Source organism: Myxocyprinus asiaticus, chromosome 46 (genome assembly GCF_019703515.2).
Source record: "Myxocyprinus asiaticus isolate MX2 ecotype Aquarium Trade chromosome 46, UBuf_Myxa_2, whole genome shotgun sequence".
Taxonomy (NCBI): domain Eukaryota; kingdom Metazoa; phylum Chordata; class Actinopteri; order Cypriniformes; family Catostomidae; genus Myxocyprinus; species Myxocyprinus asiaticus.
In genome coordinates this window covers 24,664,153-24,725,100 of record NC_059389.1, presented here as the reverse complement: position 1 = coordinate 24,725,100, position 60,948 = coordinate 24,664,153, and the positions used below count along the sequence as shown (strand labels likewise).

At 39.3% G+C, this 60,948-nt stretch overlaps 1 long non-coding RNA gene across 1 annotated transcript; it reads left to right on the top strand.

Moving 5' to 3' along the window:
* Positions 1 to 1,822: 1,822 nt before the first annotated feature.
* LOC127435666 (uncharacterized) lies at positions 1,823 to 28,186 on the top strand. Its single transcript, XR_007896278.1, has 3 exons — positions 1,823 to 2,112; positions 13,661 to 13,819; positions 22,542 to 28,186. It is a non-coding gene; the product is annotated as an uncharacterized LOC127435666 (long non-coding RNA).
* The last annotated feature ends 32,762 nt before the right edge of the window (positions 28,187 to 60,948 follow it).

Here is a 60,948-nt window from a genome sequence, read left to right as displayed (position 1 = left end):
CCCCATTCCTGAAGATGGATGAAATATCCCAGACTATAACAGTCTGGACGTTTAAGATTTTACCCAGGCCGACTGCCAAGGACTTCTAAGGTTGTTGTTATGGTGAAAACACAAAACTTTTTTAATAATGGGTGCCAATAACCTGTTTTTTTTTTTTTTTTTTTTTTTTCTGATATTACAATAGGGTCATTCCTAAAGTGCAGTTTTCATGTCCTTATCATATGTGTCTTAATATACAACAGGATAAAATATTGCACTATTTGCTTGTCACAATATCACAATTAAGTGTGCAACTGTGAATTTTTTAATAATGGGTGTTTTGCAGTAACAATGAAAAATTAAAAACTAAAGTGTGTAATTTCGAATGTTATCAAACAGAATTGTAAAAATAATGATCGTTTTCAAACAGGTTTCCCCAAAACTGGTCTGGTATATCCGTTTATAGAAATGTTTCCAATTACAACACAAACATACTATTATTATTATTTAATTTTTTTAAAGAGTTCAAAAATAAGGTACTGCATAACAGGACTGGACAGATGACATGTAGCACCAGCACTGTTTTGTCTGACCCGTCATGTCCACTTGAAATGTTTCCTTGTAGACTTAATCTAGTGCAGAGGAACCATTTTTTTTTTAAGTTGTAATAAAATAGTCAAAACAAGAAAGTGCTCCATCTCCAAGCTGATAAATCAACACTTGTTGGTCTTCTGATAACTAAGTGCAAGATAGCCAAGCAGTTTGGCTCGAATACAGCGAACAGGAGACAAGGTCAGATTTTATGTTGCTTATGTTGCATAGTAAAGCCCCGTGTTTGACAACTGGAGTGAGTAATGTTTTGTGCCTGAACTGAATTTACAGGGTTTTTTTTATTTTCAGGACCATCTGAGCAGAACGTTGATTTATGTGACCACAACCGTGACCTACATGAGCAATATCAGCGCAATTTCTCAATCCATTTATCAAATTATCTTCTAATAGGAATAGCATTAGGCCTTGTGTTGAACAATGATTAACATGGTCAAAACTGATAGTGCTCATCCAACAAACCATTATATCGTTTAAAACATCAAGCAACACACCCAAATGATTCCTGAAAGACGCCACTAGTAGTTACACAATTTTTTCATTAAAATGTATTGCTTAATTAAGAAAAGAAACTATTCAACAATTCCAGAAGTTCACCAAGGAACCTTGAACATAGCTACTGTAAATCTCCACTTTCACGTCCACATTCTTCTTCTTTTGTTTTTGGCGATGTGCATTATTCGTGCATACCACCACCTACTGGGCAGGGAGGAGAATTTATAACAAGAAAGGACTTAAATATTGATCTGTTTCTCGCCCACACCTATATATATCACTTCTGAAGACATGGATTTAACCACTGAAGTCTTATGGATTATTTTTATGCTGCCTTTATGTGCTTTTCGGAGCTTCAAAGTTCTGGTCACCATAAATTTGCATTGTATAGACCTACAGAGCTAAAATATTCTTCTAAAAATCTTCATTTGCATTCAACATAAGAAAAAAAGTCATACACATCTGGGATGGCATGAGGGTGAGTAAATGATTATACAGTTTTTATTTTTGGGGTGAACTATCCCTTTAAATTTTATGGTCCACTAACGTTTGACAACCGTCACGCTAGGTTTGGTTTTGCACTTCATTTTCGACTGTATATTCATTGTTTTATGATTTAAAACTTCTCACAAAAGGTATTTTTGTGAAATGTTTTACTTGAAAATACCAGTTGGTTTGGTATTTATCTAATGCAATGGCATTCAGTATTTTTCAAGTGTGGGTAAAGAGTCCAAATAGCCTTCTTTCTGTACTAACATTATTCTTCCTACATACTTAAACACTGGGACACACTTTGGACACTTTTTTGACTTAAGCTCTTCACCATCATCAATATTTGTCCGTGAATCCTGACCCTCTGGTGAGTTAGAGGTTAACAGATCTGTAGCGGCGGAGCTGCTGTACTCTGACGCGGTGATGGAGTGCGCGGAGATGCGCTACCGCTCGAGGAGGATCCCGCGACCGCGTTCGAACTTTCCCCGGCGCTTTCGTCAGCAGCTGTAAGTTCTGCGCCGAAAGTTTACATCACGGGTGAGTCTGGTGTTTCATTTGACATTTTTAGCGCATGTCAAATCCAGTGAGACGCCACTGTATTGTAAAGCGCCTCCGCGCGCTGCACCTCATGCATATGAATCTCATAAATCTGACAGGTTCATTGAGCAGCATCCGACGGCTGCAGAGAGGTTTACTTTCATTTAATCATAGTTTACGTACTAGTCCTACACAAGTTACGTTATAAGTAAAGAGGTGCCAGTTAAACTGCTTTTGTAAAGCACACTCAGTCATTATTTTGTCAACCAACCTGATATCAACAACATATGTAGCCTGCAGCAACTGCAGATGAACGCTTCCAATAACTGACCATGGTAACGAAAGTTTCAGACAAAATACCATAGTTACTATAGTTATTACACTACTACAGTAAAATTGAGGTAACTTGGTTTTATCCTTGGTATGCTGACACTTATGCTTATACAAGCCTAATGTTAAAGGTAGGTCTCATTCTCTTTAATTTATTTAGACTTTACTGTAGGAACCATGTTATTTTAGGATTTATTTAAGTATTTTAAGTCACTATGGTAAAGGATGGTATATATTTAAAGGAACTAGTTTTGAAAAGTGCACTTGTGTTTGATCATTTTGTCAACATACTGGAGATGTTTCAAATGATGAGCAAAGATGAACCCATTCATGAACCCATAAAAATCCTTTTTAAATGTAAAAGGTCCTTAAAGCTGATGTATATGACTTTTTCTGTGTTAAAATGCTTTCTTCCATCCCAGTTTAATATGCAGAGACAACTATAAGTAAGCCATTTAAAGGTTAATTTTCTTGAAAATGGTAAACACTGTGTCTCTGTGGCGCTATAAATATTCCTGTTTGTTTTGAGCGACCCGCTTAGGCCTGCCCCAACAATGTTATTCTAACTATGGGACAATCTAAACGTTCAAACAACTGCAGACGAGGGGCGTATTCAGAAAGCTGTTTTGAAAACATTGTTCATTTTTGCATTTCTGTCCAGTGGCGCTAGTGTCGCAGAAATGACATACTTCAGCTTTAAGATGCCTTAAAAATAGGCTATTATAAGTAAAACAAAATAAAAAAATCTGAGTTGTATGAAACTGGTGCACTTTGAAGCCTTAAAGGGACAGTTCACCCAAAAATGAAAATTCTCTCATTTACTCACCCTAATGCATCCCAGATGTGTATGAATTTCTTTCTTCTACAGAACACAAAGATTTTTAGAAGAATATTTCAGCTCTGTAGTTCCATAAAAGCACATAAAGGCAGCATAAAAGTAATCCATTAGACTCCAGTGGTTAAATCCATATATTCAGAAGTGATATGATAGGTGTGGATGAGAAACAGATAAATATTTGTCACATTTTTGCTAGAAATGTTTCTTTCTGCCAGTAGGGGGCTTATGCATGAAGAATTTAAATAATAATAAATAAAAAAAAATAAAAAAAAAACCAGTAGAAGAATGTGAAAGTGAAGTTAAAGTGGAGATTGACTGAGCAGGGAGGAGAATTCATAGTTAAAAATTGACAAAAATATTGATCTGTTTCTCACACACACCTATCAAATAGCTTCTGAAGACATTGATTTAACCACTGGAGTCACATGGATTACTTTTATGCTGACTTTTGGAGCTTCAAAATTTTGGCACCCATTTACTTACAGTACATTGTATGGACCTACAGAGCTGAAATATTCTTCTGAAAATATTTGTTTGTGTTCTGCAGAAGAAAGTACAGTGCATCCGGAAAGTATTCACAGCGCTTCACTTTTTCCACATTTTGTTATGTTACAGCCTTATTCCAAAATGGATTAAATTAATTATTTTCCTCAAATTCTACAAACAACACCCCATAATGACAACATGAAAGAAGTTTGTTTGAAATCTTTGCAAATGTATAAAAAAAAAAAAAAAAAAAAAAAAAAAAAAAACACACACATGTACTTAAGTATTCACAGCCTTTGCTCAATACTTTGTTGAAGCAGCTTTGGCACCAATTACCAAAAAAATGTATTTTTGAGTATGATGCTACAAGCTTGGCACACCTATTTTTGGGCAGTTTCTCCCATTCTTCTTTGCAGGACCTCTCAAGCTCCATCAGGTTGGATGGGGAGCGTCGGTGCACAGCCATTTTCAGATCTCTCCAGAGATTTTCAATCGGGTTCAAGTCTGGGCTCTGGCTGGGCCACTCAAGGACATTCACAGAGTTGTCCCGTAGCCACTCCTTTGTTATCTTGGCTGTGTGCTTAGGGTCGTTGTCCTGTTAGAAGATGAACCTTCGCCCCAGTCTGTGGTCCAGAGCGCTCTGGAGCAGATTTTCATCAAGGATGTCTCTGTACATTGCTGCATTCATCTTTCCCTCGATCTGGACTAGTCTCCCAGTTCCTGCCGCTGAAAAACATCCCCACAGCATGATGCTGCCACCACCATGCTTCACTGTAGGGATGGTATTGGCCAGGTGATGAGCGGTGCCTGGTTTCCTCCAGACATGACACTTGCCATTCAGGCCAAAGAGTTCAATCTTTGTTTCTCATGGTCTGAGAGTCCTTCAGGTGCCTTTTGGCAAACTCCAGGTGGGCTGTCATGTGCCTTTTACTGAGGAGTGGCTTCCGTCTGGCCACTCTACCATACAGGCCTGATTGGTGGAGTGCTGCGAAGATGGTTGTTCTTCTGGATGGTTCTCCCCTCTCCACAGAGAAATGCTGGAGCTCTGTCAGAGTGACCATCGGGTTCTTGGTCACCTCCCTGACTAAGGCCCTTCTCCCCCTATTGCTCAGTTTGGCTCTAGGAAGAGTCCTGGTGGTTCCAAGCTTCTTCCATTTACAGATGATGGAGGCCACTGTGCTCATTGGGACCTTCAATGCTGCAGAAATTTTTCTGTACCCTTCCCCAGATCTGTGCCTCGATACAATCCTGTCTCGGAGGTCTACAGACAATTCCTTGGACTTCATGGCTTGGTTTGTGCTCTGACATGCACTGTTAACTGTGGGACCTTATATAGACAGGTGTGTGCCTTATCAAATCATGTCCAATTAACTGAATTTACCACAAGTGGACTCCAATCAAGTTGTAGAAACATCTCAAGGATGATCAGTGGAAACAGGATGCACCTGAGCTCAATTCTGAGTGTCATGGCAAAGGCTGTGAATACTTATGTACATGTAATTTTTTTCGTTTTTTATTTTTAATACATTTGCAAAGATTTCAAACAAACTTCTTTCACATTGTCATTATGGGGTGTTGTTTGTAGAATTTTGAGGAAAATAATGAATTTAATCAATTTTGGAATAAGGCCGTAACATAACAAAATGTGGAAAAAGTGAAGCGCTGTGAATACTTTCCGGATGCACTGTAAGTCATAGACATCTGGGATGGCATGAGGGTGAGTAAATGATGAGAGAATTTTCATTTTTGGATGAACTATTACTTTAAAGGAATAGTTCCCCCCAAAATGAACATTTATCATCATTTACTCAAAACAACTCATCAAACCTGTATGATTTTCACATCACCAAAGGAGATATTTTGCAGAATGCATAAGCTGCTCCTTTCCATGTAACAAAAATGTAAGGTGGTTCACGTTGGCAATCTCCAAAAAGCACCATAAAAGTAGCCCATTCAACTTGTGCGCTATATTCCAAGACTTCTGAAGCTATATGATAGCTGGTAAAGGAGGAACAGACCAAAATTTTATAAAAATTAAAAACACTTTTTTGTCCGCAAAGGGAAATTTGTCTTGAACTCATGGGGCCTCATTCATCATACCTTCGTAAATATATGAGTAAATTGGGAGTAAATTACATGTAAAATGTACCTTCCCGAAAACTTTCCTCCAGATTCACAAACGCTGCGCACACCCAAGATTTGCTCATTAAACGTGTGTATGTCAGTGAATTCCAAACATTCGTAAATAGCTTGCGTGTGGACGTTCATTAACAATAATCATAATCCACAGCCATGAAAATGCCATATAAGGAAGGCACCAGACTTGCTAGTAAATGCTATTAACATCTATGCAGAACAGTAATGAAATAATTTTTATGAACGAAGTGCATTCATATCATAAAATTTGGATTTTGCAAGCACAATAGCATCTCAAAGAAAGCATAGACTTACTCTGTCATCGCATGTTTTTGCTATCATCAGAGGCTCTTTTGTGAATCAAACAGACCATGAGGTCAATAAAAATGGTTTGACATGAAGCTTCACTGTAAAAGTTGTTCAGTTCACGCGGGGAGGAGGATGCCCATCACCATTAACCTTCTTTGGTTCAGTTCGCAGCGCATCGCCAGTATCATTGGTGAAACTTCTCGGGTAAATCATGATGGTAACAGTGATATACCTGCCTTGCAACTGGAAGAAGCTTCAGAGAAATAAGTGTAATGCCTAAAAAAGATCTTTGACCAAAATACTGTAAACTTATAAAGATTTGCAAGCTTTGACAATGTGCAAAAAATCGATTCACACGAAAAATCGTTCTGCTCGTGTTCCATGAATGAGGCCCATGATGCGTACACATACACAAAAGCTTGTCGTTCCCCTTTAAATCATTATATAAATAAAAATGATGAATAATAGAACAACAATGCCACCGAAACCATCACACACATTAAAAAGCATATAAACAGAACTCAAAAAGTCTCTTTTGTAAGTTGCTTTGGATAAAAGCATCTGCCAAATGAATAAATGTAAATGTAAAAAGTGCATCATATAATAATAAAAAAACTGAAAACCTTCAAATATAATTTGTGCTTCTAGTCAAATGAAAATGCGTGGCATCGCAGTGCAATTTGGTGTCATCGATGTCAAACTTTCAGCATCGTGTCTAGAGATGACATGTTTGAATATTTTGAATGAAATTTGATAGCTACGGCAGAGGTGGGAAGATTTGTAGTAAATAACGACTTAAACTTCTGTATATTTGTCACACAAATCTATCATATGGCTTCGAAAGATTTGAAATATAGCGTAAACATATTAGAAACAGTAAGGGTGTGTTCACACTTGTAGTTCGGTTCTCTTGGTCCTCTTGGTCCGGACCAAAAAAGAAAATGATACATTTAGTTCTGGTTCACTTAGCATTCACACTGGCATTTTTAACACCGGAACTAAAGATACAAAATAAGAGGTATCAGGAAAAAAATCACAAAACTGATTGGATAGCTTTTATGACGTATTTTTGCGACGGAACTTGCCGAGCATTCAAAACAATGCTGGCTGCTGGGCTAAATGTGCTCATTAGATTTATATATGTATATATATGGTGGTATTTTTACCAGCTGAGAACAAACGAAGAGCTAATAAAATGTGTAAAGGAGTCAAAACAGCGCCAGGAATTCCTCCGTTGCACACACAAATGAAGATATGCTGCAAAGACCGCTGACAACGGTTCCGACGCCTGTACCGAACTGTAATGAGCAACATAGCTCCTATGATGAGAAGAACCAGGTATGCTTGAGGTCAGTATTAGGCAAATTACTTCCTGTTTTTGGTCCGATTAGACGTCTTTGGTCCATGTTGCATTCATATATCAATCGAACCGCACCAGAGTTCGTTTGGAAGTGGACCGAGACCCACTATTCAGGCGGTCTTGGTCCGCTTGTTTGGTGTGCACCAAGGTTCGGATGGCAGCGTTCAAATGAACTGCACTAACAGAACAATCGCACCAGAGTTTGTTTTAATCGAACCAAACCTGCCAAGTGTGAACACACCCTAAAAGTACATTTTTGGAGCTTGACAACCTCCGTTCCTATTCACTTTCATTGCATGGAAAATAGAGGTCAGAACATTCTTCAAAACAGCTCCTTTTGCATTCCACAGATGAAAGTCAAATGCGTGAAACAGCATAAGGGTGAATAAATGATGGAAAAATAAACTGTAATGCTTTTAATTATCAGGATTTTAAAATGCATCTTCTAAATAAAAGGTGTGGTTAGAGGAGTGGATGAAAGTTGGAAAAGTGCAGATCCATGAGCTATTAAGGGACTCCAGCTGCGCCTCACTGAACCTAAATAAAAGCTGAGTGTCTGGGAGTTTTTCAGGCCAGCATTGAACTTTGGAGCTCTCAAGATGTCCTGTTGTTAGCCATTGTTAACACTTGTACTGTAACCAAAAGCATGTGCAATGTGTTATGACTCACCCTTCTCATTAACAAAACTGTTTGTGTCAGAGTTGTGCAGTTCTTCAGCAGAATAAAAAAAACAAAAAAAAAAGCCCTCAAAGTGGAATTCATTTGAAAATATGTAATGTGATACGGTATATTGAGCAATGACCATACACTTAAACCAACAGATTAAATCTGTGAACAACAAAAGGGCCAGTTTATCTTTTAGTTTATGTGAATTTATAGTGACCTCACAGAAAGCTCATTCCTGAAGATGACTTCATTTGAATCTGATAGTTTGTTGCTGTTGTAGAGAGGTGGTAAAAAGAATTTAGATTCTCTGAAGAAATTGTGAGTGGTGCTTGCCTGGGCAAAAGTCATCACCACAATGCTAAGGTGTTGTGGGTGGATGACAGGGCATTGGAGAAGGGTCTGTCTGCATCCTGCAAGACTACTAAAAGGCATGCACACTACAATAACACCCCCTTCAATGAACCTGTGAAATGCTGTGTTCTTTCAACAGTTGGATGTCACATTCATACACTGTGTTTGATTTATTTGAGTCCAGCAGGAAACTTACAACTACACCTCTCCCTAACCCTATACCTAACCCTCACCACAAAGATTAAAACTAAACAGTTTGTAAAACTATTAAATATACCGCAACTTAAAAGTTTTATAGAATGCAATCATACCACCGTACCACTGGAAACTATGCTAAACTAATAGGCTAACCGGTAAGCTTGTGAGCTAACTGGAGAAAACGGAACAAAGAAATTAATATCTTCGGTTTAATAATATGATACGTGACATACACTATATTGCCAAAAGTATTCGCTCATCTGCCTTTAGACGCATATGAACTTAAGTGACATCCCATTCTTAATCCACAGGGTTTAATATGACGTCGGCCCACCCTTTGCAGCTATAACAGCTTCAACTCTTCTGGGAAGGCTTTTCACAAGGTTTAGGAGTGTGTTTATGGGAATTTTTGACCATTCTTCCAGAAGCGCATTTGTGAGGTCAGACACTGATGTTGGACGAGAAGGCCTGGCTCGCAGTCTTCGCTCTAATTCATCCCAAAGGTGCTCTATCGGGTTGAGGTCAGGACTCTATGCAGGCCAGTCAAGTTCTTCCACACCAAACTCGCTCATCCATGTCTTTATGGACCTTGCTTTGTGCACTGGTGCGCAGTCATGTTGGAACAGGAAGGGGCCATCCCCAAACTGTTCCCACAAAGTTGGGAGCATGGAATTGTCCAAAATCTCTTGGTATGCTGAAGCATTCAGAGTTCCTTTCACTGGAACTAAGGGGCCAAGCCCAGCTCCTGAAAAACAACCCCACACCATAATCCCCCCTCCACCAAACTTCACAGTTGGCACAATGTAGTCAGACAAGTACCGTTCTCCTGGAAACCGCCAAACCCAGACTCGTCCATCAGATTGCCAGATGGAGAAGCGTGATTCGTCACTCCAGAGAACGCGTCTCCACTGCTCTAGAGTCCAGTGGCGGCGTGCTTTACACCACTGCATCCGACGATTTGCATTGCACTTGGTGATGTATGGCTTGGATGCAGCTGCTCGGCCATGGAAACCCATTCCATGAAGCTCTCTATGCACTGTTCTTGAGTTAATCTGAAGGCCACATGAACTTTGGAGGTCTGTAGCGATTGACTCTGCAGAAAGTTGGCGACCGCTGCGCACTATGTGCCTCAGCATCCACTGACCCCGCTCTGTCATTTTACGTGGCCTACCACTTCGTGGCTGAGTTGCTGTCATTCCCAATCGCTTCCACTTTGTTATAATACCACTGACAGTTGACTGTGGAATATTTAGTAGCGAGGAAATTTCACGACTGGACTTGTTGCACAGGTGGCATCCTATCACAGTACCACGCTGGAATTCACTGAGCTCCTGAGAGCGGCCCATTCTTTCACAAATGTTTGTAGAAGCAGTCTGCATGCCTAGGTGCTTCATGTTATACACCTGTGGCCATGGAAGTGATTGGAACACCTGAATTCAATTATTTGGATGGGTGAGCAAATACTTTTGGCAATATAGTGTATAATTTAAAAGTAATTTTTTTGTTATATTTACATAGTTAAGACAACATGTATGAATAATAAAGCAGTTGCATAGGAGTTTAAAAGAACTTTGCCAATAAAACAACTTTGTGATCCAAAAGGGGGTGTTACTTGGAGTTAGGGCTGGGTATTGACACAGATTTCCCGATTCGATTCCGATTCACAAGCTTTCGATTCAATTTCGATTCGATATCGATTCATATGGGTATATTTCAGTTATAATGGCACTTTTGCTTTTTATATGAAATTAATTCTCTCCCAGCCAAAGCTCTGAATTATCTAACCAGGTACAATATGGAAATATAAATTTGACTAATTATATTTTATTAGTTTTTCATCATTTTGGTCACATTTTAGCATTTTAAAAATGAACAAATCAATGCATTTAATCAATAAATATGATATTATATTGCATATATTATATTGTTAAATTTTTATTGTTAAATTGCATAATTTGTGCTATTTGCATGAATTTACATTGATTTGTTGAACGTGCTAAAAAACAGTACTGTGTCTTTAAGGAAATCCAGCATTTCTGTGAGCAACGTCTTTAAATTAGTGAATGTTAACGAGAGAGACAAATGGCTTTATCTGATCTGTGCTATGCCTAATTTCAATTATATGTTTCTTTTTTTGTTTATAATTAACAACTGAACGTAAAGAACAAAAAGGGTATTAAAAGATACATTATTAAATGAGAAATGGGTCGCGTGAATCTCGTCTTTGCACACCCATTGAACAACTTTTACTCTCAAAACAGTGAAAGGATTTCTCTGCTGAATACTCCACCACTATACTACACAATACATTCACTTGAGTGAAATGTAAAAATTTACCAGCCAGTTGCCAAATATATACATTTTGTCGCATATCGCAAAATTTGTTTGCAAATGCTAGTGATTTCCTCTCATTGTAGTGGAGGGTTGTTAAAGATTGATCCATGGCTTTTGAGAATCGATATTGAATCGACCAAAAAAAAAAAAAAAAAAATTATTCACCCAGCCTTACTTGGGCTGTCGTGTAGTGGGTTTTACTTGTTTACTTGCAGGACGCAGACAGATACACTTGGGGTGTTGCTAAGGTGTTCTGAGTGATTTTTTTAGCACATTGCTTTGCACTTTCTAGGGTGTTGAAACCTAAAACTTGTCAAAAAAATGTCTTGGTCATATTAAAGCCAAATCAATAAAGACAATAAAATACTTTTTATTTTATTTTATTTTTTTATGACATTTTCAGGACACTTTTTTTACCACTTTTCTGCACATTTTACCACACACTTTGTATTTTCTGTAATGCGTATATGGATGTTTTACTTTTACTATTTCCATTGTTTTCAATGATGATTCTCATGACCGTAATGCATATGGACGTTTTACTTGTACTATTCCCATTGTTTCCAATGATGATTCTCTTTATTGTTACGCATACAGATGTTTTACTTGTACTTTTCTCATTGTTTTCAGTGATGATTCTCATTACCGTAACGTGTATGGACGTTTTATTTTTACTATTCCCATTGTTTTCAATTATGATGCTCATTACCATAATGTGTATGAATGTTTTACTATTCCCATTGTTTTTAGTGATGATTCTCATTACCGTAACATGTACGGACGTTTTACTTTTACTATTCCCATTGTTTTCAATGATGATTCTCATTACCGTAACATGTACAGATGTTTTACTTTTACTATTTCCATTGTTTTAATTGATGATTCTGATTACCACAATGCATACAGACATTTTACTTTTACTGTTCCTATTGTTTTCAGTAATTATTCTCATTACCATAATGCATACAGACATTTGTTTTACATTATTATTGTTTTCAGTGATGATTCTCATTATTGTAACGCATACAGACGTTTTACTTTTACTATTTCCATTGTTTTCAATGATGATTCTCATTACCGTAACACATACAGACATTTTACTTTTACTATTCCCATTGTTTTTAATGAGTCTCATTATCGTAAAACGTACAGACATTTTAGTTGGACTATTTCCATTGTTTTAATTGATGATTCTCATTGCTGTAACATGCACGGACATTTTACTTTTACTATTCCCATTGTTTTCAGTGATGATTCCCATTACCGTAATACATATGGACATTTAACTTGTACTGTTCCCATTGTTTTTTAAATGATGATTCTCATTACCATAACATGTACGAATGTTTTACTTTTACTATTTCCATTGATTTCAGTGATGAATCTTATTACTGTAATGCTAACGGACATTTTACTTTTACTATTCCCATTATTGTCAGTGATGATTCTCATTACCGTAACATGTATGGACATTTTACTTATTTACAGTTCCCATTGTTTTAAATTATGATTCTCATTATTACTGTAATACAGACATTTTTATTCTACAAAATGTAGTTAAGAGAACAATTTTTTCTCTCTCAAGACTATCAAGTATAGTTCTACAGAATTCTTCCGTATGTAGCCGTGATGTCTTATACTTGACCAGTGTCTTATAAATAAACAGCAATAAGCTGTCCTAAAATTTCTTCTTTTCCAAGGGCTCTTAAATTTTCTGCATAAAAGCAAATGAAGTAGCAGAGATCATGAGTTCAAGCCAAAGCTGATAAGGCAGATAAGTACAGTTTTACACAGTGATTTGAAGAATCAAGGTAACCCTTTAGGACTTCTATCAAACCTGGCAATGATGCAAGTGAGAGCTTACTCAATGAAAGAGGAAAAAAAAAACTAATTAGCTATGAAGTACAATAAATTAAGCTGCCTTGCCAAGAAAAAACAGATATTGGCAAGTTTGCTCGTAACTTTAATGGATTTGGTGATTATTTGTTTTCAAATTGAAATCAAATGTATTAATTTTGGCTTGTGTTCTGTTGCGCAAAGGCCATTACAAGTTCATGGAATAGAGGCTATTTATGACAAGTGGATATAATATGTGTTATTTTATTATTTTATGCAGCAAAATATTGCTTTAATGCAATCATTTTCAATTTAAAAAGAATGTCACAGCAAACACTTCCAAAATGGACTTTTTGGAAAAAAAATTCTACTGTCAACAAAATCGTATTTTTCGCAGGTTTAATGCAAGGGTGATATTACAGAATTATGCAAAGTCTTGGCCTTGAAACTCTATTACATAGTCTATGAGAATAGTAGACTTCCATGATGAACATTTTGATGAAATGTGACAGTTGCTAAATGCTCTTTTGTTTTCTAAGTGGGTCTCTGACTATCATGTCTGTTAGTAATAACATGTCCCTGCTCCATGGGAAAAGTTCTCTCGTTTGTTGAATGCAGGAAGAATTCTCATTTGAATTTGTTTCTTTTAAAGTAAAAATTCTGGGCTTGGCAAAGCTGTGTTTAATTTGCTTTCCCCCTATCAGTGTTATAGATACAAATATGGTCCTTCTAGAAGTGGCAGAGGAGTTATGCTTCACTTAAGATGTTGCAGAATTTCAGCTCTGTTTTATGCCAAAAGGCACAACTGCCAAGAGGTCACCCTGAGGGAACTGCCACTCAGAGAATGCTTTCTGTTGCAGCTGGTATGTTGCCAACTATGTGCTGCAATGATTAAATTATTATTACTGGAATGTCTTTCATGCCAAATATTTGTGATTTCTGTGACTGGGATTTGTGCGAGACCAGCGCTTCTACCACGCTCTATTTTGTTACAGACAGATCAGGGTTGTCCCATAAGGGTGTTGATCTGGGTCAAATCACTTATCGTTGATCTCTCCACACTGCCTTTCCCAGCCCTGTTTCACTCTTTCTGCATTTAAATGACTGTGACTGAAAGGGAGTTAATAAGCAGGTTGTGTCTTTGGTGTTCAGATCTCAGGGAGGTAATTGGCAGGCATTCGTCTGTGGTGGTGGTATTCAGACGGGGTTGTAGATTAGGGTGACCATATTCTTTTTTTTCGTGGGGGGGGGGTTGGGGTGGGGTGGAATAATAGGGTTCAAAACAGAGTTACTATGAATGCAAACTTTAATCACTCTATTAGCATAACATAAATTTATATAAATAAATACAAATTTCCATCATTCTTTTGAATGTCCATGTACTAAAATAAAATATTTGATGTCATGAGTGTACCTTCATTTACTATTACTATTATTTTGAATGGCCATGGAAAATGAAGCAATGTGACAACAATTTTACCTGGTTGCAAAAAGTAGTCTGTTAATTTACCTGATAAACTTTCACCTTTTGCTGACCCTTTATGCTTCGCAGAGCTAATGTGTGCTTCTAAATCACTTGCACCTTTATTAGCAACTGACACATAAGTGCCAGCTTTGTCATACATTCTGCTTCTCACGGATCTCGACCTGGACGAAAGCATAGGAATTTTTTGTGCAAATCTTCTGTAAATTTGCACTTTCGTTTGGGCATTGTTTCCACTCAGCTGTCATTTGCTGCTACTGTCAAGCAACTGTTTGATGCTGAACACAACAGTGCTTTGCGCGTTCGTGGAGAGATTGACAGGCAGGAATTTGGCCAATAGTTGCTGCAAGCCTCTTATAATCGACCAATTGGTGTGTGAGAAGGCTGGACTTACAAAGAGGTGTTAAAGCAATGCAAACATGCGCGCACACACAATGAAGTATTAGACCAGATGCACATTATAATGCAACTAAAGGCGAATCCCGGACATTTTCGCAAATTTAGAAATCCCGGCCGGATGCTTTTTTAAGGTCCGAAAAAGAGGACATGTCCGGGAAAAAGAGGACGTATGGTCACCCTATTGTAGATGGTATCTGGGAGACAGTGAAAATTGCGTCAAGTATAAATAAAAACGTTGCTTTGTGGTTGCTAAGGTGTTCTGAGTGTTTGCGGTTGCTGTTGCTAAGGTATTCTGAGTGGTTTTTTTTTTGTGTGTGTTGCTATACAGTTGCCTAAGTGTTCTGAGTGGTTTTTAGTGTGTTGCTATACAGTTACGGTGTTCTGAGTGGTTGTTAGATTGTTGCCAGGGCATTATGCAGTTTTGAAGGTGTTCTTAGTGTTTTTTAGCACATTGGTATGTAGTTACTAGGGTGTTCTGAGTGTTTGCGGTTGCTGTTGCTAGGGTGTTCTCAGTGTTTTTTTAGTGTGTAGCTATGTGGTTGCTATGGTGTTCTGAATGGTTGTTTGGCGGTTGACAATGTGTTGCTATTCGGTTGCTAAGAGGATCTGAGTTGTTTTTAGCTCATTGCTAGAGTGTTCTCAGTGGTTACTGGGGCATTGCTTTGCAATTGCTAGGGTGTTCTGAGTGTTGTTGTTTATGAGTTTTCTGGGTGGCTGCTAGAGTGTTGATATGTGGTTGCCAAAGTGTTCTTAGTGTTTTATAAAGTGGTGCTGTACAGTTAGCTATGCTGCTCGTTGTGGTTGTTAAATGGTTGTACGCTTTTCTGAGTGGTTGTTGCGTGGTTGCCAGGGCATTGCTATGTGGTTGCTAGGGTGTTCTGAGTGGTTATTAGAGTGATGCTGTACAGTTACAGTGTTCTGAGTGGTTGTTGGGTGGCTGCTAGGGTTTTGATATGTGGCTGCTAAAGTGTTCTTAGTGGTTTTTAGAGTGTTACGGTGTTCTAAATGGTTGTTAGATGGTCACCAGGGCACTAAGCAGTTTCTTAGGTGTTCTGAGTGGTTTAACTCATTGCTAGAGTGTTCTGGGTGGCTGCTAGGGTGTTAATATGTGGTTGACAAAGTGTGCTTAGTGTTTTTTAAAGCGGTGCTGTACAGTTAGCTATGCTGCTCGTAGTGGTTGTTAAATGGTTGTATGGTGTTCTGAGTGGTTGTTGCGTGGTTGCCAGGGCATTGCTATGTGGTTGCTAGGGTGTTCTGAGTGGTTATTAGAGTGATGCTGTACAGTTACAGTGTTCTGAGTAGTTGTTGGGTAGTTGTTAGGGCATTTGATATGTGGTTGCTAAGGTGTTCTGAGTGTTTTTTTAGAGTGTTGCTATGCGGTTGTCTGGCTATTCAAAATGGTTTGTAGATCATTGCTGTACAGTTACAGTGTTCTGAGTGGTTGTTAGATAGTTGTAAGTTGTACTAAGTGGTTGTTGGGTGATTGCCAGGGCATTGCTATGTGGTTGCAATGGTGTTCTGAGTGGTGTTTTAGAGAGTTGCAGTATAGTTACAGGGTACTGTTGCCAGGGCATTGCGGTTTCTAATGTGTTCTGAGTGGTTTTTAACTAATTTCTAGAGTGTTCTGGGTGGTTACTGGGGTATTGCTTTGCAGTTGCTAGTTGCTTTAGTGTTTTGTTATGCTGTTGCTTAGGTGTTCTGAGTGTTTTAAGTGTTGCTATGTGGTTGCTAGTAGAGCCCGACCGATATGGGATTTTTGAGACTGATACCGATTTTAGAGAGGGAAAATTCAATGATTACCGATATGGTGGCCGATATATTAAATTTTTGAGCTGGAATGAAAACAGACCGTTTCTATGTGGATTTTTCACCGATTTTGCACCGATATGACTATGTAAAGGTACTCAGAAGGCTGCTTTCTTAAACAAATATTTTTGTCAAAGAATATTTGACATTATTATTATTATACATTGTCAACAAATTCTAGAAATGAACACTGAGAAAATAAAGAATAAAAATATAATAAATAGCTTAATAAACATCAGTACTGTATGTTTAGTATAAGTCAATTGCTGACCATTTAAATAAAGAATAAATAAAAATAAAACAAATAGCTAAATAAACATCAGTACTGTTTAGTATCAGTCAAATGCTGACCATTAAAATAAAGAAAGAATAAAAATAAAATAAATAGCTAAATAAACATCAGTACTGTTTAGTATCTGTCAAATGCTGACCATTAAAATAAAGAATGAATACAAATAAAATAAATAGCTAAATAAACATCAGTACTGTTTAGTATCAGTCAAATGCTGACTATATTAATACTGCCAAGTCAAGATAAACAGATATGCAGCAGTGTTACACCGTATTTTGCTATTCAAGTTCAGGGGAAACTTTCAACGGTGGAAAACCAGACTTTTAAATATGACAGTTTATAAATGCAATGACTGGAATTGTTCGGTTGAAGGAGGTACCAAACTGTGAATCCTGAACAAAACAGTTTGGTGAATACATGTTTACACATTAACACATTGTGTCTCACCAACTAGGTAACAACATACAGTTGTGCTCAAAAGTTTGCATACCCTTGGAGAATTGGTAATATATGTACCATTTGAAAGAAAACATGAGTGAACAGGCAAAACACATTTCTTTTATTTCTTATGGGATTCATATTCAACTGTAGGTTATAACAGAATGGCACAATCATAAAACTCTGGAAGGTCCAAGAGCGTCCCATGCACAGCTTTCGTGCAGAAGAATGCAAATTGTCTGCCAGTATTTTCTGATAACATGCTGCATTCATCTTGCCATCAATTTTCACAAGATTCCCCGTGCCTTTAGAGCTCACACACCCCCAAAACATCAGTGAATCACCACCATGCTTCACAGTGGGGATGGTATTCTTTTCACTATAGGCCTTGTTGACCCCTCTCCAAACATAGCGCTTATGGTTGTGACCATAAAGCTCTATTTTGGTCTTGTCACTCCAAATTACAGTGTGCCAGAAGCTGTGAGGCGTGTCAAGGTGTTGTCAGGCATATTGTAACCAGGCTTTTTTGTGGCATTGGCGCAGTAAAGGCTTCTTTCTGGCAACTCGACAATGCAGCTCATTTTTGTTCAAGTATCGTCGTATTGTGCTCCTTGAAACAACCACACTGTCTTTTTCCAGAGCAGCCTGTATTTCTTCTGAGGTTACCTGTGGGTTTTTCTTTGTATCCCGAACAATTCTTCTGGCAGTTGTGGCTGAAATCTTTCTTGGTCTACCTGACCTTGGCTTGGTATCAAGAGATCCCCGAATTTTCCACTTCTTAATAAGTGATTGAACAGTACTGACTGGCATTTTCAAGGCTTTGGATATCTTTTTATATCCTTTTCCATCTTTATAAAGTTCCATTACCTTGTTACGCAGGTCTTTTGACAGTTCTTTTCTGCTCCTCATGGCTCAGTATCTAGCCTGCTCCGTGCATCCACGTGAGAGCTAACAAACTCATTGACTGTTTATACACAGACACTAATTGCAATTTAAAAAGCCACAGGTGTGGGAAATTAACCTTTAATTGCCATTTAAACCTGTGTGTGTCACCTTGTGTGTCTGTAACAAGGCCAAACATTCAAGGGTATGTAAACTTGTGATCAGGGCCATTTGGGTGATTTCTGTTATCATTATGATTTAAAAAGGAGCCAGACAACTATGTGATAATAAATGGCTTCATATACTATCCTTAAATAAAAGACAGTTTTTTTGCATGATCAGTCATATTTTCATATATTACAATGCCAAAATTTCACAGTTTCTGCCAGGGTATGCAAACTTTTGAGCACAACTGTAGCATGAAATCAACACTCATCAGACACAATCCACCACCGCACTGTTGTCTGCTGAGCTGCAAAAAGATGCTCTGACAAACTATAGCTGGCTAACATGCAAACAGATGTGATAAACATGAGTGACATGGTTGTCAGGGGCAGAGTTAACATTATATTAGTTATACTGAAAAGGGAAAATTATGGGGTTATTAAGTTTACAGTATGTATTTCACAAACTAGTTAACTTACCGAGACACAGCTGAACTCCGCCCTGTCTGCAGAGCCACCGTCAGCTCAGCTCTGTAAACAATGGAGTCAGAGCGCACTCTGCTGGACAAACTACGCTATGACACCAATTCTAAAGCATTGTTTTCTACATTATATGTTCTGAAAATAGTTTTCATATCGGCGATAATATCGGCCGACCGATATATCGGTTCAGAGTGGTTCTTAGCATGTTGATAGAGTATACTGGGTGGTTGCTAGGGTGTTGATATGTGGTTGCCAAAGTGTTCTGAGTGGTTTTAGAGTGTTGCTGTACAGTTATGTTGTTCTGAGTGGTTATTAGATGGCTGCCAAGGCACTATGCAGTTTCTTAGGTGTTCTGAGTGGTTTAACTCATTGCAAGTCTTCTGGGAGTCTTCTCTCCTCTCTAGTAATTTGGCTCATAGTCTTAATAATGATAGGATTTGACTAACTGGGGCCCAGGTCAGGAAGCAGACAAACTGGTTAACCCGAATGTCTGCTAGCTGCCTTGAGACATCACACAGGTCACATAAACTACAACACAAAGAGACCATATCACCTAGATATCACATAGAGACTGTGTCTGTTCCCCGAACTACCAAACACAAAACAATCACTAAATCATTTAGAAATGTTTTTTATTAAGGTCAAACTTGAAAAAAATAAAAATAAATTGAAGATAAACATCATATAAAGGTAGGGCTACTAAACTTTAGATCTCTTTGTAAAAGCGCTAATTGTAAATGAAATTATTACAGATCATAGTTTGGATGCACTCTGTTTGACTGAAACCTGGCTTAAACCAGATAAATGAATCTACTCCCCCAGGTTATTGTTATAAACATGAGCCTCACCTGAAGGGTCAAGAAGGAGGTGTTGCTACAATTTACAGTGACGTTTTTGGTGTTACTCAGAGGATATACGTTTTTTTGTCTTTTGAACTAATAATGCTTAAGATGACACCGTCAGATATAAATAAAAAATCTCTGTCGTCTTTTGCCCATGCTATAGTATATAGATCACCCGGGCCTTACTCTGGTTTCCTTGGTGAATTTTCACATTTTCTATCAGATCTAGTAGTTAATATAGATAGAGCTTTAATTGTTGGTGACTTCAACATTCACATAGATAATGAAACTAACACATTGGGATTAGCATTTATGGATATTCTTAACTCTCTTGGAGTCAGACAAAATGTGACAGGACCAACTCATCACCATAATCATCCACTAGATTTAATTCTGTCATATGGAGTTGATGTTGATACTATAGAAATTCTACCGCAGAGTGATGACATCTCAGATCATTACCTCGTCTCTTGTTTGTTGCGATCAGCTAATGTCACTCAGTGTACACCATACTATCGTTCAGGTAGAAATATTCTTTCAACCACTAAAGATAGCTTCACTAATAATCTTCCAGAGTTGTATCACATACTCAGTAAGCCAAAAAGTCTAGAAGAACTTGATGTAATAACAGAAAGTATAAATACAGTCTTCTCTAGCACTCTTGATAGTGTCTCCCCCCTTTGATTAAAGAAAATTAAAGAAAAAAGCCCTGCATGGTGGTACAATGATCACACTCAAGCTCTCAAGAGAGCAACTCGGAAAATGGAGCGCAAGTGGAAGAATACAAAATTAGAGGTAATTTGTGATGCATGGAAGGATAGTGTCTGTAGCTACAGACAGGCACTAAAAGCTGCCAGGTCAGCATATTTTAGCAAACTCATAGAAAATAACCACAACAATCCTAGGTGTTTATTCAATACTATGGCTAAATTGGTTAGGAATAAAGCATCAACTGAACCAGATATTCCGTCACAGCACAATAGTAATGACTTCATGAATTTCTTTACTGATAAAATTGGAATTATGCAATCAACTGTCACAGCACCCCAGAAAACATTGTCTCATAATTTTGCTCACAAGCAACTTCAATCCTTCACTGTCATTGGTCATGAAGAGCTAACATAACTTATCAAAAAATCAAAAGCCACATCATGTATGTTAGATCCAATATCAACTAAGCTCTTAAAAGTGGTATTCCCAGTAATCTCAGAACCTCTTCTTAATTTTATTAATTCCTCACTATCCTTGGGACATGTCCCAAGAAACTTTAAAATGGCAGTTACCAAACTGCTTATTAAGAAGCCACAGCTTTATCCTAAAAAATTGGATAATTACAGACCAATTTCAAAATTACCATTTATGTCAAAAATACTAGAAAAGGTAGTGTCCTCCCAACTTTATTCATTTCTACAGAGAAATGGAATATATGAAGAATTTCTGTCAGGATTTAGGTCCCATCACAGTACAGAGACTGCACTTATCAGAGTTACAAATGACTTGCTCTTATGATCTGATTGCGGCTGCATTTCTCTTCTAGTGCTTTTAGATCTTAGTGCTGCCTTCGACAAGATAGATCACGACATTCTCTTGAATAGGCTGGAGAATTATGTTGGTATTAATGGACTTGCATTAGCATGGTTTAGGTCCTATTTATCAGACCACTACCACTTTGTATGTGTAAATGAGGTTTATCAGAAATTGTCAAATCAAACAAAAGTTAAGTATGGAATGCCACAGGGATCAGTTTTAGAACTTCTGCTTTTCTTATAAAATTTTCCCCTGGGAAATATTATCAGGAATCATGGAATAAGTTTCCACTGTTATGCCGATGATAACCAACTTTATATTTCTTCTAAACCCAACGAAAATTCACAATTCTCCAAATTAGCAGAGTGTATCAGTGAAATCAAAGATTGGATGGCCAGAAATTTCCTTCTACTCAATTCCGACAAAACAGAGGTACTAATGATTGAACCAAAAACCTGTAAAAATAAGCAGCTAAAATATAATTTGACTCTCGATGGATGTACTGTTACGTCGTCTTCTACAGCAAAGATCTTAGGTGTTATATTTGATACCAATCTGTCCTTTGAAAATCAGATTTCCAATGTTTGTAGAACAGCATTCTTCCACATGAGAAATATTGCTAAATTACGACACATTTGCCGATGCCGAAAAACGAATTCATGCGTTCATGACCTCAAGACTAGATAATTGTAATGCATTACTGGGAAGATGTCCAGCAAGTTCAGTTAATAAACTTCAATTGGTTCAAAATGCAGCTGCCAGAGTGCTGACTAGAACCAAGAAATATGATCATATTAGCGCAATTCTATCGTTGTTACATTGGCTACCTGTTAAATTTCGTATACATTTTTAAATTTGTAAACTACATACAAAGCTTTGAATGGTCTAGCTCCACAGTACTTAAGTGACCTTCCATCACGTTCATTACGATCACAAAATTCTGGCTTGTTAATAATTCCAAGAATATCAAAATCCACAAAAGGAGGTAGATCCTTTTCATACTTGGCTCCTAAACTATGGAATAGTCTCCCTAACACTGTTCGGGATACAGACACACTCACTCTGTTTAAGTCTACACTAAAGACTCATCTATTTAGCCAGGCATACACCTAATTTATCCTTTAACTCACAATGAGGCTGCTTTAGTTAGGTCTCCAGGAACCAGAAACATCCATCATGATTTATAACTCTGCATAAAATTGAATGGCATCTACGCTAATATAAATTTTTCTGTTTCCATGTCTCACCCTTTGGATTCATATCCCAAAGTTACCAGAGCCAGCCAGATCCAGCTCCGTTCCTGCTTGGTGTCAGACTCCACTGCTACGTGTCGCTGAAAGATGACGACAAACTACAGCCGGTGCCGGCCAGACATCACTTGAGTCTTTTGACTTCAGAAGATGAACTGATGCCAACTCCAACTGTAAGACATGAGATACTTCATATGCCACTGCCTGAACCTTGGACTTAGGATGGACCCCACCGAACCTCACCGAAATGACCTACAGGTTGAACTGTCTATTGATGGACTACACTCTTGAATTGGAATACACTGACTATCATTTAATTGCCAAAAAAAGCCTTCATCAGCCAACTAACAAAGAACAATGCATCAATGTGAACTTCTGCAGTTAATCCAGGATGGACTTCAAAGACATTAGTCATTCATCTTAAAGTTAAAAAATATTTTTTCTTTTTTTCTTTTTAAAAAAAGACAGTGGGCCTTAACGCTTACTTAAAGAGCACCTATTATGGTTTTTCAAATATTACCTTTCATGTAGTGTGTCATATAGCTGTTTGTGAATGTAAAAAAGTCTGCAAAGTTTCAAAAATCAAAGTGTACGACAAATGGAGTTATTGACTCCAAAAAGAAAGAACTGATTCTGAACACCTGAAACGAGTCATTAGTAATTCCAGACTTACTTCTTGTATTAACCTATGTAATTTGGTAACAAAAAACCCACCTCTGGTCTTCATTGGCCGCTCGCGAACAGCTTTGACCCGCCCTCAAACACTTCACTAAGCAGTAGACCAACAGACTGGGACATCTGACCAATCAGAGCAGAGTAGGCTCTCTGAAAGGAGGAGTTTAGAATGAATCCTTTTTTTTGGGGGATTTTCCCCCTTTTTCATCCAATTTGGAATGCCCAATTCCCAATGCACTTTTAAGTCCTCGTGGTCGTGTAGTGATTCGCCTCAATCTGGGTGGCGGAGGATGAATTCCAGCTTCCCAGAATCCCAGCGTCTGAGACCGCCAACCCGTGCATCTTGTCACGTGGCTTGTTGAGCGCGTTGCCACAGAGACATTCACGCCATTAACTGCGGCATCCACGCGCCCCACCGAGAACAAACTACATTATAGCGACCACGAGGAGGTTACCCCATGTGACTCTACCCTCCCTAGCAACTGGGCCAATTTGGATGCTTCAGCATTATCCTGCTGAAAGAGGCCATTGCCATCAGGGGATACTGTTGCCACGAAGGGGTGTATGTGGTTGCAACTGGAGTCACTCAGCACGCCCTGGGATTCGAACTCGCAAACTCCAGGGGTGGTAGCCAGCGTCTTTTACCACTGAGCTACCCAGGCCCCCAGAATGAATCCTTTAGAATGGATCATTGAACGAGTTGTTTTTGACACTGGAAAAAAAAAAGGTAATGCTGCAATTTAAATTATGAGCAAATTAAAGTGTTTTTTGACCTTGGATGCATGTAAATCTATTGTATGAGACCTTTAAAACAAAATTAGGCACATTTAAAAACCATAATAGGTGCTCTTTAATTTACAAATTTAAAACCATGACTTACACTTTACATAAATAACTAATATTGGCATTATATTCATGTTGTTTTGCCAGAGGGGAACTGGCCCCCACAGTGAGCCTGGATTCTCCCAAGGATATTTTATTCCATTAACATAGATCTTATGGAGTTTTGCCACAGTCGCCTTCAACGTGCTCGCAGGGGTTCTAAATACAATTATTATTTAATTATTTAATTTCTATCCTCAATTTACAATCATATTTAATCAAACTACAAAATGATCACTCTAAACTTTATTGATATTACAGTTTCATTTTTTGCTAATGCATGAATTCCTGTTAAGCAGCTTGAAACAATGTGTGTTGTGAAAAGCAATATACAAATAAAAATGACTTGACTTGATTCCACGGGTCATCTGGGTGGCTGCTAGGGTGTTGATATGTGGTTTCCAAAGTGTTTTGAGTGGGTTTTAGAGTGTTGCTGTACAGTTACGGTGTTCTGAGTGGTTGTTAGGTGGTTGCTAGGACATTGCTATGTGGTTACTAAGGTATGCAGTTTTTCTTTTAGTGTGTTGCTACATGGTTGCCTGGGTGTTCTGTGTTTTTAGAGTGTTTCTGTACAGTTAACGTGTTCTGAGTGGCTGTTAGATGGTTGTATGGTGTTCTAAGTGGTTGTTTGGTGGTTGCCAGGGCATTGCTATTTGGTTGCTAGGGTGCTCTGAGTGTTTTTTAGAGTGTTGCTTTACAGTTAAGGTGTTCTGAGTGGTTTTTAGAGAGTTGCTGTACAGTTACCGTGTTCTGAGTGGTTGTTGGATGGTTGCCAGGGTATTATGCAGTTTCTTAGATGTTCTGAATGGTTTATCTCATTGAAAGGGTCATCTGGGTGGCTGCTAGTGTGTTAATATGTGGTTGCCAAAGTGTTCTGAGTGTTTTTTAGAGTGTTGCTGTACAGTTAGCAATGATGCTTGTAGTGGTTGTGAGATGGTTGCATGGTGTTCTGAGTGGTTGTTGCGTGGTTGCCAGGGCATTGCTATGTGGCTGTTAGGATGTTCTGAGTGGTTTTTAGAGTGGTGCTGTTCATTTACCGTGTTCTGGGTGGTTGTTAGGGGGATGCAAGGGCATTGCTTTGCGGTTATTCCGGTGTTTTTGGTGTTTTTTTTAGTGTGTTGCTATGCGGTTGTCTGGGTGTTATGAGTGGTTTTTAGATAGTTGTTGTACAGTTACGGTGTTCTGAGTGGTTGTTAGATAGTTGTAAGTTGTTCTAAGTGGTTGTTGGCTGGTTGCCAGGGCATTGGTATTTGGTTGCTATGGTTTTCTGAGTGGTTGTTTAGAGAGTTGCTGTACATTTACAGTGGTTTGAGTGGTTGCCAGGGCATTGCGGTTTCTAAGGTGTTCTGAGGGGTTTTTAACTCATTTCTAGAGTGTTCTGGTTACTAGGACATTGCTTTGTGGTTGCTAGGGTGTTCTGAGTGTTGTTGTTTTTTAGTGTGTTGCTATGGTGTTGCAAGGGTGTTCTGAGTGTTTTTTGAGTGTGTTGTTATGCTGTTGCTTAGGTGTTCTGAGTCTTTTAAGTGTTGCTATGCGGCTGCTAGGGTGTTCTGGGTGGCTGCTAGGGTTTTGATATGTGGCTGCTTAAGTGTTCTGAGTGGATTTTAGAGTGTTGCTGTATAGTTATGGTGTTCTAAATGGTTGTTAGATGGTTGCCAGGGCACTAAGCAGTTTCTTAGGTGTTCTGAGTGGTTTAACTCATTGCTAGGGTGTTCTGCGTGGCTACAAGGGTTTTGATATGTGGCTGCTTAAGTGTTCTGAGTGGATTTTAGAGTGTTGCTGTATAGTTATGGTGTTCTAAATGGTTGTTAGATGGTTGCCAGGGCACTAAGCAGTTTCTTAGGTGTTCTGAGTGGTTTAACTCATTGCTAGGGTGTTCTGGGTGGCTGCTAGCGTGTTGATATGTGGTTGCCAAAGTGTTCTTAGTGTTTTTTAGAGCGTTGCTTTACAGTTAGCTATGGTGCTCGTAGTAGTTGTTAAATGGTTGTACAGTGTTCTGAGTGGTTGTTGCATGGTCGCCAGGGCATTGCTATGTGATTGATATGATGTTCTGCATGATTATTAGAGTGTTGCTGTACAGTTACAGTGTTCTGAGTGGTTGTTGGGTAGTTGCCAGGGCATTTCTATGCGGTTGCTAAGGTGTTCTGTTTTTTTTTTTTTTTTTTTTTTTTTACTGTGTTGCTTTGCGGATGCCTGGGTGTTCTGAGTTGTTTTTAGAGCGTTGCTGTACAGTTACGGTTATCTGAGTGGTTGTTAGATGGTTGTACGGTGTACTGAGTGGTTGTTAGATGGTTGCCAAGGCATTGCTATTCAGTTGCTAAGCAGTTTTGAGTGTTTTTTTAGTGGGTTACTATGCGGTTGCCTGGGTGTTCAGAGCGTTGCTCTGCAGTAACGGTGTTCTGAGTAGTTGTTAGATGGTTGCCAAGGCACTACGCAGTTGCTATGGTGTTCTGATTGGTTTTTAACTCATTGCAAGAGTCCTCTGGGTGGTTGCAAGGGTCATCTATGTGGCTTCTAGGATGTTGATATGTGGTTGCTTCGAAGTTTTGAGTGTTTTAGCATGTTGATAGAATTAAGAAGGTGCTCTGAGCAGTTGTTAGGTGGTTGCCAGGACATTGCTATGTGGTTGCTAAGGTGTTCTGATTTTTTTGTAGCATGTTGCTGTAGTTACAGTGTTCTGAGGGGTTTAAAGTGGTTGCCAAGGTGTTGCTATGTGGTTGTTAAGGTGTTCTGAGTGGTTGTTAGATAGGTTGCCAGGGCACTATGCAGTTGCTATGGTGTTCTGAGTGTTTTTTTATAACTCATTGCAAAAGTCTTCTGGGTGGCTGCTAGGGTGTTGATATGTGGTTGCTACATTGTTCTGAATGTTTTAGCTTGTTGATAGAATGAAGAAGGTGTTCTGAGCAGTTGTTAGGTGGTTGCCAAGGTGTTGCTATGTGGTTGTTAAGGTGTTCTGAGTGTTTTTTTAGTGTGTTGCTACATGGTTGCAAAAGTGTTCTCAGTGGTTGTTAAGCGGTTGACAGAACACGGCTATACGGTAGTTCAGGTGTTCTGAGATTTTTTTAGTGTGTTGCTGTATTAACAGTGTTCTGAGTGATTGTTTGGTGGCTGCCAAGGTGTTGCTATGCAGTTGCTAAGGTGTTCTGAGTGATTGTTAAGTAGTTGCCAGGGCATTGCTAGGGTGTTCTAGGTTGTTGCCAGGTGGTTTGCCCAAGTTAAAAGTGCCCACTCCCAAGTCTTGATGATTTTCTGGATATTCTTTAGATATGATCAGGTCTCTCATTCCATGCAAGTCTATAGGATAATTTTGCCCTTTTTATTGTTCACCAGTGGCAAATTGTACAATTGTTTACAAAAAGTAATAGCAAATCTCTCCTCACCAAGCGGTACAATTTCAGGTATCGCTCATGTCTGTAGAACAAATGTGGGGTACAAGTGCCAAAGTTTATTATGTAGGGTTAGGGGTTTGTTTAAATACCTAACCCTAAGAATGGTCAATAGTAATAGTGCTGCTTGCCTTAGCAAGTGCTGCTAAATATGAAATAAAGCTAAAATAAAGACTAAATCGAAATGAGTATGTGTGCAGATATTTGCAGCTATCTGTTCTTGTTGGCTTAGGGTTGTTCTTTGTACCAAGGCGATAAATGTGGTGAGAAATGTAATGAATTCTGTACTTTTGACAGAATTGATAAGGACTAGTGAAAGACGAAAAGTGAATTTGGAAAAAAGGGAGCGTTTTATGGATAAACCAAGCCAAAAGTATGTTCCACTTGGTAGACCTGACCCCATTTTTTTCAGTCTGGCAATATTTTGTTTAAATGTGCTCATGAACCACAGCCAAACTTGTATCATCATACATCATGTGTAAGAGTTCTCTTCTTTCAATTAACTATATCTCCAGTTACAAAATTTTTTGAGCTTCTCAAAATGCTGTAAATTATAGCAAACGGCTTCATTGGAAGCAGAAAACGTATGGTATGATTTTGTTTCATTTTATTTTTGTACCGTTTTGCCAGGATCTATCGTAAGAGTCAAAGCTTTTGTACCGTGACCTAAAATAAAGTTTAAAGTTTAATCTGATTTATGACTTATATTGGTCCTGGAAGTATATTAATATGCCATAAAAAAGACATCAAAATGAACTGTTTTGAAGGAAATCTGTGCATCCATTTGTATTGAATAGGTGGAAACATGGCTTGGCCCTTTGATCTCTGTCTATAAATTAATTAGTGCGCTCCATACCACTTGCAAACATGCAAATGCACTCTCTAGTGTCCCTGGGCAGAATCCAAGTCCAAAATCTGATCTAATCCACCTTCATTTCCTGTCAGTGTATTCATCTTTACCGTAATGCACCTCAAGGCATGCAGTGAGGAGGATTACACCTTACACAAGGCAATAAATCAAATGCAATACTTTGAATGCAGCATAAACACTGTATATACACCCTGATCAGCCACAATATTAAAACCACCTGCCTAATATCGTGTAGGTCCCCCTCGTGCCACCAAAACAGCCCTGACCCGTCTAGGCATGGACTCCACAAGACCTCTGAAGATGTCCTGTGGTATCTGGCACCAAGACGTTAACAGCAGATCCTTTAAGTCCTGTAAGTTGTGAGGTGGGGCCTCCATGGATCAGACTTGTTGGACAGCATATCCCATAGATGCTCAATCGGATTGGGATCTGGGGAATTTGGAGGCCAAGTCAACACCTTGAACTCTTTGTCATGTTCATCAAACCATTCCTGAACAGTTTTTGCAGTGTGGCAGGGCGCATTATCCTGCTGAAAGAGGCCACTGCCATCAGGGGATACCATTCCCATGAAGGGGTGTACGTGGTCTGCAACAATTTTTAGGTAAGTGGTACATGTCAAAGTAACATCCGCATGAATGCCAGGACCCAAGGTTTCCCAGAGCATCGCACTGCATCAGCTGGCCTACCTTCTTCCCATGGTGCATCCTGCTGCCACCTCTTCCCCAGGTAAACAACGCACACGCACCTGGCCGTCCACATGATCTAAAAGAAAACATGATTCATCAGACCAGGCCACCTTCTTCCATAGCTCTATGGTCCAGTGCTAACGCTCACTTGTCCATTGTAGGTGCTTTTGGCGGTGGACAGGGGTCAGCATGGGCACTCTGACCAGTCTGCGGCTACGCAGCCCCATACGCAGCAAGCTGAAATGCACTGTGTGTTCTGACACCTTTCTATCATGACCAGCATTACGTTTTTCAGCTATTTGTGCTATAGTAGCTATTCTGTGGTATCGGACCAGATGGGCTAACCTTTGCTATATACACAGTATACTGTGTGTATATATATACACATACACACAATATATGCAATATATATACAGTATATATTTGAGCTGAACACGCTCAAAACAGTGGAGATGATAGTAGACTTTAGAACACCCCAACACTGACCCTGCTCACCATTCTAAACAGCACTGTGGCAGCAGTGGAGTCATTCAGGTTCCTGGGCACTACCATCTCACAGGACCTGAAGTGGGACACCTACATTGACTCCATTGTGAAAAAGGCCCAGCAGAGGTTGTACTTCTTTCGCCAGCTGAGGAAGTTCAACCTGCCACAGACGCTGCTGATACAGTTCTACTCAGCGGTCACTGAGTCTGTCCTCTGCACTTCAATAACTGTCTGGTTTGGTTCAGCAATGAAATCGGACATCAGAAGACTACAAAGGACAGTTCAGACTGCTAAGAGGATTATTGGTTGCCCCCTGCCCTTCAACAACTGTACACTTCCAGAGTGAGTAAAAGGGCTGGAAAAATCACTCTGGACCCCACTCACCCAGCCCACTTCCTCTTTGAACTGTTGCCTTCTGGACAGCGCTACAGAGCACTGAAAACCAGAACCGTCAGGCACAGGAACAGTTTTTTTTCCCTCAGGCTATCCATCTCATGAACAGTTAAAACTGCCCCATTGAGCAATAATTATGTCAATATACAGCTTAGTCTATTTATATTCATCCAACATATCCTGCCTCTTCTGCCATACATTCCCTTGCATCTGTATATAACAGATTTGTATTTGTACTTGGACATATATATATATATTGTCTTATTGTGTATTTCTATATATACTTATATTTTCTATTCACTTTTTATTTTTATTATATTTTTTATTATTATCTCTGTCTTGTCATTGTATTGTTTGTGCACTGGAAGCTTCTGTTACCAAGACAAATTCCATGTATGTGTAAGCATACTTGGCAATAAAGCTCATTCTGATTCTGATATATATATATATATATATATATATATATACATATATGAGATAATATTCTTCTCACCACAATTGTACAGAGCAGTTATCTGAGTTACTGTACACTTTGTCAGTTGGAACCAGTTTGGCCATTCTCTATTGACCTCTCTCATCAACTAGGCATTTCTGTCCACAGAACTGCAGCTCACTGGATGTTTTTTGTTCTTGGCACCATTCTGAGTAAATTCTAAAGATTGTTGTGCATGAAAATACCAGGAGATCAGCAGTAACAGAAATACTTAAACCAGCCCATCTGGCACCAACAATCATGCCACAGTCCAAATCACGGAGATCACATTTTCCCCCCATTCTAATGGTTGATGTGAACATTAACTGAAGCTCCTGACCCGTATCTGCATGATTTATGCACTGCACTGCTGCCACACGATTGGCTGAATTGATAATAACATGGATGATTGTTGGTGCCAGACTGGCTGGTTTGAGTATTTCTGTAACTGCTGATCTCCTGGGATTTTCACACACAACAGTCTAGAATTTACTCAGAATGGTGCCAAAAACAAAAAAACATCCAGTGAGTGGCAGTTCTGTGGATGGAAATGCCTTGTTGATGAGAGAGGTCAACAGAGAATGGTTTGAACTGACAAAGTCTATGGTAACTCAGATAACCACTCTGTGCTGAGAAGAGTACCATCTCAAAATGCTATTCTGAGATGCAGGTTGGCGCTGTTTTGGTGGCACGAGGGGGACCTACACTATATATTAATGTTGTGGCTGATCGGTGTGTGTGTGTGTGTGTGTGTATATATATATATATATATATATACACACACACACACACACCGATCAGTTGTATATATTTATCATACATGTATATATATTTTTTTGCAACAGTAAGTGCAGTCTTTTGGCTCAAACCTTTGTAAGTCCAATCAGGTTCCATCAATATGCATGTCTGCTTATGTAAGAGAGAGGAGGCTGAACTTAAGCCAGTGGTCTAATAATCTATAATGCATCCATAATTTCTCTAGCTATCATCCTTAAACAAAAATATGAATTGTGCTTTACTGTATGGAGACAGTATATTAACAGTGTTGTTTTTTTTATTTTTATTTGTATTTTTTTTTTGGGTTTTTTTTTGCAGCTTAGTTTCAATAAATTGTGTTTTTGAATTGGGGAATAAGCTCTTAAAGTTACATTATGTTTTCATACAGTATAAGATCCCTTTAAAGCTACAGCATGTAAGCATCAATGCTATAACATTTAAATATCAAATTTTTAGCCTAATACATATTATTAAGATGGTATGTGCAGATGTTATGCATAGGAACATTGGTTAGCCTTTAAACATCTTAGTTTGAGTGAGGTTGAAAATATCAGAGACACAAGAAGGTATATTGAAACGCTGATCGTTTTACACACTGGTACATTTCACAGTAGATATTGTGGATCAGCAGATGCCAGGGTAGACAATCAGAATTGGTGGCTTGCCAAGTATTTTAGTGCACTCTTTGGCCAAAAGATTTCTGAATTGTATCGGTATGTCCGTGTTTTATAGTATTACCCATCAACATTAAGAAATGTTTGCTGCTCTTATCGTATATCACCAGAAATTTGTACAGAAGATTTGGCTTGTTGATGGAAAGAAGCAGCCAAGTCAAAGCTCTCAGTATTGTAACTAAAAACTGCCTATGGATTGTAGTGCCATCTTTGTTTATACGGACAATGAGTACAAATGCTCAAGTATTAGTGCATATGGACTTACTTGAGAAAGTACTTCATAATTTATCCAATAAAAAACGAGGATTATCTTAAAACTAGTCTTGCATAATAAGACTTTTGACTATTGGCATAAAGTATGGTTCACATTGCAGCTTATTCAGGATAAGAACTGTCCAAATAGGAATAAACAGGAGGAGACTGTCTGACCAACATGTAAAGTGACCAATCACAATTTAAAAAGATGTTTAGGGGCGGGTTAATATGAAATAAAAATAAATAAATAAATAAAAAACTCTAAAAACAAAGTTGGAATATACTGGTGTGCTCAAGAATATCATTTGCTACTAAAGGGGCATTCACACAGCAACAAAACAACCAGGTTTTCAGCAACAAAGTGCTCAGATTTTCAGTGATTTCACACTAACATTCACTTTAAAAGCTTGATTTCAGTCTGACTAAAACAATAATTTGTCTGTTCACCAATCTAGATATGACAGAACAAAGAGTTGTGTGGCATGTTCAGAGTAAGGGTCTTATCTCCCTAATGTTGTAGGGTGAAAATGTACAGGAACAGGCTGTTTTTGAGATGTGGTTGGTGAAATGTTGGTTGTCAATGGTTACCCTTAGATTTCTGACCAATCTGGATGGTGTTATTGTAGATGAACCCAGCTGAATGCTGATGTTGTGCTCAACAGCAGGGTTAACTGGAAAGATGAGGAGCTCGGTCTTCGGGAGGTTGAGTTGAAGGTGGTGTTCCTTCATCCAGGCTGAGATGTCTGTCAGGCAGGCCGAGATCCGAGCAGTCACAGTAGGGTTGTCAGGCTTGAAATTCAAGTAGAGCTGCGTGTCATCAGCGTAGCAGTGGTAAGAAATCCTCTGTGCTTAAATGATGGGTCCCAGTGATATTGTAGCCTATATATAGAGAAGAGAAGTGGGCCAAGCACTGAGCCCTGAGGTACCCCAGTAAGTAGCTTATGTGACTTGGACCTCCAGGCTACCTTGAAAGACCTACCTTAGAGATACTTGAACCAGCCAAGCAGAGTTCCTGTGATGCCCAGAGTGGAAAGGGTGGACAGGAGGATCTGATGGTTGACTGTGTCAAAGACTGCAGATACATCCAGCAAAATGAGAACGGATGATCTCAGGGATTCGGTGACAGACAGCATTTCTGTGGTGATGGTAGAAAAAAAAATACACGCAGAATCTCAAATGTATATATATTCTTTTAGACATAAGGGCTTGTGGGTTTAATCGGAGAGTCTTAACATGTGAAGGTGAAGAATTTAGGACAGAGATATAAATTCTCACTTCTGAATCAAGTCTTGGAGAAGCTGTGCACATACTTTTACTAGTACTTAATTTGCATATTAATGAGGACAGTACAGCTAGAAAGCTGTTTCTAACTTGGTCTAAACGCAAGACTATTAAGCTGTTGGAAGGACACATGGTAAAATGTGATTATGCCTCACCACCTGAGGCTGTTTGTCAGGAGAAAAGAGCACGAAGAGGAAATAAGTGTGTTTTGTGGGAAATTTCTGTAGTTTTGTTAGTAGTTAGATGTTCAGCAAAGCTTGACCAGGAATGAATTAGTTTTCCTTGCTCATGTCAGCCATACCGCACGAAAGGTCACATTTAGTCAGTCTTGTTTTTTACTTTTACTTGATGCAAAGCCCATGTTGAATTCATGAATGGATGAAGCTGTGACATTTTTTCACTTGAACTTATATTCAGAATTTTTTTCTCCAAATTGTGTATGTTTTGAAACAAGATGCATATGGCCCACTAACTGGGTTGGAAGGTCCTTGATATCAGGCATTTTTCTTTCACTGAGAAGAGCTAAATATTTACGAGAGAACATTTTTCTTGCATGCAGATTGTTTCTGTAGCGGAAGTGGTGTAACATTGTGATGTGTTATTTTCGTAGCTGTTTTTCTGAATACACAGAGTGTCGTTTCATGATGTTTAAGGTTTATAGTTGCTGTGAGAATCCCAGTTTTTTATTCTGGCACATAAATTGCCCAGATTTGGATTAGATACAGACTCCCAAGATCTTTAACCTATTTGTTAATCTCCATAAGGAATGAATTTGTCTTCATACTGCATTTGGTCCTTAAAAAAATGGGAAAATATGCGAAGAGCATGTTGTTGTTCATGTATGGTTCATGAATGTTCTGCATCATATAAATGCATGCATATTTATCTGCATAAAGTTCAATGTTCTTGGGTTCATTGCAGCATGTCTGTCTTGTGACCTCATGATGTCATCATGTTCTCAGGACAAAGTGTTCTCTTTTTAGGCTGACTTAAGAGAGAGCTAGGAGTCTTGTCTGAGACACTGAAGGTCTGCAGAGGGTCTGTCAATGTTTTAAACTGTTTCAGAATGAGAATATTAAAACCAGCTACCCTGGTGCTTGGCATACCCACTGAAATGTGCTGATACAAGACAGATGCATTAAAAGGATGCTTTCAGCTAAGTGTCTAATATTTGATGGCTAGGAACACACACACACACACACGTTGGTGCAGCTATCATTATGAGGACTCTCCATAGACATAATGATTTTTATACTGTATGAACTATAGATTCTATCCCCTAACCCTAACCCTAAACCTAACCCTCACAAAAAACTTTCTGCATTTTTACATTTTCAAAAAAACATCATTTAGTATGTTTTTTTTTTAAGTGATTTGAATTAAGGGGACACTAGAAATGTCCTCATAAACCACATTTATAGCATAATACCCTTGTAATTACCAGTTTGTAACCTAAAAAAAAGTCCTCGTAAAACATTTAAACCTGCCCACAGACACACACACACACACACACACACACACACACACACACATCCTTGTGGGGACTTTACATTGACCTCTATTAATTTTATACTGATCTAAAATATTTTCTATCCCTTAATCCTATCTCTATTCCTAAACCTAACCCTCTCACAAGTATTTCTGCATTTTTACATTTTCACGAAGGCATTATTTACTATGACTATTAAGCCGTTTCCTTGTGTGGACTGATGGTTTGTTCTCACAATGTCTGAGATTTTAGGTTTTACTATCCTTGTGTGGACATATGGTCCCAACAATATAGGCAAAGCCTGACCAATACACACATACAAATTCATTCTTGAAACCAATTTCGATGCCCTAGCAAAAGCGAATATGCTATTGAATACACCTGTTTGTTTTAAAAGTTGAAAATTAATATAAACATAAAAAATTGAAATAAAAAGGATAGCTAAGAAAGTTCATAATTATTCAAGTAAACAGACATCAGTAATGAAAAACAAAGTAATAAATTAAGAGCACTGAGGGGTTTTCTCCTTTTCATGTCAATAGCTGGGTTTTAATCTACATATTTTTATAAGAATTTTGGGATATCACATAAAAAAAATGCTGGATGGTAATTAATAAAATTCAAGATACGAACAAAATCTCTAAAATGCTAAAAAAAAAAAAACATATTGGATTATTGTATTTTTTTATTTGATAAGAAGACAATCTTATGTATGAGATAAGATGCTCATAAACTACGATGGAAAACATTTATTGGGCCCTGTGAAATCCGTTTTTTTTTTTCAAAATTCCGTTTTTAATTTTTTTAAATTTTTTTTTTTAAATCCCATGTTTTAAATTTTCTTTTCTTTGAATTACGGGTTTTAAAGTTTAATTACATATTTTTATCATTAAAAAAACTCTCTTATAAAACTAATTCATAGAATTTTAATCAAATGAAAACAGAACAATTACTTTTCAACATACCATTGCATTGTTTTTCATTAAATGAAGAGCGTCTATACTGATCCTCACACAATCCAAAACTCAAAATTTGAGTTCTTATTTATTATTTAATTATATTATTAGGGGTCAAGCCCTGAAATTTTGATTTTAAGGAAACATGTTTTTTCGCTACTCTTCCTAAAATTTTTGTTCAATTTCCACCAAAATTGTTTTAAAGCGATCGTGAGCTAGAGCTACACAAAAGTTATCACTTTTTTTTTCGATGTTTGAAATCGTTCCTGAGAAATGGCTTCACGAAGTTGACGGTGAGCACGTCAAAATGGACTTCATACTGTATCTCCGCAACACTTTGACGGATTGTGACAAAACTTGGTTTGTGCTACTGTTGTTGTTTATTTAATATTAACAACATTATAGAGAGTGGCAGGTCTGTTAGGCTGCAAAATTACATAAGATATAACATCTTTTTTTAGAGAACTCTTTACTAAATTTAGTTAAGTTTATGCTTGAAAAAAGACATGCCATTAGGACAAGAAAAATAATCTTAATTCAAAGGGAACTTATCCCCATTGGCAAAGTTTTGAATGGCTTCAATAGAGAAAGATGAAATGGAATGATGTAATTACTGCATCTACCAGCAGGGGCTAATTCATTATGTTAACAGCTGATGCTAACCAGTCAAATCCTGACCCTCCTTACTGGAAATAGCTTCCTTGGAATGAGACAAAGATGGCCACCAAGTTAACCAACTTGCTTTAAAAAGGACTTTGAAAGGCTTTGAAAACAGAAGTGCATAAATCATGCAAGTGTCAGTTACCAGAACACGTAGCAAAGAATGCAAAGGCTAGGCCTCAATAACTTCAAAAACACATGAAGGCTACAAACACTTGTGAATACAGTGCTAATATTGTTGAAGTGCTAAATCAGCTCAAAAGATGAGAAATGAGTCAACAAGTCTAGAAAATGTCTGTTGCTTTGACGTACTAAAACAAAAACCTAAAAGTGCAAGAACGAACAAAAGAAATTTGGAACTAGTCAAGTCTGTACAGCTGTATCTAGGATGGGGATGTATTACGTCAGGTTTAGCTAATAGGCCTTGTTATACTAGAGAAAAGCAATGACATTAAGCTAGAAAATACATTTTAACATCATTGTCAGCATTTAGTAATCAGTCCATCATTTTAGTAATCAATCCATCATGTTCAGATGACTGGGAGTAAGACATCAAAATCAGGAACAGCCTCAAGTGCAAATGAACATGTCAACATTTATCAAACACGCTAAAGCAAACCTCAAAATCCCCTCTTACAGCAATGAACCAAACAAATGACTGTTTGCCATTTCTTTAAGAGTTCACGTTGTCCACAATGTGGTCATAACACCCTCTTTCTGGTGATGTCAGTGGCTTGAAAATGTTAACAGAATCTCTAATGCGAACATCCTTTTGTTGTCATTGCATTGTGATTGAAAATTAAAGGGGATGCCAAAAAGGAAAAGGAGGAAAATGGACAAAACAACATTAAGTAAATTATTACAATTTCAGAAGAAAATTTAAATGATGATTGCCTATGCAAAACTCATCATTCGGTTGTTATGTTTTTCGGACTGGCTTTTAGTGTGTTGCTATGTGGTTACTTGGGTGTTTTTTATAGTTGCTACAAAGTGCGCCAAAAGAGCTCTGCAGCGAACACCCACTCCCATTACGCACTGTGAATGCCGCAATCAAGTCGGTCTCACGACACACTCAAACTACTTGTATATATGCATATATCTGAATATTTCAACAACTTTAAATCAATAGTTTTATATATTTTATTTTATTTCCTTTCGATTACATCATTAGCAATGTTTCATTGTAATTAGTTAATTATAGTTTGTACAGTAGATTGTAGTCTATTCCTTCATGAAAGACTTCACAGCCTTGTACCTTGTACCAATTTTCAAAAAGGCCTACTGTTTCAAATCAAAGTTTGTAATGTTTTGATTCACCTCAGAACTGGTTGGTTTGGTTCATGGCTTAGAACTCTTTAATGGAGGATTTTATGAAATCCGAATGGGAAAAAATACTTCCGGAACCAAAACGGTTAAAAAAGTGGGTGGGCACTGTTGCGCTCTATAAGCTTCAAAATTTGTGGTATAATTCATGTTGGTAGCACAAACTGTGGGATGAGTTATGCGTTTAAGTTTGATACTTAGCGTTAGGGGTTTGTTTAAATCCCTAAGCATTAGCAATAGTGATTCTTAACTTAGCAAGCACCGCTAACAAGAGTTATTTTTTACATGCTAGTAGGGTTGCTACCTTGGCCCTGTAAAATTCCTGGACACCTGATCAATGACCAAATTTTTTTTTACTGGCCATCATACAAGAAATAAAACATATTATTTATGATCGTTTACTCCTTGTTTGATATGGAAGTTACTGCATATATCCTCCCGAATGTGACTGCTGTGTGCATTTTCCATTTCCCTTTTTGATTTTTAAGTATTGGTAACTAATAAAAAAAAATTCTGGCGCAAATAGTTTTCATAAAAATTGATGTCCACAGATGTGGACGGCGGGACTAAGTTACTACCCAGGCCCCAAATCGCTAAAATGTAAAAAATATTCTAAACCTTCTATTTCTAAAAAATTATAATCTTTTGACTCAAATAGGTTTCAATATAAAAATTTTATTAGGTTTCTTACCAGATGTAGTTTTGTTGGCGTTCCTCCCAAGGACAAACTCCGCTGTGGTCGGCACCATGTTGTTTTGTCACATGACTCTGTATGTCGAAAGTTTAACCCTTTACTAACAGCACAGAGTCTCCTGAACTGTGATCAATCTGTTTAAATTAATTTAAATTATGTGTTGCATATAGCGAAGCCAAAATACAACGTCCACACGTGTACACAGGGTCGCATGAGGATATAGCATATAATTCAATCAAACAATTACATCAATACACTCAAAAAATATTTTAGCCTATTTTTAAGATATGCACTTCAGCTTCATAAAAAAATTCTATCAAAATGAATTGTGTATTTTTTAACAAAATTAAATAAAACTTTATATATATATATATATATATATATATATATATATATATATATATATATATATATATATATATATTTATTATTATTTTTTTTTAAGATAACTCAATTCAATTGGATGCATTTGTTTTATAACATTTATAATTTAGAGAATTTTTTTTTTTGAGTATTTGTGTGTGTGCGTGTTTGTGTACATGTTTAACATATTATTGTTCAATGACCATAAACATTTACTCAAAAAAATATTTTCAAGAATTACAGTACGCATTTATGCATTTCAATTTCATAACAAATTTCCAACTTTTTGGAAACCTTTTTTCATACCAACTTAATTTTTGTTAAAGATCCCAAAATTCAATTTGATGGAAATTTGTTTTGAAATTGAAATTGAAATGTGTAAATCTTAAAAATAAATTTTTTGTGAGTGTTGGGCATTATTAACCTAAGAGACCTTACAGTAAATGGAGGAGTTTTCTTTTTTGGACATGTTTTCCAGCATTATAGTAGGTAGACTAAAGTTTAAAGGATTGTTCACACAAAAGTGAAAAATCTCAATCATCCGAACAAACCAGTTATTCTCCTGCTTGCATAGTGTGCTTCTAAACAAGGGTTTATGTGTGAACGTGTAAGGAAAATATTGAAATTCTGCAACATTTTGCATCCTGGAATGGAATTCAGTTTTTGCAGAAACCAGGATGATCCTGGAAAATCCTGGATGAGTGGCAACCCTCAATGCTAGCTAAAATTCAAGCCAAATTTTAAGCAATTAATGAAAAAAAAAAAAAAAAAAATATGTCAAAATAAATAAATAAGTGACTTAAAATCCTTCATGCAAGCACTGGAATTTGTCAAAGCCTGCAATGACCCCCCTAGCTGTATGGATGCCACTTGTGCTGGAGTTTCTTGTGTTGTCAGAGGCTTGAGTTTACACATACTGCTGCATAGCTGGAATATGTAACCAAACTACTGTACTATAATTGTTCCCAGCATGTCCCAATTGACATTTTACTATTACATTGTTGTAGATCTGGCCTCTGGTTTGCTTTACAGCTCTAAATACATCCTCAGACAGCCACCTCAAAGTATGAAACATGACGGCATTATGACGGATTGTCTCGCAAAACTCCCCCATATACAAAGCTTAATCCCTGCTGCTCAGCTCATTTATTTTTGTGCTGGGAAGTGGGACCTTTTTTACCACTCTCAGAATCGTCTGCGTTGCATTACAGAGGCAGGATTATGGGTAAAGATTGTTGTTTTAAAAATGTTTGGAAATCAGACTACTAATTAGACTAGGCTACTAATTCTGCAGGATATAGTTTGTATGCTGTGCACCGTGACAATTTTCTGTGTGCATGAAAATGCTGTACTGCATTTGCCAAAATATGCAGTATACAAAAGAGAACACTGCACATAACAATTTAATCTGCAATGCTAAGACTAAAATCATTTGACTTCAGCACTCCTTGTTGCATTGTATGCCAGTGGTGTGAGTCCAAAACTGGTAAAATAAAAACAACACCTTTTTTGTGTTGTTTTTTCAAAAGTTGGACTTCCTATTACTCTAGAAATATTAAAGATATCTTAATATAATTTTCTATTCTGGTTTAGAACAAACTTTCCTTTCTGTATCTCCATTTTTAAGGCCTTATATGGTTAAATCCCAGAGATATGGGGCTCTCAATGTTTTCCCCCCAATTTTTAGATTCACACCATTGGCATATAATGCAACAAGGGGGGATGAAGTCAACTGATTTTAGTCTTAGACCTAACTATGTTTGTGTAAAAATAAAATAATGATGCTGCCGCCTTTCTAAGGTTATATTTTGACCTGTTGTTTTGCTCCAAAATCATAGGAGAAAAGTGTCATTTTGACCCCCCTCTAAAAAATAATGGATTACTCAGTACATTTTGATCCATAGGATTTAATATTGTGGCTTTCATCTTTATTTATGTTTAACTTTCTTTAGAAAAAGTATTATCAAAATAAAAAATGTCTGACGTTTCTGAAATTTGGTTGATTTGACTTGAAATAACCCACCTAGCCATTTTCGTCTTTTTATGTACCAATGGACTAAACATAGCATTAAAATATCTCTCTCTCTTTCTTGCTCTCGCACTTTTGTCTGTTTTCCTCATACGCCCCCTTTCCTGCTTTTTTAAAAAAAAATTTTAGGTCTACTTCCACTGTTTTTTCTTTGATAACACAGTTCCCTTCTCCTGAGCCAATCTGAGAGAGTCTAGGTGCACCACACAACTTCCTCTTCAGCAGACTAGACGATTGATAAATGATGGGAGTTGCCTGTCCAGCTGGTTTTGGTCTAGATGGAACAAAACAGCTGAAGAACAAGGGATTTGCAGCCTGGCGTTAATGACTTTTAACAGTAATGTTTGCCCTGGCTGATACAGCAGTGCCCAGCGAGAGGGCTCTGACAAAACCCTGCTGTTAATGTTGGCCAGATCTGACTTCAAAACACACTCCATCTGTCTGTCGATGCCTCTTTCCCACTTTATCTCCTTTTTTTCAGCATCCTTTCCATTCCCTTGTCTTTTACCTTCCCAGAGGAAAATTTTACTTTGCAAAGATTTTTCCTTCATAGCTCAGGAAATGTAAGTTTCCTTTTCGTGATCTGTGACCTCGGGATACACTCACTGAGCACTTTATTAGGAACACCTACTTATTCATGTGATTATCTAATCAGCTAATTGTGTGGCAGCAGTGCAATGCATATAAATCATGCAGGTACGGGTCAGGAGCTTCAGTTAATGTCACATAAACCATCAGAATGGTGAAAAAAATGTGATCTCAGTGATTTTAAACATAGCATGATTGTTGGTGCCAGATGAGCTGGTTTGAGTATTTCTGTATTTCTGACCTCCTGGGATTTTCATGTGCAACAGTCTCTAGAGTTTACTCAGAATGGTGGCCAAAGCAAAAAACATCCAGTGAGTGGCAGTTCTGTGGACAGAAATGCCTTGATGAGAGAGGTAAACAGAGAATGGCCAGACTGGTTTGAGCTGACAGAAAGGCTATGGTAACTGAGATAATCACTCTGTACAATTGTAGTGAGCAGAAAAGCATCTCAGAATGCACAACACGTCAAACCTTGAGGCGGATGGGATGCAACAACAGAAGACCACGTCGGGCACTTTATTAGGACCATAGTGTTCCTAATAAAGTTCTTGGTCAATGTATATACTGTATATACTGTATTTACAGTATATACACCGATGAGCCAAGACATTATGACCACTTGCCTAATACGCAGTTGATCCTCCGCGTGCCACCAAAACAGCGACGACCCACTGAGGCATGGACTATACAAGACCCCTGAAGGTGTCCTGTGGTATCTGGCACCAAGACATTTGCAGCAGATCCTTCAAGTCCTCTAAGTTGCGAGGTGGAGCCGCTGTGGATCGGACTTGTTGGTCCAGCACATACAACAGATGCTCAATCGGATTGAGATTTTTTGAAGCCAGGGCAACACCTTGAACTCTTCATCAAACCATTCCAGAACTATCTGTGCAGTGTAGTAGGGCCCATTATCCTGCTGAAAGAGGCCACTGCCATCAGGGAAAACCATTGCCATGAAGGGGTGTACCTTGTCTGCAACAATGTTAAGGTAGGTGGCATGTGTCAAATTGACATCCACATGAATGGTCAGACTCAGGGTTTCCCAGCAGAAAATTGCCCAGAGCATCACACTCCCTCCCGTTGTCGTCTTCCCACAGTGCATCCTGGTGCCATTACTTTCCCAGGTAAACAGCGCACACGTACATGGCCGCCCACGTGATGTAAAAGAAAACGGGACTCATTGGACCAGGCGACTTTCTTCCACTGCTCCAAGGTCCAGTTCTGACACTCGCGTGCCCATTATAGGTGCTTTCGATGGTGGACAGGGGCCATCATGGGCACTCTCTCGCTACGTAGCCCCATTCACAGCAGGATGCGAAGTACTGTGTGTTGTGATACATTCCTCCCTTTACCATCATTACAATTTTCTGTGACTTGTGCCACAGTAGGCCTTCTGTTGGTTTGGACCGGACGGGATAGCCGTCGTTGCCCTCGTGCATCAATGAGCCTTTGGTGCCCAACACCCTGTGGCCAGTTTGTGGTTTGTCCCTCCTCGGACCATTGTTGGTAGGTACTCACCACTACTGACCAGGAGCACCCCACAAGCCTTGCCGTTTCAGAGATGCTCTGACCCAGTCGTCTGGCCCTTGTCAAAATTCGCTCAGGGCTTTACTGCATTTCTCCTATTTCTCCTGCATTTAACATGTTGACTTTGAGAACTGATTGTTCGCTTATCATCTAATCTACCCAGACCTTGACATGTGGCCTTGTTAGGAGATGATACATGCTATTCACTTCATCTGTTTGTGGTTATAATGTTTTGGCTTAACAGTATATATACTTTATATTAGGGCAGTCGATGTAACATGCTAATTCAGTGCGACTAATCATATATATTTTTAAAAATGCGTAAAAAAATTTACTAATCATGTCTTTGGACCATAATATGGAATATTCCTACCATTGGAGCGATTCAAGCTTGAAGTACCACCTGTTTTCAGCAGGGGGCAGTAAGTGAAGCTCCAGCTGTATAGGCAATGCACAACTGTACAGCGAACAAACCAAACTAGGCTTGCTTGACACTAGCGACATCACAAGATGAGAATGCGTTCTTGCATTCAAACTAGGGTTTGTGCTACAGTGGTCAGGGGTGTAAAAAGTACTCAGAAATTATGCTTAAGTGAAAGTATAGATGCTGAGTAAAACATTTTCTCAATTAAAAGTCCAGTATCTAGCCAAAAACATACTTGAGTGAAAATAACAAATTATTTACACTAAATTGTACTTTAAGTATTAAAAAAGTAAAAGGTAACTTTTTTCCTAGCTAGAATGAAATCAAGACAGAAGATTGTATGAGAGAGGATGTTGTTAAATTCGATTGGTTTATTAAGTGGCCTTTTTACTGTCTCTGATTACTGTCATTTTTCTCCCCTAGTGGCATTCACAACCTGGTCAGAGAATCATGTTACAATAACTACACTTTTGCAAAATGATTTTTATGTGACCTGTTGTACATAACACGGCAATCTCCTGATGGAATGAACACTAGTGGCGCAAAAACAACATTGACTTTTATTCCCTTTCACTCAAATCATGAGTAAAATGATGAAATATCAGTTCATAAACACTAACTTTTCACTCTGTTCCTCACACAATTCTATCTTATGACATATAAACACTTTTACTATAGCACATGACTAATTTTAACGTTTGCATTACATAACCAACTACATTTACAAGCTTGTTTCAGTGTGATCAAATTGTGCGGTAGCTCAACTAATAGAGTGTTGCATATACAAAGGACCGGGGTACGAGTCCTAAAGAGCATGCAAGTCGACACGTGAGACAAAAGTGTCATAGAAGCACCACAAAATGACGTGATTGCTTCAGATTTTTTTTTTTCATGTCACATTTTCTTTTTCTGACACTTGGTTTAGGTTTAAGGTGTAGGGAAGGGTTTTTTTTCGATTTAAAACTCGATAGAGTATTAACCTTAACCTCATCTGTTCTGGTCGGGTTAAGATTTAACTCACTTTTATCACCACACAGTGGACATTTCACCTTGGAATTGCCGCGATACTTGTAATGAACCACGTAATTTTATTTAGCAAAAATGTTGCCAAAGTCACTCAACGTTGCATGGGAGAAGGCACTCATGAATTGCGATGTCAAAGCACCCAGCCCCTTGAGACATAGAGAAAGATTAAAAAAATTCTAAATAAGCTTTGAAGAAAGTTAGCAATGTTGTTGATTTTGTGAATTGTTTTCTGAGGATTGCTACCAAACCTTGCTGTTGAGCAGATGGATGAATTCAATAAAATTCACAATTAATATTTACTCAGATTCCATAATTTTTATTGCCATTATTATCATAATCATTGCTGGTTTTTTAGTTATTATTATAATTAATAGTTGCAGTACTAACAGCAATAATAATTCAGCAAATATGGAGTAGAAATTCATCGATATGATTTAAATATGAAGGCAAGTGTAGAAATTAATGACATGTACACATTTATGTACAAAAGCCTTTTGTTTTATATATACATTATATATATATATATATATATATATATATATATATATATATATATATATATATATATAGTATATATATTTGCAACTTGAATGATCATTATTGACTTCATAACTGTCTAATCTGTAAAAGTAGCAGGTGTTTAGAACAAAGTTTAGGATAAAAACCATCAGTGTTTCTCACTTTGTGTTCATTGTTTTGAATGAATACATCACATTCAGTCAGGCGGTCACATACGGTCAAGTCGCACAAATATTTCAACATATCTGAAGGTCAAATCAGATCCGGAATTCCGCCTCTGCAGATGGACAGAACTCCCTATAGCCACCATGCGACACTCCATTTGAAATGACTGACCTCTGTCATTTGTCGAATGCAGTAAAAGGGTGCTTCAGTCCAGTAAGACAAAAGAAAATGATCTGCAAAAATGTAGTGAGTACTTTTCAAGTTTAAATAAAATTGTAAGAAGTAAAAAGTAAAACATTTTTTTGGGAAATCTAATTAAGTAAAAGTACAAGTATTCCATCGTGGGGTTGAATACTAACATTACTGTTTTTAGTGTTGTTGGTTTTAATGGGAGGCACAGTTCTCAAATTAACTGAGAGATGCAAGTTCTTGGATGTGCATTAACGGTTTTGTGTCGTTCTTTATTGGAGCCTTTCTTATTTCTAACTTTTCTTACTTTGGTAGTTTTGTGCAAAAAAGATGTTATAGTTATTTAGCCTTTTTATTTGTTGAATATTCTTTAGGTGTTGGTGTTTGTGTGAAGTTAAAGTCAGAGCGGGTCTGTGGTGTGAGACTGTGGCTTTTCAAATCTTCAGTAAAACACATTCAGGTTGACAGCCAGCTGTTGATTCCCTACAGTGTTGGGGGATGGTGTCTTGAAGTTAGTAATGTCTTTCAGGCCTCTCCATACTGATTCAGGGTCATTAGCTGAAAACTTGCTTTTCAGCTAGTAGATTCTTTTAGCCACTTTAATTTCCTTAGTCAGTGTGTTTTTGGCCTGATTATGCAAGATTTTATCCCCGCTTCTGTAAGCATAATTTTGGCATGACGAAGCTGCCTGAGGTTTGCTGTAAACCATGGTTTGTCGTTGTTGAACGTTAAATAAGTCCTAGTAGGAATGCACATATCCTCACAGAAACTGATATATGATGTTACAGTATCTGTGAGCTTGTCCAGATTGGTGTCTGCAGCTTCAGAAACACTCCAATCAGTGCAGTCAAACCAGGCTTGTAGCTCCAGCTCTGCTTCATTGGTCCTTCATTTTACAGTCTTTACTACAGGTTAAGCTGATTTTAGATTCTGCCTGTAGGTTGGAGTAAGATGAACCAGACAGTGATCAGAGAATCCCAAAGCTGCTCTAGGGACAGAGTGATATGTATCCATTAATGTTGTGACATTTCTGTCTCTAGTGGCGGATGTAATGTGCTGTCTGTATTTTGGCAGTTCATGGGTGAGTTTGACTTTATTAAAATCGCAGAGAATAATAATAAGTAAGTCAGGGTATTGTTGCTCCGTGTCTGTGATCTGATCAGCCAGCTGTTGCAGCGCTGCGCTCACACACGCTTGTGGAGAACTATAAACACTCACCAGAATAAACAAGGAAAACTCCTGCAGCGAGTAGAAAGGCTGACAGTTGATAAAGAGTCCTTCCAAATTAGGAAAGCACATCTTTAATGTTGCTATATCTGTACACCAACTTTCATTGATGTAAAATCATGTTCCACCGCCTCTCATTTTCCCCGTTAACTCCACAATGCCCTGCAAATGTAATGCACTGTCTGGAATTGCTTCACTCAGCCAGGTTTCTGCTAAGCATAAAGCAGCAGAGTTTGAAAAGTCCTTGTTTGTGTGGGTGAGGGGATGTAGTTCATCCATTTTGTTAGGGAGAGAGCGGAGAGTTGCTAGATGAATATTCAGCAGCGCTGTTTGAAAGCCGTGCTGTCGCAGCCTGACCAGCGCGCCAGCTCGTTTCCCTTGCTTGTGTCTCATAGCGCGCTTTAACAACACAGCTGCGCCTCTGACTAAAATGTCCAGCAAAACTTCCGAATAGTCCAAAACTGGGAAAAGATTGTCTAGTATGTGCTGCCGAATGTTGAGCTGTTTGTCTCTTGTAAAACTGATTGTGAAAAAATTACCAAACACAGGACAAACAAACAAAAACAACAAAAGAATTGGGGAGCTCCACACCAAGGTGGCCATCCGTGGCACCATCTTGAGATTTTTTTAGCATGATCTGAGCTAAAGAAGCGCAATTTATGATACTACTGCTGTCAGATTTTACTGCTTTTTACATTCAAGTAGATAGGAGCTGTACTTTTATGCCGCTTGTTTACATAGCTGCCCAGCTTGCCTGAGAGCATTCCAAAGATGGCCGCGGAGTGGATTGGCTTGCCTTGAAAGGGCTTTGATATATAAAATTGAAGTCAGAAGTTTACATACACCTTAGCCAAATGCATTTAAACTCAGTTTTTCACAATTCCTGCCATTTAGTCATAGAAAACATTCCCTGTCTTAGGTCAGTTAGGATCACTACTTTATTTTAAGAATGTGAAATGTCAGAATAATAGTAGAGACGATGATTTATTTCAGCTTTTATTTCTCACATTCTCAGTGGGTCAGAAGTTTACATACACTTTGTTAGAATTCGGTAGTATTGCTTTTAAATTGTTTAACTTGGGTCAAACATTTTGGGTAGCCTTCCACAAGCTTCTCACAATAAGTTGCTGGAATTTTGGCCCATTCCTCCAGACAGAACTGGTGTAACTGAGTCAGGTTTGTAGGCCTCTTTGCTCGCACACGCTTTTTCAGTTCTGCCAACAAATTTTCTATCAGATTGAGGTCAGAGCTTTGTGATGGCCACTCCAATACATTGACTTTGTTGTCCTTAAGCCATTTTGCCACTACTGTGGAGGTATGCTTGGGGTATTTGTCCATTTGGAAAACCCAATTGCAACCAAGCATTAATTTCATGGCTGATGTCTTGAGATGTTGCTCCAATATATTCACATAATTTTCCTTCCTCATGATGCCATCTACTTTGTGAAGTGCTCCAGTCCCTCCTGCAGCAAAGCACCCCCACAATATGATGCTGCCACCCCCATGCTTCACGGTTGGGATGGTGTTCTTCGGCTTGCAAGCCTCACCCTTTTTCCTCCAAACATAACGATGGTCATTATGGCCAAAAAGTTCAATTTTTGTTTCATCAGACCAGAGGAAATTTCTCCAAAAAGTAAGATCTTTGTCCACATGTGCACTTGTAAACTGTAGTCTGGCTTTTTTATGGTGGTTTTGAAGCAGTGGCTTCTTCCTTGCTGAGCAGCCTTTCAGATTATGTTGATATAGGACTCGTTTTGCTGTGGATATAGATACTTGTCTACCTGTTTCCTCCAGCATCTTTACAAGGTCCTTTGCTGTTCTGGGATTGATTTTCACTTTTCACACCAAACTATGTTAATCTCTAGGAGACAGAATGCATCTCCATCCTGAGTGGTATGATGGCTGCATGGTCCCATAGTGTTTATACTTGCGTACTATTGTTTGTACAGATGAACGTGGTACCTTCAGGCATTTGGAAATTGCTCCCAAGGATGAACCAGACAATTTTTTTTCTAAGGTCTTGGCTGATTTCTTTTGAATTTCCCATGATGTCAAGCAAAGAGGCACTGAATTTGAAGGTAGGCCTTAAAATACATCCACAGGCACACGTCCAGTTGACTCCAGTTAGCCAATTAGCCTATCAGAAGCTAATTGCCTAAAGGCTTTACATAATTTTCTGGAATTTTCCAAGCTGCTTAAAGGCACAGCTAACTTAGTGAATGTAAACTTCTGACCCTCTGGAATTGTGATATAGTCAATTAAAAGTGAAACAATCGATCTGTGAACAATTGTTGGAAAAATTATTTGTGTCATGCACAAAGTAGATGTCTTAAACAACTTACCAAAACTATAGTTTGCTAATATGAATTTGTGGAGTGGTTAAAAACATCTTGGTTACTGATGTAACCTCTGTTCCCTGATGGAGGGAATGAGATGTTGTGTCGACGTAGTGACACTAGGGGTTCACTCTTGAGAGCCCCAATCAGCTTTGCTTTATTCAGAAAAGGCCAATGAAAATTGGCGAATGGAATTTGCATGCCACTCTCCGCCCCAGACATATGGGTATAAAAGGAGATGGCATGCACCACTCATTCAGAGTTGTGCTGAGGAGCCGAGAGAGAGTTCCGGCCATGTCAGCAGTCAGTTCAGCGCCGCGGCAGGAGGGACACAACATCTCGTTCCCTCCATCAGGGAACAGAGGTTACATCAGTAACTAAGATGTTCCCTGTCTGTCACTCACTCGATGTTGTGTCGATGTAGTGACACTAGGGGTTCCTACATGAAACGCCGCAGGCGCTGAACCGTGTCACGAAGTACAAAGGAGTGGATATGAGCAGGCTGCTGCGTGCCTCGCAGCAAGCGCTTGACCATGTCGTGACCTTCCAGCGAGTTAGGTAAGGCATCTCCCGGGTCCCAATAAGTGTGGGAGGAGGCACATACCCGAGGAATATACAGGCGGTGGCCTTTCCTGATTTTTGTATTAATCTAATTTCCTGCTGAGCACCTGCTAGAATAGCGCTGGGGAAGTGCTCTTCCCTCTCCAGGAGCGAGAGCACTACGGAGACCACAGACTACTGGAGGGAGGTTAACATGTGGAGAATACCTCATGGGGAAGTTCACATATGGAATGATGCCACTGGGGAGGACCCTATCTACGGAGAGGGTACACAGCAACAGTGGCCGAGGCAGAGCAGAGCTCTGATGAGGGGAAACACAGGGTTCACCTAAGGGGAAACTGAACAGTGGAAATGCATCATATGGGATTACCGAGGAGGGAATCACCACGTATGGAGCACTGAGCCCAAGTACATGGGCTCACCTGAAAAGGGGCATACCATGAGTACTGGGCCTGGCGGTGTCACTCCTCTGCTGAGTTTGTCACCGAATAGTGCTTAAGGAAATAAAGAGGCATCCAGTGTTCACCAGTTACGAGGAAAAGTTGTGGACAAGATAGCGCACATTATCACCTCAAAAGACGAAAGCTGCAATGCAAGCGATATACCCGAACGGCCGCCCGGCCTACCTGTTGTCACCCCGTAACACTCGGGTCGAAACCGGTTCTATGCGTAGGTTGTAGAACCTCGCAAAGGTATTGGGTGTAGTCCAACCTGCTGCTCTGCATATGCCTGCTAGAGAGGCGCCAATCGCCAGTGCCCAGGAGGATGCAACACCTCTGGTGGAGTGCGCCCAGACTCCCAAAGGGCACGGCAGGTCTTGTGATTGGTAAGCCAAAGAAATGGCATCCACAATCCAATGGGACAACCTCTGTTTGGAGACAGCTTTCCTCTTCTGCTGCCCTCCAATGCAGACAAAGCTGCTCTGAGCATCTAAAACTCTGCATGCGGTTCAGATAGATGCGCAGGGCGCGAACTGGATACAGCAACGACAAGGCCGGGTCTTTCTCCTCTAAAAAGAATGCTTGCAGTTTCACCACCTGATCCTGGAAATGAGTGGTGGGAACTTTGGGCACGTAACCGGGCTGGGGTCTCAAGATCACGTGAGAGTGTGCCGGCCCGAACTCCAGGCATTTGCTGGTGACAGAGAGCGCTTGCAGGTCCCCCACCCTCTTGATAGGTAGGACCACAGAGAGATACCAAGAGGGAATCAGGTGCGGTCTAGGGGGATTCAATGTCCTCACGCCTTTGAGGAACCTGGTGATCAGGTCGTGCTGTCGAGAGGGTCTCCCATCCAGTTGTATCATGATATGCTGCAATAGCAGCCATGTACACCTTCAAGGTAGAGGGAGACAGCCGTCTCTCCAGTCCCTCTTGTAGAAAGGAAAACACAGACCCGACCACGCATCTCCGTGGATCTTCCCTGTGGGAAGAACACCAATTTGCCAAGAGATGCCACTTCAGAGCATACAGCCACCTTGTGGAGGGGCTGAGTGATTGTGTCTACCACCGCTGGTGGAAGGCCTGCTAGGTCCTCTCCATTCCATCCAGGAGCCAGATGTGGAGATTCCAGAGGTCTGGCCACAGGTGCCAGAGCGTGTCTTGCTCCTGAGTGAGAAGGTCCTGCCTCAGGGGAATGCGCCAGGGAGGGGCTACTTCCACGAGCATCAGGTCTGAAAACCAAGTCTGGTTGGGCCAATATGGCGCAACCATCAGGACTTGTTGCCCATCCTCCCTGACTTCTGTGCAATGAGACTCACTGGGGGAAATGCGTACTTGCGCAGCCCCCGAGGCCAGCTGTGTGCCAAGGCATCCGTGCTGAGGGGAAACCTTGGACAGGGAGTACCAAAGGGGGCAGTGAGAGGACTCTCGGGAGGAGAACAGGTCCACCTGCGCCTCTCCGAATCTCTCCCAAATCAGCTGGACTGTGCAGGGGTGGAGTCTCCACTCTCTGTGGAGTGTTACCTGCCGTGAGAGTGCATCCGCTGCATTGTTGAGGATGCCCGGGAGGTGAGTAGCTCGCAGAGATTTCAAAGTCTGCTGACTCCAAAGGAGGAGGCAGCGGGTGAGTTGCGACATGCGACATGAGCGTATCCCGCCCTGGTGGTTTATGTATGCCACAGTCACAATGTTGTCCATCCGGATCAACACGTGCTTGACCTGTAGGTGGGGCCCTGTCCAGAGCCGCAATACTGCCTGCCCGTTGCACACAGTGCCCCAGCCCGTATTCGAGGCATCTGTTGTGACCACGATGCGCCTCGAGACCTGCTCTAAGGGAACTCCTGCCCGTAGAAATGCCAGGTCTGACCAAGGACTGAATGTTTGATGGCACCGAGGCGTGATAGTCACGTGCTGGGTGCCGTGGCACCATGCCCACCTCGGGACTTAAGTCTGAAGCCAGTACTGGAGCTGTCTCATATGCATCAACCCGACGGGGAGTACCGCCGCCGAGGATACCATATGCCCCAGGAGCCTCTGAAATTGTTTCACTGGGACTGCTACCTTCTGCGTGAAGGTTTTCAGGCAGGCCAGCACTGACTGTGCACGCTCGTTCATAAGGCGTGCCATCAGGGTGACCGAGTCCAACTCCATACCGAGAAAAGAGATGCTCTGTGCCGGGGAGAGTTTGCTCTTTTCTCAGTTGACCTGAAGCCCCAGTCGGTCGAGGTGCCAAAACACAAGGTCCCTGTGCACACACAATAGATCTCGCGAGTGAGATAGGATTAGCCATTCGTCGAGATAATTGAGAATGCGAATGCCCTTCTCCTGCGAGGAGACAGGGACAGACCGAAAGGGAGGAGCCTGTACTGGTAGACTCGTCCCTCGAAGGCAAACCGAAGAAAGGGTCTGTGTCAAGGAAGGATCGATTCATGAAAGTACGCGTCCTTCAGGTCGATGGCCTTGAACCAATCCTGATGTCGTACAGACGTCAGGATGCACTTCTGCGTCAACATCTTGAACGGAAGCCTGTGTAAGGCTCTGTTCAAGGCATGCAGATCCAGGATTGTGTGCAACCCCCCCCCCCACCTTGGGAACGATAAAATAAGGGCTGTTAAATCCCTTGTGCGACTCGGCTAAGGGGACGGGTTCTATCACTCCCTTCACCAGAAGGTGCCGTCTGGTGAAGAGGATCTTCTTCTCAAAGACCGGCATACGGGCTCTGATGGTGGGGGAGCTGGGGCTGACACCACAGGAGGATGGCGCTGGCAAGAGGCAGAAGGGGGCGCAGGACCTCGGAGGCCTATAGGCGGCCGAGCCGCGCCGTGGCAGGATGTGTTTGATGGCCTCCATCTGCTTCTTCACCATCGAGAACTGGTGGGCAAAATCCTCGGCAGTGTCGCCAAAGAGCCCCCCTTGGGAGATGGGCGCATCAAGAAAGCGGACCTTCTTGGTGTCACGCATCTCCGCAAGGTTGAGCCACAGGTGCCGCTCTTGAACCACCGAGGTGGACATCGTCCGGCCCAGGGCGTGCACCATGACTTTAGTCACCTGTAGAGTGAGGTCGGTCGCGGTACGCAGTTCCTGCATAAGCCCTGGGTCAGTCCTACCCTTGTGCAGATCTTTGAGCGCCTTGGCCTGGTGGACCTGCAGGATGGCCATGGCGTGTAGGGCGGAAGCGGCCTGACCCACGGTGTTATAAGCCTTTGCCACGAGTGACGAAGAAAACATACATGCCTTGGAAGGGAGCCTTGGTCTGTTCCTCCAGGCACGCTCTACCTGGGGAAGCTTGACATATCCCTTAGCCGTTCCGCCGTCGAGGGTAGTTAGGGTGGATGAGCCGGCGAAGCGTGTATGGGCAGAGAAAGGTGCATTCCATGACTTCGCGAGCTCCTCGTGCACTTCTGGGAAGAAGGGCACTGGGGCGGAGCGCGGCCGTGAGTCACGCTCCAAGCCCAGAAACCAGTCATCTAGCTTCGAACGCTCAGGGCAGGGCAGAAGGTTCCACTCCAGCCTGATTTTCGTGGCCACCCGGGCAAGCACGTCTGCCAACTTGGCGTCCGCCTCATCCTGAGCTCTACCGCCTGAGAGTGGGAGCTCAGAAGATTTGTCCGCTTCCGAAAGCAGAAGCCCACCCTCCGATGCTGCAACCAATAACTCATCCTCATCTTGAGCCCTGAACGAGATATTAAATCCGCCCTGAGGCAGACCGCCTACCTCGCTCATGAACTCTATCGGCCAGAATGAGCATGTTGGGGGCTGGGAGGTCCGTGGGGATTGAGCTGGCGGAAACACTCCCATATCCACATCCAGATCGTTTGCAGCGCTCGCCAACGCAGCCACCTGAGTTTCAACGCAGGACAGACCGGGTTGGGAAGCAGCCATGGTGGCTCTCTGCTTCACAAAGAAGGAAGAGAGCCATGACCGCAACGTTCTCATGGGCATGTTCTCGCAGTGAGAACATGACCCCTCCACGAAAGCTGCCTCGGCGTGCTGGCGACCCAAGCACTCGAGGCAGACCTCATGGCCATCCGGTGGGGAGAGATAACGGCCGCACCCAGTAGCACAAAGGCGAAAGGACATCTTTAAAAAGATGCCAATCGTTTGTGCGAGCTCTTTTAGAGAAAATATACTCTTTTGGAATATACTCTTTTAACACCTGTGGACACCGAAGCGCGAGGGTGACCGCTGATATGCGGCGTAAATTCCAGCAGCAGAAGGTAAGGTGATGGGACGAACACGCACACACACATGCGCTCGGCTCCGAAGAACAAGTCTGAATGAGTGGTGCACGCCATCTCCTTTTATACCCGTATGTCCGGGGCGGAGAGTGGCATGCAAATTCCACTCACCAATTTTCACTGGCCTTTTCTGAATAAAGCAAAGGTGATTGGGGGTCTCAAGAGCGAACCCCTTATGTCACTACATCGACACAAAGTCGAGTGAGTGACAGACAGGGAATGAGTTTTAATGACTTCAACCTAAGTGTATGTAAACTTCTGACTTCAACTGTAGGTGATATATATAACCTATAAATAACTTTTTTCTGCGCACAGCCGCAGGCTCTGTATCGCAGAAGAGACGCAGCCAATGTGAAAACCCAAATGCGACCACATTGCTCACGCCCCGCTCACGCCTCACTTATGCCTCGCTAGTATGTGTGATATCTTCACACAGCTTTTTTGCCATATAATGAAAGTTAATAGTGACTCTGGTCTGTCAAGGTCAAAAAAAGACAAAGTAAAAAAACACCATAAAATCACAGTAAAAGTCGTCAATAGCTAGGTTTCCATCCACATATTTTTATGTGCATTTTGGGATATTGCATAAAAACTGCTGAATGGAAACACCAAGATGCGAATAAAATCTCCAAAATGCGCATGAAATACATATATTAGAATGTCAAAACATTTTCTTATTCTTTCTTACTATGGCAGGCACAAATAAAGAGTCCATAATGGATAAATCCCAGTTGAGGTTTATTGTTAAACCAAAATCTGAATAATAACCAGAAAAAATTATGATTTGGTGCATAACATGGGACTTCTAAGGATAAAAAAGCCCGAAACACACCAGGGACTCTTATTTTGAAAATACAAAATGATGAAAAACTATCAGTAACTATAGGCATAGATTTTTGCTGATAACCGATAGTTCCAAAGAGCAACTATCAGCACAGATTAATCGGTAAAACTGTTATATCGGTCTACCTCTAGACTGAATAACTTGTTTATAACTGTACTAACTAGAGGAGCAATCATCATATCTGAAATGTTGCTGTGGTCATCCTGAAAAAACGGTGTCTAGACAATCTATAGCCTGCAAAGAGTGTGCAGAGCAAATAAGTTGAATACAAACTTAAAACTGTGCCGAAGAGCAGGTTTATTGACATTTTTGAAAACTATATTATAGATCTGCGTGGCAAAGACATAAAGAAGAAGGAATGCATACACATAGTGCTCCCAGAACTGTTTAATGTGCTGTCGCTCCCAGACATGAAACAATTTTTCTAGAGTGTTTTGTCTGCATGCTCTAAACCGCAAGTATTTTATTAATAACAGAGTGACAGTGGTACAATTACTCTGGAAGTGCTGATTTTGTTCTTTTGAACACATGGGATGGAAGCACAGCTTTATTCGCAATTTTTTTTTGCGATGCTATGGTTTTCCGCATATATTAAATTTGCAACCTAGCTAATGACTGTATATTCTATGTCTTTTAAAGTCATATGATTGCTTTGTGTGATGAACAGAACAACATTTTAATTGTTGTTTTTCACTCAAATCAAATCATTGATAACCTCCAAACGGCAATGGGCAAATCAAATATGGTAACTCCTGTGTAAATATGGTAACGTTTAGTCATGATACATGCAAGAGCCATATTTGATTTGAGGGCTGCCGTTGGAAGTTAATCAGTGATTTGATTTGAGAGTGAATAACAACTTAAATTTTGGGCTGTTCATCAAAGTGATTGTATGGCTTCAATAGAGCTGAAAATAGTGTACGATGAAGTGCACGAGTTATATCGATTACTTTTACCGTTGTCTTATGGTGATTTTGGTACTTTTTGGAAATTGGCAGACGAAGTCCGCTATTCACTTTAATCATATGGCAGTTATCCATGTGACGATTTAAAACATTTCTTCTTTTGTGTTCCACGGAAGACAGAAAGTCATAAATATTTGCAACAAAATGACATTAAGTAAATAATGACAGAATTTTGGGGTTAACTACTCCTTTAAGATGAATAAGGTGAGTTTGCTCAGTAGGGGCTGTAACTGTCTGCAGAAAAGTGGACTACATTGTGCCTGCTTTCAGACTTTAGGAAAGCCCATCTTAAAACAGTGGCAGAACTCTGCAGTCACGTTACACGTCCCTGTTGATTTGTCACAAGCCAGGAGACGAGTAAACTGGCAGAGAGCCATGTTGAATCAGTGCTTTGCCGTATAGGCATAATGCAGCGGAGTTGAAATATGGTACTCTCTGCTCTTTGTGTACCTGTCTTCACCATGTGAGATAATGACAAGAGCAAAGTGTTGTGAGTTACTCATGGGGTTTGGCCCAAAGTATCTTTAGCATGTGAGCATAGGCTTTAAAAATGCTATTTTTGGCATTGAACAGCAGGTACTGTAATTCGTTGTCAAGAACTTGACTTGAGCAGTTCTGTCTTATATCACCCACAGGCACGATGAGTGTCATCTGTAATCTATGTTGATATACAGTAGGATCTTTAGCCTAAATGGGCCTGTGTAACATTTCTGGATATGATCATGCATTAGTGTGGTCCCATAAAATATAACAATACATGGTCATTTCTCATTGATGCTGAAGTTTCACTCAACCAACAATGGTATGTTTGAGCTCGGACTGAAATCTAGTGATTTAGGAGAGCAAATTCTAAGAATAGTTCAATCAAAATGGAAAATGATGGCTTTCTTCCATGGAACACAAAAGGAGATGTTTTGAAGAATATCTATGCGTTGCCTCTGGGTAACAAACCCATTTTCTTCACTTTGCAAGCACATGATGCATATTAGATGGCAATAACATAGTTTATAATGAAAAGGAATGCCTTTTCTTGGAAAAAACAAAACAAAAAACAACAAAAATCTGTTGGTCATTTTAGCATATTTTTTGGTGCACCATGTAGTGGCTGTACATTTTTGTTCTTGAGAACTGCTCTTAAAAAAAAAAAAAAAAAAAAAATCCATTGATTTTTCACCCATCAAATGTATCATTCACATTTTTTTAGTGAGTAAACTTATTTTAAAACATTTGTTTGTTGCCTAGAAGCAGCATTGTGTGACAGTAGAATGCATATTTTCTTTGTGGTTCTCAATTAAGTTTGCATTGCTTGTGTTTTATTTTTTCCCAAATCTTTTTTTCCATTTAAAGTTTTTTTTTTTTTTTTTTTCCAGAATTTAGTTTTAAAGTTTTAATTTCATCATCAAAATGGTGAATCAAATTAATTCCTAAAACTTAAAAAAAAAAAAAATGTAACAAGTAAAAAAATAGAACATTACTTAGAATTACTTTTCAACACACCCTTGCATTTTTATATAACAAACTTTTATTCAGTACAACAGCACTCTTGCTTGTGGTATATTGCTTAATTAATATTATTATTATTTTTATAAATATTACTACAGTGAATATTACATTTTACTATACATTTGTAATACAGTATATTTCTGCTGCAATTTCTTAATTTCAGGCGTCTAGCTTTTATTTTGAATCGTGCTATTAGTGTTCTTTTATTTTGATGTGTGGTTTTGACAAGCTTCACTTCTTCTGACAGATTTCTGACAACAGTTTGCTACTCTATATGGCCCATTGTGATAGTTAAAACGCAAATGCTGTGATTTAATTATATAAATATATAGTCTACATGTGCTGCATGCTTCAGAGTGGATTAGTGCTCTGCTTTGTCATCTAATACAACGCAAATGATTCTCACTAACTATGTTTACATGGACACCAAAAAGCGGGTTATTGCAAGGAAGCAGTGTTCCAGTTTACATGCTCTGTATAAGCAGCATACTCTTTAATCCCATATACAGCGGCTCTGTCAGTAAGCAGCTTTCTCCACAGCAACGTAATTTCCCCGCGACACTTGTGTAAATAACAAACATGGCATTTGAGGAAGACTTTATTATTTCATTCTCTGTTGCTATATTTTCAGATATTCCAGAGTTGTTGCTTTGTTTGTTTTCTTAACTTTCGATCGCGACCTGTAGCAGAATTGCGCTGCAATAGTGGGGTTTCCCTCTTACGTAAAACTCTGGTATTCCCCCAGTGTATGAGCGCATATACACGAATATAAGGGACAGTAGATATTTAACATTGGTGTGTATAAATGGGTATAGTTTATAGTGTATGTGCTCTTTCTAGTGTACTCCCAGAAATGTTGAATTCTTTCCGCTGTGTTGACTTGTTGGGCTCCATCCTATGCTATCCAGTCTGTTCATGCATATGTGAACTCCTCCTGTTAGAATGCCACTAATGCCACCTAGGCTGTTATTAATTAAATACCTCTATATTTTTAATGTATGTCAACAATCAGCTCATTTGTTTTATTTCTCCCAAAGAATTTTTGGATTGACATCTAAGACTTAAATCAAAATTCATTTTATAAGTCTGCTGTGCTATTTAAGGTCAACCTCTGAGCAATAAATGTTTCCTCAGGGTGAGTACTAATTGGAAAATGAGTTATTGACTAATCTTTCAAAAATTACAGAAACCAAATTTCCTTCTAAAAGCAGACAGGTCATATCACGACAGTGGTCAATATCCCTGTCTGATTGTATCGTCGGCTGCCTTTCTGGTTAGTCATGTTTGTATGTCTCTGTTTACTCATGTAAGTGTTTCTCCTCTGGCTGTAGTTTTGTCTTTCCTAGACTCCTTTTTTTTTAAGAGAGGGTACTCTTGAGAGTCGGAGCTGAATGTAGGCTGGTATCAAATCCTGTCAGAGGTAAGTATATGTGGTTTTCATCTTTGGAGAGCAAAACCAGACTTCCAACCGTCATCTTGCTGTCATGCCCGGCTGGAACATGGCAAAATTATAGCTGACCAATACATTTGATTCAAAACTATCTGATGACTCAATAGGAAAATCTCTGTGTTGCCTCTTCAAGTTGATACAGCCTGCTTCAACAAGTATCTTTAAATTTTTCCACTGAAGCACTGAAGAGAAAACCAAAAATATTTAATTAGGGTTTTCTGCAGTCCATTCCAATAATAGTAAAACTTTATTATTTTTGATACCACCACGAAAAATAATATGCTTTTGAACATACCAACCAATTAAAGGTACAGTCACACAAAATAGAAAATTGTCTCATTATTTACTCACCCTCATGTCATTCCAAACACTTATTACTTTTTCTTTTGCAAAACACAAAACATGTTTTTAAGAATGTTGCGCTCACTAATTGCCATACAATTGTGATAGACCTCACTTTAAAACTTAAAAAAGCACCAATAAGTGGCATAAATGTTGCTCATTTGACCCGAGCTCTTTATTCTAGGTATTCTGAAGGCAAACGATCACTTCTTTTCTTTAAAAAAAAAAAAAGTAAAAATCACTTACAATGGAAGTGAGTGGTCCACTCTGTAAAATCTCACTGTTTCAAAAATAGTCACAAGACGTAAAAAATGTGTTTTTTTTTTTTTGTTTTTTTTTTTTGTGCGATAAAATCACCTACTAACCTTTTCTGACTAAATTTATATCCAAGTCAAAATACATTTTAGTGGTAATCAATATTATGCCACCAGTGCTGTAGATTGAGATTAACTTGTATTGAACCTGGAATATTTCTCTAACCTCCTGAGACCTGAGCGTAACTGCTATGTGCATTTTCCATTCCTCTTTTTCATTTGTAACTAGTAGCCCCTAAGAATTATTATTTTTTTGAACCAAATAGTTTTCCAAAAAAATGATGTCCACATATGTGGACAGTGGGACTAAGTTGTGAAATTTTACATAATACCAAGCTATAAAAAGTCAATTTTTTTAATCAAATTGTTTATGTTTCCAGGAGTGTTGGTAATTCATGTTTTTGAGATGTTACAGACATTACATCAGAAATTAGCATAAATAATTCTGATTCAAAGTAATGGCCAGCATCATCCAGTCACTGCCAACCATGTTAAAATAAAATGTTGCATGACAAATTCTGAATCTATGTACTGATTACCATTGTCCCATGTCTGCCAAACATGTTGAGTGGTCCAAACATCATCTGCAGGCTGAAACTGAACTTCTGACCAGATGTTAGGAGTAAATGCACTTAGCTGCATTGGAAAGCTATAGGATGCTCTCTTGATCCCTTGCTGCCTAATTAGGGAATGACTTAACCTCCAGTGTGCTGTCTGTCTGCACTGGTCTCAGAACAGTTTGGAATGCACCTTATTTTCATCCTAACTCTGTATATAGCCTCTGAATGCAACATTTTCCAGCTTTTGGATGAACCCATTGATTCTCAATGTGATAATGCACAGTGAATATATGAAATTGTATGGAAAACTAGCCTATAGTCCACGTACATGATCATTGTGTTTAACAGCATGCCGTTTCATGATAAATCGATGAAATTTAAAAAATAGCATATCAGATTAAACTAGAGGTTTCAATGTAAAAACTTCATTTGGTTTCTTACTAGATGTAGTTTTGTTGCCGTTTCTCCCAAAGACAAACTCCACTGAGATCAGTGGCATGTTGTTTTGTCACTGAACTGAGATCAATTGATTTAAATAACATTTCATTTTGCATAGCCTATAGCGAAGCCAAAATGTAATGTCCACGCATGTGGACGGGGGGTCTCAGCACTTCCATTGTAAGTGCATCACTGTAACCTGTTTTCTTTTCTTTTCTTTTTTTTTTTTTTTTTCGAGTAGAGTAGATTATTTTTTTCATTACTTAATTTTCTTTTCTTAATTTAGATGTATGTAAGGTTTTAAATGTAGTATTTATATAAAAAAACAGAATCTAAATCCTCGGTAGGTTTTGTTAGTGTTTGTCTGGAATGTACCGTATCTCTACAAATCTATTTTGTTTTGCCTGTGACTATGTGTTT